Genomic DNA, 60948 nt, shown 5'->3' on the forward strand with positions numbered 1-60948 from the left:
CAGAGTTCCAACAGCAGACTAGAGGATCCCAAAAATCAGGTCAAAGATTTGAAATACGAAGAAGCAAAAAACACCCAATCAGAAAAGAAAAAAGCAAAAAGAATCCAAAAATATCAAGGTAGTGTAAGGAGCCTCTGGGATAACTTCAAGCGTACCAACATCAGAATTATAGGGGTGCCAGAAGAAGAGAGAGAGCAAGATATTGAAAGGACCTATTTGAAGAAATAATGACAGAAAACTTCCCCTATCTGGTGAAAGAAGTAGACTTACAAGTCCTGGAAGCGCAGAGAACCCCAAACACAAGGAATCCAATGAGGACCACACCAAGATACATCATAATTAAAATGCCATGAGCAAAATACAAAGAGAGAATCTTAAAAGCAGCAAGAGATAAACAGTCAGTTACCTACAAGGGAGTACCCATACTGCTACGACTGTCAGCTGATTTCTCAACAGAAACTTTGCAGGCCTGAAGGGAATGGCAAGAAATATTCAAAGTGATGAATAGCAAGAACCTACAACCAAGATTACTTTACCCAGCAAAGCTATCATTCAGAATTGAAGGTCAGATAAAGAGCTTCACAGATAAGCAAAAGCTAAAGGGGTTCATCACCACCAAACCAGTATTATAAGAAATGCTGAAAGGTATCCTTTAAGAAGAGGAAGAAGAGGGAAAAGGTAAAGATACAAATTATGAACAACAAATACACATCTATCAACAACTGAATCTAAAAATCAAGTGAATAAATAATCTGATGAACAGAATAAACTGGTGAATATAATAGAATCAGGGGCATAGAAAGGGAGTGGACTGACTACTCTCAGGAGGGAAAGGGGTGTGGAGGATGCGGGAAGAGACTGGACAAAAATCATACACCTATGGATGAGGACAGTGGTGGGGGGGGGGGCGGGTAAGGGCAGAGGGTGGGGTGGGAACCAGGTGGAGGGGAGCTATGAGGGGAAAAAAGAGGAACAACTGTAATAATCTGAACAATAAAGATTTAATTTAAAAAAAAGAAAAATCTATGTGTAGCAGATTTTGTATGTTTTTGAAGCAATGATCTTGACATCTGTATCAATATCAGGCTCCACAAACCTGGGTCAGCCCCTGCCTTGGGTGCAGGTGAAAAGGAGAGAACCAACTCCCCCACCACCTATCCGGACTCCTCATGTATTACAATGAAGATTGTCTAGTGCAAGCAGAGAACTAAAGAAAAGCACGATTTCCATGGTTGTGCTCCACAATTCCTATCACTGAACCATCCAGCAAATCTCAAGCTGGGAAATAAAACAGACAAGAAATAATAAGTGTTGGCAAGAATGTTCAGAAAGGGGAACCCTCTTGCACTCTTGCTAGGAATGTAAATTGGGGCAGCCCCTATGTAAATCAGTATGGCAGTTTCTCAAAAATCTTATCTAATAATAGACAAACATGGTAATTGACCATACCTTCGCTACACCTCCCATTGGCTAATCAGAGAGATATGCAAATGAACCACCAAGAAAGAGGGTGTCTAATTTGCATACTGCAGCCAGGGCAGGACAGCACAAGCCACCAGCACGAGCCGCCATCCAGGCCCCCGTGGGCGACCCCAGAAGCCACCTGCCTGCCGCTCGTGATCGCATCTGGTCCCGGGCCACAGGCCGGCCCCAGAAGCCCCAGAAGCCGCCTGATATGGCAGTAACTCTATCAGTAAGCACTCTGAAAGTCAGTGGCATAAATGCACCAATTAAAAGACAGATTATGAGGCTGAATCAAAAACAAAACCAACTTTAAATATAAAGACACATATAGATTAAAAGTAAATGAATTAAGGTGCAGCCTGTTTTGCTCAGTTGAGAGAGCATTAGCCCGTGGACTGAAGGGTCCCCGGTTAGATTTCAGTCAAGGGCATGTACCTCAGTTGCTGGCTTGATCCCCAGTCCCTATCAGAGTATGTACAGGAGGCAACCAATCAATGTGTCTCTCCCTTTCCCTTCACTCTCTCTAAAATTCAATGGAAAAATTGCTTGGGTGAAGATTAACAAAAACAAAGTAAATGGATTAAGTAACATTAAAGAGATTATAAGAAAAATATATTCCAAATTTTTTTAGTTGTATAATGGTTATGTTTAAATTATTAACACCTAAGAAATTGGGTGAAGGAGAAACCAAGATGGCGGCATAGGTAAACACCGGAGTTTGCTGCCTCGAACAACCACTTCAAAAATACAACTAAAAGACGGAACGGACATCACCCAGAACCACAGGAAGGCTGGCTGAGGAGAGACTCTTCAACTAGAAGGAAAAACAACAGCATTACGAGGCTTAGAGGAGGTACAGTGTGGAAAATTTAAAGGTACGGTGGTGCGGCGGTGCGCGCACAAAGCGGGCTGGTGGCTGAGGGCGCGGTTGTTGTTTTCAATCCGGAGGGAGTCTCAGACTCTGGGCTACAGATCCGGGCGAGTCTCTAGGGACCCAGACTCAAACGGGAGAAGCGGGACTGTCTGGCTACAGTCCCTCCGAGGTTTGCAGCGGTTGCGGGGACAGAGAGGCAGAGCCCCTGGGGACGGACTGAGAGCAGCCATAGCTGCTCCCTCCCCCCGCCCTGTTGAGCCCGCCCCGCCCAAGCCCTGCGCAGAGCCATTTGCCGATCGCCTCAGGCAAAGGCTGGATTAGCGCCTCCCCAGAGGACTGAAGTTTTCCACACAGCTGATTCCTACAGCCAGTCGGCCTGGTGGTCAAATCCCTCTAGTGTTAACTACAACAATTAAGGCTTGGCTAGAACAAGACTGCGCACAAAGACCACAAGGGGGTGCACCAAGAAAGCATAAAAGATGCGGAGACAAAAAAACATGACAGAAATGGAGGATATGGAGCTAAAAATCGCAATTTTGAGGGCTTGCTATAAACTTGAGCAGAGCCTCACGAAAACTAATGAGACCCTCGATGCTATGATAAAGAAATTAGAAAGTAAGCATACACGGACTGAAATAAAGAATATTATACCCAATAGCAGACCAGAGGAGCACAAGAATCAAACCAAAGATTCGACAAAAAACACCCAACTGGAAAAGCAAAATGAAAAAAGAATCCGAAAGTGTGAAGATAGTGTAAGGAGCCTCTGGGACAGTTTCAAGCGGACTAATATCAGAATTATCGGGGTGCCAGAAGATGAGAGACAGCAAGATATTGAAAACCTATTTGAAGAAATAATGGCAGAAAACTTCCCCCACCTGGTGAAAGAAATGGACTTACAGGTCCAAGAAGCGCAGAGAACCCCAAACAAAAGGAATCCAAAGAGGACCACACCAAGACACATCATCATTAAAATGCCAAGAGCAAAAGACAAAGAGAGAATCTTAAAAGCAGCAAGAGAAAGAGACTCAATTACCTACAAGGGAATACCCATACGACTGTCAGCTGATTTCTCAACAGAAACTTTGCAGGCCAGAAGGGAATGGCAAGAAATATTCAAAGTGCTGAATACCAAGAACCTACAACCAAGATGACTTTATCCAGCAAAGCTATCATTCAGAATTGAAGGTCATATAAAGAGCTTCACAGACAAGGAAAAGCTAAAGGAGTTCATCACCACTAAACCAGTATTATACGAAATACTGAAAGGTATCCTTTAAGAAGAGGAAGAAGAAAAAGGTAAAGGTACAAATTGTGAACAACAAACATGCATCTATCAACAAGTGAATCTAAGAACCAAGTGAATAAATAATCTGATGTACAGAATGAACTGGTGATTATAATGAATCAGGGGCATAGAAAGGGAATGGACTGACTATTCTTGGGGGGGAAAGGGGAATGGGAGATTTGGGAAGAGACTGGACAAAAATCGTGCACCTATGGATGAGGACAGTGGGTAGGGAGTGAGGGCGGAGGGTGGGGCGGGACTGGAAGGAGGGGAGTTATGGGGGGGGGGAGAGGAACAAATGTAATCTGAACAATAAAAATTTAATTAATTAATTAATTAATTAATTAAAAAAAAAAGAAGAGCAAAAAGAAAAAGAAAAAAAAGAAATTGGGTGAAGGGTACATATAATATGCTGTAGTATTTTATAGGTTTTTTTACATGTATGAGATCATTTCAAATTAAAATATTAAAAAATTAAAAATTAATAAAATACTCATTGAAATATATCTGCATTACATGAAAAATCTCCTGATTGCTTCTAGCATAATTTATTAAATTGTGCTAAAATTTACAAGGGTTCAATTAAAAAAATATCTTAATTCCAAATGATATAATAGAAAATATATAATAGTGCAGTTATAAGCACTTATCTGAAAATAAAAATTTAAAGAAGTGAATTTAAAGAAGAGATTAGCCAAAGAAAATATATGCACAACCCATGGACACAGACAACAGTATGGTGATGGCCAGAGAGAAGTGGGGGGCAAGACCTGGGTAGAGGCGGCAAAAAGGGGGAAATAGGAACAAACTATACAATCTACACTAATCCTATATAATAAAAGAGAAACATGTAAATTGACCGTCCCTCCCCAATGCCCACCAGCCAATCAGGCGTGAGTATGCAAATTAACCCAACAAAGATGGTGGGTTAATTTGCATACACAGGTGCCAGGCGGGGAGCAGAATGGGAGAGCTGAAGGCTTGGGGGGACGTGGCTCCCTCAGTCACTCCCAGCGACCGAGGGAGCCATGCCCCCCAAGCCACCAGGCAGAGAGCAGAGCAGGAGAGCCAGCAGAGAGTGGAGTGGCTTGGAAAACTTGGCTCCCCAAGCCGCCAGAAGGAGAGCAGAGAGGGAGAGCTAGCGGCTTGGAGGACTTGGCAGAGTGGGAGGCCATGGGATGAAGACAGAGCAGGAAGGGAAAACCAAGAGCGTGGGGAGCACCAGGAATGCTGGGAATCGTAGTTCTGGTGGCAGACGGATCTCCTAGACCAGTGGTCGGCAAACTCATTAGTCAACAGGGCCAAATATCAACAGTACAACGATTGAAATTTCTTTTGAGAGCCAAATTTTTTAAACTTAAACTATATAGGTAGGTACACTGTTATTAACTTAATTAGGGTACTCCTAAGGCTTAGGAAGAGCCACACTCAAGGGGCCAAAGAGCCGCATGTGGCTCACGAGCCACAGTTTGCCAACCACAGTCCTAGACACTAGAGCAGGGGTGGGCAAACTTTTTGACTCGAGGGCCACAATGGGTTCTTAAACTGGACGGGAGGGCTGGAACAAAAGCATGGATGGAGTGTTTGTGTGAACTAATATAAATTCAAAGTAAACATCATTACATAAAAGGGTATGGTCTTTTTTTTTTTTTTTAGTTTTATTCATTTCAAACGGGCCGGATCCGGCCCACGGGCCGTAATTTGCCCACGGCTGCACTAGAGCAAAGTGAGCCTGGAGCAAGTTACTGTTGTGGTGGGGGATGGAGGGAAAGCAAAGGTGAGAGACATAAGTAAAATCAGAGTGTCTAGGAAAAATTAAAGGGAAGATACCCTAAAACTTCCAGGAAATCTCCACCAATGAAGCAAAGAAAAAAGGAAAGCCTCTATTATTCTGTGAGCAACAAACCAAACTGGGTTGGGGGTCTTAGACAATTCGCTCATGATTGCAAAGACAGACAGAAACTCCCAGATTGGAGAGGGCTCCCATGAGGGCTCCCAGATTGGAGAGGGTGCAGGTCGGGCTAAGGGACCCACCCCCCTGTGCATGAATCTTCGTGCACCGGGCCCCTAGTAAAAGAGAAACATGGTAATTAGTGTACAACCGCTACCCTTTTCATTGGCTAATCAGTGAGTATATGCAAATTAACTGTCAGCCAAGATGGCGGCCATCAGCCAGGCAGCTGGAAGCAAACATGAGGCTTGCTTGCTGCATTGACTGCAGACTCCAACATTCCCCGCCTGACTTGCGACGTCTGAGCTGGCAGTTTGAAACTTTGTAACAAATATAGAAGCTAAACAAAACCCCGGGATCTCAGAGCTGGAGTTATACATTGTTTCGATTATAGAACGCAAACAAACCAGCGGAAGCCTCAGAGCTAGAGCCAGAGCAAAAGCTGGCCCAGAATAAAATAAAAAAGAGAGAAAAAAAGGAGCAGTTGGGAGCTTCAGTCAATAACCGCCAGCCTGAAAGCAGCCCTCAGCCCCTCACCCAGACTGGCCAGGCACCCCAGTGGGGACCCCCACACTGAAGGGTGTGTGACCAGCTGCAAATAGCCATCATCCCCTCATCCAGGCTGGCCAGGCACCCCAGTGGGGACCCCCACCCTGATCCAGGACACCCTTCAGGGCAAACCAGCCAGCCCCCAGGCCTCTATCCTATATAGTAAAAGGGTAATATGCCTCCCAGCACCGGGATCAGCGGAGCCTCGAGGCCTCCTGGCACCGGATCAGCGTGACAGGGGGCAACGCCCAAACCCCCTGATCACCCTGCGACTCTGTGTGTGACAGGGTGCGGCGCCCCAACCCCCCCTCCCCCCCACAGGCCCTGCTCTATGTGTGACAGGGTAGAGCCATAACCTCCACATTGGCCCTGCCCTGAGTGTGACAGTGGCGGCGCCCCAACCCCCTGATCGGCCCTGCTCTGTGGGTGACAGGGGGGAGCTCCTCAACCCCCTGATCGGCCCTGCTCTGTGCGTGACAGGGTACGGAGCCCCAACCCCCCGATGGGCCCTGCTCTGTGCGTGACAGGGGGTGGCGCTGCAACCTCCCCATCGACCCTGCCTTGAGTGTGACAGGGGGCGGCGCCCCAACCCCGTGATCGGCCCTGCTCTGCGGGTGATAGAGGGCAGCGCCCCAACCCCCTGATCGGCCCTGCTCTGTGTGTGATAGGGGGCGGTGCCCTAACTCCCCTATCGGCCCTGCTCTGTGCATGACAGGGGGGAGCTCCCCAACCCCCTGATGGGCCCTGCTCTGTGTATGACAGGGGGTGGCGCCGCAACCTCCCCATCGACCCTGCCTTGAGTGTGACGGGGGCGGCGCCCCAACTCCCCAATCGGCCCTGCTCTGAGCCCGACCAGGGGCTGAACCTAGGGATTGGGCCTGCCCTCTACCACCCAGGAGCAGGCCTAAGCCAGCAAGTCGTTATCTCCCGAGGGGTCCCAGACTGCGAGAGGGCACAGGCCGGGCTGAGGGACCCCCCTCCCCCCCCCCGTGCACAAATTTTTGTGCACCGGGCCTCTAGTAATAATAATAAAAGGCTAATATGCAAATTGACTGAACAGCAGAATGGCCGGTTGCTATGATGCGCACTGGCCACCAGGGGGCAGATGCTCAATGCAGGAGCTGCCCCCTGGTGGTCAGTGCACTTCCATATGGGGAGTGCCACTCAGCCAGAAGCTGGCTGATGGCCCACCTCCATGGCAGCACTAAGAATGTCCAACTAATGGTTTAGGCCCGATTCCTTGGTGGCCTAAGCCTTTAGTTGGACATCCCCCGAGGGCTCCCTGGCTGCCAGAAGGATGTCTGACTGCAAGCTTAGGCCTGATCCCCCGGGGAGTGGGCCCAAGTCAACAGGTGGACATCCCCCAAGGGGTCCAGGACTGCAAATGGGCGCAGGCCAGGCTGAGGGACCCTCACCAAATTTTTGTGCACCAGGCCTCTAGTTATAAATAAAGCTGCCACATGACCCAGCAACACCACTTCTGGGTATTTATTTAGAGGGAATAAAAACACTAACTTGAAAAGACACATGCATCTCTATGTTCATTGCAGCAGCATCTACAATATGTGGAAGCAACCTAAGTGCCCTTTAATCCATGAATGGACAAAGAAAGTGTGCTATATATACAGTGGAATATTATTGTGCTATAAAAGGAAGGAATTCATGCCATTTGGGTCAACATGGATGGACCATGAAGGTATTGTACTAAGTGAAGTAAATCAGAAAGAGAAAGACAAGTACAGTATGATCTCACTTATATATAGAAACGTTGAAAAAGTCAAACTCAGAGATACAGGGAACTGATTGATGGTTACCGGAGGCAGAGCCTGTGGGTTGGGCAAAATGAATGAGTTTGGTCAATGGTACAAACTTCCAGTTATAAAGTGATTAAATCATGAGGATGTGATGTACAGCATGGTGACTGTAGGTAATAATAGTGGGTACTGCCCCGCTGGTGTGGCTCATTGCTTAAGCATCAACCTATGAACTAGGAGATCATAGTTCGATTCCTGGTCAGGGCACATGCCCAGGTTGTGGGCTCAATCCCTAGTAGGGGGCTTGCAGGAGGCAGCCGATCAATGATTCTCATCACTGATGTTTCTATCTCTCCCTCTCACTTCCTCTTTGAAATAAATAAAAATATTTTTAAAATAATAATAATAGTGGATATCAATACTATTAGCTATAATGATGCAGTTAATAGTACTGTGTTGTACATTTGAAAATTGCTAAAAGAGTATATTGCTAAAGAGATGTACATAAAAATATAATATGCCCTTTCTCCCATCCAAGTACTAACCAGGCCCGACCCTGCTTAGCTTCCGAGATCAGACGAGATCGGGCGCGTTCAGGGTGGTATGGCCATAGACTAATATGCCCTTTCTCAATGGAGGAAATTATAAATCTCTTTAGGAGGACATTAAAGATGCAAATAAATAGACAATATGCATGTTAATGGGTATGGCAACAATCCTATCTAATAATAGGTAAACATGGTAATTAACCGTACTTCCGACATGCTTCCCATTGGCTAATCAGGGCGATATGCAAATTAACTGCCAACCAAGATGGCGGCCGGCAGCCAGGCAGCTGAAGCGAACAGGAGGCTTCCTTGCTCCAGTGATAGAGGAAGCCAAGGTTCCCCACCTGCTGCTGCTGGCCTCTGAGCTTGCACTCTAAGAAACAATTTTGCAAATATAGAAGCTAAACAGGCTCCAGAAACCTGCTTTCAGCCAGCCCGGCTTCAGCCAGCAGGATCGCAACAGTGTTTCAATTATAGAACCCAAACAAACCCAGATCCCTGCTTTCAGCAGCTGAGGTCTCAGAGCAGGATCTAAGCCTCAGAGCTAAAGCCGGCTCTCAGCTCCAGTGACAGCCATAGAAGGTAAATAAATCCCAGAATAAAAAAAAGAAAAGAAAAATAGGAGAGGTTGGGAGCTTCAGTCTCCCGCCAGCCTGAAAACAGCCCTCAGCCCCTCACCCAGACTGGCCAGGCACCCCAGTGGGAACCCCCATCCTGAAGGAGGTGTGACCAGCTGCAAACACTCATCATCCCCTCATCCAGGCTGGCCAGGCATCCCATTGGGGACCCTCACCCTGAAGCAACAAGATGGCGGCTAATTTGCATACTGAAGGCGGGCAGCAGCGGGCAAGGCTGTCCTTGGTCCAGGACCCGGATCTGTGACCCTGCCGGGCAGGGGGCAGTGCTTGAGGCTGTCCACGGGACCAAGAAACGGATCTGTGACCGTGCTGGGCAGGGGGCAGCGCTTAAGGCTGTCCTCAGTCCCTGGACCTGGATCCATGACCCTTCCCGGGGAGGGGGGGGGGGGGGCGGCAGCTCGCACAGGGGCGGATCGGCTGGGGTTGGGCAGGGCAGAACGCCTGGCTTCCGCCCAGCCCCAGTCATTCTGGGCAGGTGAGCAGTGCAGAGAACCTCTGGACAGGGGAGGCAGGCCAGCGGAGGGCGGCCTGTACTCCCCACATGGCGGTGGTGACAGCTGTGAGCGAATCAAGTGGAGCCTGCAGGCTGAGCTGAAGTAGCGCTTGCAGGCCATCAGCGCCCAGGAGTGGCTGCGCAAGATCCGCCTCCTGGCCCAGAAGGTGCAGGATCACAGGGACAGCCACCGTGGCGGGCCAGACTGACGTCCTCCTGGCCGCACCACGGGGGTTTTCGGATCTGCAAAGCCGGAAGCCTCCAGTGTGCACATCCCCCCCTGGCATGCAAACATCCGCCAGCACACTGTCACCCTCCCACGCCTGCAACAGTTGCAAACCAAGGCGTTCACAAGTTCCCCCCGCCTCTCCACCGCACTTCCATCAACCCAGCATGCCTAACACCCCCACAGGATGTGCACACATCCCCTCTGATGCGTTCACGTCCTTTGGAGAGTGTCTGGGTGTTTTGGGTGCTGAGGGTGGGCACCTGTGGGATGACAGTGAGAGGGCGGAGTGGTGATGCCCTGTTCCCATGGAGGCCAGTGCAGCTACGAGATCACCTCTGAGGGGTTAATGCAGGTGCTGAGGCAGGAGCAGGTGCAGACAGACACACCTGGTGGGCGCGGGCGGCCCTCACTGAGGTGCCTTCGGTCAGCGTTCAAGATCAAGAACCCAGAGGCAGAGAGGAATTCCGTCCTCTCAGTGAAACAGTGGGGTAGTCGGGGCGACTGTAGAGGAGGAATGTGCACTTTGGGTGTCAGCACCCATGAGTGAAGGCTGCCCTGACTGAGCCTTGCTTGCTTGGGGTCTAGGGCACTCCTGCCTGGCAGCGGCTGATAGGACGTGCTTTTCCGAATTAATGAGAGAAAACGTTGATTCTCTTGCTGTCCACGAAGGTGGAAAGTGAAGTGGGGAGACATGTGGAGAGTGAGCGAGGTTCCCTGTCTGGGGGTTCCAAATCTGCTGTTGGTTTCTCTCACTGCTGACTAGAGATATACAGGGTGTCCCCCCAAAATGTATACACACTTTGAATACATAGTAATTCCAAGGGTTTTAAGCATAAGAAAGAAACAACAATGGAGCTGTTATCTGTTAAAAGTGTGGGCACAAACAGGTAATTGGACATTCCCTGAGGGGTCTCAGATTGGAGAAGTTGAAGGCCAGGCTGAGGGGCCCCTTTCCCCCCTACCCCAGTGCACGTATTTCATGCACCAGGCTACTAGTCTATATATATATATATATATAAAAGCCAAGCAACCAGAACAGTGGAATGATCAGAACATTGGAACGATCAATCGCTATGAGGCACACTGAAGTGGCAAACCGGCCCAAAGGGATTCCTGATTGGCCCCCCAACCTCTCATAGCCTCTCCTCCTGGACAGCCCCACCCCCAATCGTCCCCCCCACCCTGATTGGGGATGGGGCTGGTGACCAACCTTCTGCATCCCCTCCCCCGTGCCTGCCAAGCCCCAATGGACCCCACCATGCACAAATTCATGCACTGGGCCTCTAGTATTATATAAAAGTCTGGCCTACCCAAATTAATCTGCAGTGTTAAAGCAACATGTCACCAATCTCCCAGGTGACTATTGTGGAACTTGGTACTGCTATTGTAAATTTATATTGAAGTAAATTTTTTCAAATTCAGCCAAGGCAATCATGAAAAACAATGTATGAGGACTGGCTCTATAAGACATCAAGACATATTAAAATGTTACAGAAAAGAAGATGGTGCTGTATTAACACTGGGTTAGACCACTAGACCACAGGAAAAGAACAGAGCACCTAAAAATACCATAGACCTAAACCACAGGAAACGCCAGAAGTGATGAGAAGATAAACTTTTCAATAATGTATGTGGGCACAAAAGGATACGAATGCAGTGGGATGAGATTGCACCTTTGGCTCCTACAATGCACTAAAACCCAGGGCAGATGGAGAAGAGCTATTGTTTTACGAAAGACAAGTCAGTGGAACTCTTAGAAGGTAATATTGTGGGATGTCTCCAAGAACTTAAGGTAGGCAGGGCTCCCTGAATAAGACATAAACAGCACTATTTATAAAGAGAAATATGGACTATCTGGACTATGTTACAATTCAGGACTCTTCATAAAAGGCACCATAGGTACTGCTAAATCATCAGCCATCAGGTGAGAGAAGAATTTTACAACACATGCAAGCATCAGAGTGTCGGTCTCCAGAATACAATAAGAATTTCTACAGATACATGAGAAAACAAAATACAGAAAAATGGGCTCACTTGAGCTGCACCTCATAAAAGAGAAAACAACCAGCTGGTAAACAAATGAAAAGCAGCTCCACGTCATTAACAACAGGAAAGCGCTCGTTAAAACAACAATAAGATAATATTACACTGGCTCCAAGTGGACGAACATTATAGTGTCTGAAAGCACCCAGTGCCACTGACAGTGTGGGCCAACGGTTGTTGAAATGTAAGTTGGTACCAGTGCTTCAGAGAAAACTACCATCTTCTACTACACTAAGGACAGTCACACCATACCCAGCAATTCCGCTCCTAAACTTCTATCCTAGATCAAAGCCACACTGCATGGGAGCCAATGGCCACTTGGGGCAGGTGACCCCTTGAAGGGTGCCTGTAAGGATGTGAGCTGTAAGGGGCTAGATGATGAGTTATAAGGGTAAAGCACACACTGGACTTTGAGGACTTACCACAAGAAAATGAATGTAGCCCTAACTGGTTTGGCTCAGTGGATAGAGCGTCGGCCTGAGGATTCAAGGGTCCCAGGTTCGATTCCAGTCAAGGACATATACCTTTTTTGCGGGCACATGCCCAGTAGGAAGTATGCAGGAGGCAGCTGATCGATGTTTCTCTCTCATCAATGTTTCTAACTCTCTAGCCCTCTCCCTTCTGCTCTGTAAAAAAAATCAATAAAATATATTTTTAAAAAATAATAAAAAAAGAAAATGAATGTAAAATATCTATTTTCATATTCTGAGACCAATTCTATTGCGGGTGGCATGAGGAATTTCTCCCACACCATCAAGCAATGCAACTACTCAATTTTGACACTACCTACCAGAATGTACCATTAGATGCCACATGTTTAAGGCTAAATTCTTAACCTGCTCTCCTTAATCCCATGCCAGGTGCTAATGTCAAGTCCAGGTTATCCACTGTGCTTCTGACCAACAGGCTATAAGTCAGAGGTTTCCAAGATTTCCTAACCTTTGGGTTTATTAATTTTCCTGAAAGCTCACAGGTAATATGTAAATATTAGGAAATGTAAAATCCATTTCCCCCATACAACTAGTTTGGACTTAGCTGTTATTATGTATGGTAAGGAATTTAAAAACTTTTTTTTCTACAGGAAATGTTGGTTGTTGTGTTTTGTGGTTTGTTTTTTTTGAAAAGCCAATCAGATTTTCAAATTTACTCAGTTGAATTTTTGTTATTTAACACATTTTTATTGAATTTATTGGGGTGACATTAGTTTGTAAAACCATACAGGTTTCAAGTGTGCAACTCAACAAAACACCATCTGCACACTGCATCTGTGTGACCATCACCCCAAGCAAAATCTCTTTCAATCGCCATTTCCCCCTTATTTGCCCACCTCCACCTAGCCCCCTTCCCCCTTTCCCTCTGGCTATCACCAGACTGCCCCAGTTACTTGTTCCAAAATATCTCTATTACTTTCTTATTTTTGAATTATCTCTACTGCACATAAATTATAAAGTGATATTTAAAGATAGTATTTGCTTTCTTCTGCTTTCCATCCTCACTACTGATCATTCAATTATACTGCTCTTCTTTTTAATGTAATCTGTCTTTTCCTCTCTGGTTGCTGTTCAGATTTCCTCCTTGTCTTTGGTTTTCTTTGACTTACACTGATCCTCACACAACCTCACTGTGGGAGTGGTCTCCTTTGAAACTCCTCACCTTGGACAAAACCAGTTTTGGTTTCATTTCCAGGCCACAAAGGCCACAGAACCAAAGGTCTCATGATTAGTCTGGGCAAATGCCAGTGGGAATTTTGGTATTTTTGGGGGGTGGGGGGGATTAGATATTCTGCCTAATTTCTGGATTCAAGCTTTTTCTAAAATTCTAATCTAATAAGTTTCCATTTAATTTTATTTTCTCTTATTTTATACATTTATAATAAGGTATTTCATTTTTTATATTCACACCCCCTCCCAAGGGTTTTGCTATTTCCAGCAAAAGTCTGGAATAGAATGATGTAACCTGTTACTACCAAAAGCAGAGTCACAATTCCACTTCTACCACACTGAGAATGGGGTTTGTGTAGTGGATGTGGGGCGGGGGGGCCAATGCCCTTCTAGTCCCACACTGTGAATGTCCACTTCTTTCCTCAGGGCCACTTTCTAACATTTAGGAAATAACTTATCTGGGTTGGTATTTGTTTTGTTCACTGGGGCAGTAACCTGGGCCCATACTGCTTGTGGCCACCAGAGCCAGTGTTGTGGCTGGACCAGCCCTTGTGGTTCTTGCTGTGATTATAGGACACGTGTCATCAACAACCACACGGGAAGTTGGAAAAAACAAGTTCCTCATAGTGGCTCCCACAGCCCTTTTCTGCAGTTGTGATTTCCACAATTTCTGTTACCCATGGTCAGGTCTGAAAATGAAAAATTTCAGAAATAAACAATTCATAAGTTTTAAATTTCTCCGTGTTCTGAATAGTATGATGAATCTCACACTGTGCCAGTCTGTCCTGCCGAGAGGTGAACCGTGCCTACTTTGCCCAGTGTCTCCATGCTGTATACACTACCCACTTGTTAGTCACTTAGAAGCCGTCTAGGTTATCAAATCAACTGTCCTGGTGCCGTGGTGCTTGTGTTAAAGTCACCCTTATAGTAGCCTAAGGCTACATCACAATGCCTACCTCATTCACCGCCCTTCAGCCCATCATGGAGGCATTGGGTGTCATCTCACATCAGCGCAGGCAGGAGGTGAGTACAGAATCAGGAGATATTTTGAGAGAAGGAGAGACCACATTCACATAATCTTCAGTACAGTATGTATGTTATAATTCTTCTATTATATTATTCATTATTATTGCTCATCTCTAATTTATACATCAAAATTTATCGTGTGTGTGTGTGTAGGGGAAAAAATCATCCTATATAATAAAAAGCTAATATGCAAAATTTCCCCTCAACCAGGAGTTTGACCAGGTGGTGGAGCCAGCTGGACAACCACCCACAGCCCCTCCATCCAGCTGGGACAGCCAGATTGGCCCCGACTGGGGAGGGCCGGCTGGACCCCACCCATGCACGAATTCATGCACTGGGCCTCTAGTACTATATATAAGGTTTGGAACGATCTGTGGTTTAAAACACCCACTGGGGGTCTTGGGACATATCTCCCAAGAAGAAGGGGGACAATTGTACTTACAAGTCCTGGAGGACACACAACACACCGAGGCCCACTCAGCAAGGTCACAGGTAGAGAAACAGAGAGGACCTAATGTTCAGCTTCTATTGGGGAGGAGAGTGGGGTGCCCAGGATTTTGCAGGATTTCTCTCTTGGTGAATTTAAAGCAAAGGAGCAGGAATTAAAGTTCCAGGAAGGAAAATTGGGCTACTGCAAGCAGTCAGTTATGTACGTCACCCATGACTTTCTAAAAGGGAACTTCATGGGCGGGACAGCCTGGCTCTTCATCCGATGGATGCCTTTGGCATAGAAGCCTAGACCACCGCTAGCTTAGCATCACCCACTTATGATAAAAAGCTTATTCTTAGCCACCTGTGCTGTAGCACTGAATTTTTGGCTGTTGTGTTGTATGTGCTCTTTCTTCAGTCCACCCTCTCAACCCACGTCCCTCCAAGAACTCACGTTTGAAGGACAGAATCGTGTTTGCCAGATGAAAGCAAGGACGCATGCTCTCCAGGAGAGTGATCTGCTATTGCAAAGACTTTCATGGAAGATTGAAGGAACAAAAGCCACGAGGAAAGGGTGAGTGAGTAGATCAGTGCCAGAGGAAGGTGCCTGTGATGTATTGTCTACAGCCAGGGAGTCAGGAAGGGGTGTGTGTAGGAGAGAGTCGGGGTCGGCTCTCTGGCTTGTCCTAATGGACAACCCAGATAGGAATCGGGAGGACCTGTGGGAGGCGCTCCCGCACCCCCTGCAGCGCTGAGAGCCCTACAGGAAACACTCTATGGTTACAGCAGAGCTCTATGGTCCTTTCAGCCCCGCCCCTTAACTTCCGCTTCCCCTCGGTAAAATGGCTTCTTCTTCCCAGCGCTGTGCGTGCTTGTGGCTCCTCATAACTGTGTGGAGGGCGTCGCAACCTTCTTCTTCCCCGAATAAGTCCTTTTTGGTGATGAAATACCTGGTCAGCTCTGGTTACGGCGCACGGACTGTTGGGAAGGTTCCCGTGGGGCCCTTCAGTGGGACAGAGAAGGGCTGACGGGCAGGAGGTGCCGGGAGAATGAACAGGTAAAGTGAGGCGAGATGACCGCAGAGAGACGACAAGATGCCTCATCATGAGCCGAACTCCAGGTCGGGAGGCTTTGAAGAGTCTGGGATGGAAAATGACACCAACAAGCGTCCGCCTCTCCACTGGGCCTGCTCACCTCCGGCTTCAGGAGAACTTGCCAGCAGGACCTTCCTGTTTAAAAATAAAAAGGGAGACCAGCCAGCCCTGGGCACTCGCCATGTGAACTCTGTTGGTTCACTTCCGTTAACTTCCATTCACTTCCGTGTTAACTTCTTCAACGCTCAGGACCAGCTCTGAGTAGGATGCATGGTCTCTGCTGTACACAATGGGAAATTGAGGAACAGAAACGCATGAGTCCCTTGATGACAGTGCCGTAGGATGTGCTGAAGCCAGCATTTTATTTGTGAAAAGGTGAAAAGCCAAGATGTCCAGCCCCCAACGTGGGAGTCGAAAGGGGAAGCTCACAGGAAGTCCTGGGGGAAGCTGTTGCCTCGGTGGCTGGTGGGGGGACGTGGTGTTGGTGTTGGTCATGATGGTAGGCGATTGGGAGGAAGAGCTACACCTGGAGCAAGGCGGAGCCAATTGTCAACCATGTTATATCTGGTTTGATAGTTGTTCACGGCAGGAGGTTAGTCATTACTTTCTGCCTGGTTCCTTTTTATGTGTTCCATGTTGACAGTGACAGTCCCTATTTTACCATCTATTTTCTTAAACACGTTGATGACAGAGTTCATGCCTGAATAGATATATTCCAGGTATCTAATAATTATTGATGCTATTGTCAATGGCATCTTTTACAACATCCTAATTTTTGTTTATTGCTGTGACATAGCCATGCATTTGATGCTTTTCTAATTTGATTTTGTCTCTAGCAACCTCACTAAGTCGCTTATTAACTTCCCAAATATATCCATTATATACTTGGGGATATTTCTATACATGAAATCATTTATTAAAAAAAAAACTTTGTTTTCAATGTTCAAAGCTATATTCTTATTGCCTTTCTAGGACCCAATGCTGCTGCATTAGGTGTGGTATTTGCTGAAGACACCCTCTATCTCGTTAGAGAAATTCTGTGTAGAGGGCTGTGAGTTTTATCATGAAGGCATTTGAAATCACCCAGTCCTCATTGTTTTACTTGTTGAGATTTAATCAGTCAAGGGCCTGTGAGAAACAACAGAGGCCCCACTATGTATTTCAGCAGCGGGAATTTAATGTAAGGAATTTGTTATGCCCGTGTTGGAACACAAATGGAACAGAAAGGGAACACAGTTTGGAGGTCCTAACTCTAATCAAACTACCCAACCTGAGTTTATAGGTATACCAGAGGTCCGGTGCATAAATTCATGCACTGGTGGGGTCCAGCCCGCCCGCCCCAATGGGGGCCGACTGGTGGTGGGTCCAGCCAGGGTGAGTGGCTGCAGGCCATTTTGCAGCTGGCCCCAACCCCATATCAGAGTTGGGGGGCAGCTGGGGGGCTGGGTCAGCCAGGGTGAGGAGCCACAGTCATTCTGGTCATTCAACTGTTTGGTCGCTGGGCTTTTATTATATAGGATAATTGAGATATAATTGACCTATGACTTTTTGCTAGTTCCAAATTGTGAAGGGCCCATCACAAGCTGTTAAAAATCTTGTTAATATCCACAGCCACGTAGTGTTACACACTTTTTTCTCCTTATGATGAGAACTTGTAACAATTTTTTTCAAAGCAATTTTCAGATATTCAACACAGTATTATTAACTATATTACTATAGTTCATAATATCAACACAAACTATTATTAACTACAGTCACCATGCTGCATATTATGTCCTCATAAATAATTTTATAACTGAAAATGTGGACCTTTTCATACCCCAACCCCCTCTGCCTCTGGCAGCCACCAAAGTATTCTCTACATGAGTTTGATTTTTTTTCACACTTTCCACACATAAGTGAGATCATACAGTGTTTGTCCTTCTCTGTCTGATTTACTTCACTTATAATGCCTTCATGGTCATTCATGTTGTTGCAAAGGACAGGTTTTCCTTTTTATGACAGAATAATATTCCATTGTACATGTACCATTTCTTCACCCACTCATTTATGGATGGGCACTGAGGATGCTTCCACATCTTGGCTATTGCAGAAGATGCCAAAGTGAACATGGGAGGACATACGTCTTTTCAAGTTCGTGTTGTCATTTCTCCCAAATAATTACCCAGAAGTGGTGTTGCTGGGTCCTGTGGCAGCTCTATTTATAATTTTTGAGGAACTGCCATACTGATTTACTAGTACATACTGGCTGCCCCAATTTACATTCCCAGAGTGCATGGGGGTTCCTCTTTCTGAACATTCTTGTCAACACTTATTTCTTGTCCTTTTTGTATCCCAGCTTGAGATTTGCTACATGGTTCAGTGATAGGAATTGTGGGGCACAGCCATGGAAACTGTGCTTTCTTTAGTCCTCTGTTTGCACTGGACAATCTTCATTGTAATACCTGAGGAGTCTCGGTGGTGGTCATTGTAATACATGCGTGAGTGGAGCTGGTTACCTCTTCTTCATCTGCACCCGAGGCAGGGAAAGACCTGGTTTTGTGGAGCTTGATATTTGTACAAATGTTGAGATCACTGCTTCAAAACTAATACACAATGTGGCGCACATGAATTTTTCTGACATGAGAACACACATCATGTCACAAAGCTACAATTCTGAAAACCAAAAATAAGACAATTCCGAAAAATTACAGACCTTTTTTATTAGCAGTATGGCATACCTTTCTACAACACCTGCATAACACACTCCCCACATTTTTTTGACTGATACATTTGATGGACTCTTTATAGGACAATAATCCTGTCATATACTATTATGTGTTAATATCATACTAAGAAACTATTAATTGTTTAATATTATATATATATATATATATATATATATATATATATATATATAGTATAGAGAATAGAAAGAGAATTCTGTGTCCTCAGCATGGTTGAGAGAAATTTCTTTTTCTCCTGTACAGTTTAAGGAATTTATTTCAGTCGCACAACTCGTTACTGGGAATGTCTGAAGTGTTTCACATCATGTCATATTTGGGAAAACATTGATCAAGTTTCTTTTTCTTCATAAAATAGGAGTAGGATTGAAGGTTATGTCCACACATCACTGGAGCCCCTGCTGGGCTTTGAAAAGAGACTGTAAGGTGGCAAATTTGCTGTCATGTGGAGATCCAACCTCTGAGGCTCGCCCTGAAGGGGTGCGATCTGCCTTCACACATCCCGTTCTGATGGGGCCTGTGTGCTGTCACTGTCCCTCAGACCCTGGGAGACCCACATATGTGCTTCCTATGTGCCCCTAAAGGTGTCAACTTTTCCCCTGGGTTCCACCCTCCACAGGAGTTGGGTCTAAATTCCTTCTTTTCTTTCCAGCATTTGAGTGATGTGAAGAAATTTCAAAATTATCCTTTTACACAATGGTTTCAGCTGGAGGGTGGATCCTCTGAGTCACCAGGACCTGTGATGACCACCGTGTCCCCCTGGAGGACCACCCTCTCGACTTACACCTCATCTGTAAGGGAGTCACTTTCAGATTCACATCTGGACATGCCTCTCAACCTCTGGGGTCCTCAGTATATTTACATGCAGGCTCAGGAGGGGGGAGAGGAGATAGGAAGATTTCTCAGCAGCCACACCCCCCAACTACTGTGGAGGCCAAGTTCCCCTTTCAGGACTATCTACAGTCTCTCCCCCTGGGCTTCCTGTTGGGGCATCCTCAGCTCCACCCCAGAGCTGGCACTTTGCTCCCTGACACAGGGACCAGGACCTGCTCTGTGCTGAGAGAGACAGCCATGGTGCCCCTGTTGCTGCTGCTCCTGCTGTGGGGGGGTGAGTGGGCCCAGGGAGGGGGGGTGAGGAAGTGGGAGAGAGATAGGGCTGCCTCTGAGCCTCTGTGTCCCCCTTCCAGAATCTCTGGAGGAGCAGCCAGGCTTTGAGCTCCGAGTGCAGGAATCTGTGGTGGTGCAAGAGGGTCTGTGTGTCCATGTGCCCTGCTCCTTCTCCTACCCCTGGAGTTCATGGTCTTCCTCTAGTGAACTCTACACCTACTGGTACTGGAAAGAGGACAACATGCGGTACAATGAACTTGTGGCCTCGAATGACCCAAATCAACCAGCAAAGAGGGAGACCCAAGGCCGATTCCTCCTCCCGGACGCCAGGAACAACTGTTCCCTGCACATCAAAGATGCCAGGAGGAGTGACACAGGAATATACACCTTCCGAATGGAGAGAGGAAGTGTGAAATATAGTTACCAAGACAAGATGCTGAATTTGCAGGTGACAGGTAAGGCAGGGGCCCTGGAGAGAAGTCTGAGATGTGGAACTCGGTCTTGGAACATGAAAAGGACTCTGGACACTCCCTGATCCAGGCCTTGCACCCTGGGTGGTGGGAAGAGACACGGCCTGGGTGAGCTCTGGCCCCGAGGCAGGGCCTCTCTCAGGGACCCACTTCCTGGAACCCAGGCACCTGCCTTTCTCCCCTGTAGCCCTGACAGAAAAACCCCACATCCGGATAAGGGAGCCCTTGGAGTCCGGCCACCCCACACAGCTGGCCTGCATCCTGCCAGGGGCCTGTGAAGGGGGACGACCTCTCACCTTCTCCTGGGAGGGAGCCGCTATGGACTCACTGGACCCCCAGAACCTCAGCTCCTCAGTGCTCACCTTCACCCCGAGGCCCGGGGACCATGGCACCAACCTCAACTGTCAGGTGAAACGGGAAGGGTCCCATTGGACCACACAGAGAACCATCCAGCTCAATGTCTCCTGTGAGTGTTGGAGGGGTGGCTGGGTCTGTGTTGGTAATGGCACTGGCGAGTGTGTGTCTGTGTGTGTGTGTGTGTGTGCAAGAGGATGAGGTATTCTGAGAACACTCATGCATGGATCTGCCTGTAGGTGGGGAGGGGGCCAGAAGAACAGCTCTCCCCGCTTCCCAGTTCCCTCCTTGGCGTTAGGGGTGTTGTCCATCCCACTCCTCCCTTCTGAACTGGGGCCATATTTTTCTATCCCAGATGCCCCACAGAACCTCACCATAGGCATCAGCTTCAGAAACGCCACAGCTAGGCCTGGCCAGTGTGGCTCAGAAGTTGAGCTTCAACCCAGGAACCAAGAGGTCACAGGTTAGAATCTGAGTCAGGGCACATGCCTGGATGGCGGGCTCTATCCCCAGTTGGGGGCGTGCAGGAGGCAGCCTATTTATAATGTTTCTCATCCATCTTTCCATCCCTCTATCCCTCTCCCTTCATCTCTCTCTCTCTCTCTAAAAATCAATAAAAACATATTTTTTAAAAGAAATGTCACAGATAGGAAAGAACCGAACCTCTCTGGGCTGGGACCTGCCCCTCCGGACCATAGTGGAGCAGAGGGGGGAATCTGAGTTTGAATGGAATCAGACTTGGGAAGGGCAGGGACCAAAATTATCACGCTTCCTCGCTTACATCCTGTTGGTGGGTGCCTGGACCTGAGTTCCCCCTCCCTCTCCCCCTACTCGTCTTCCTCTCCCTCTCCTTGTCTTCATTTCTCTACCCAAAGACCTCAAGATTCTGCAGGCTAATTCCCTTTCCATCCTGGAGGGAGAGGCCCTGAGGCTGCTTTGTGTGGCTGACAGTAACCCCCCTGCCGAGCTGAGCTGGTTCCGGGGGTCCCCCGGCCTGAACACCACCCCCCTCTCCAGCACCGCGATCCTGGAGCTGCCTCGCGTGGGGCCTGCACAGGAAGGAGAGTTCACCTGCCAAGCTCGGCACCCGCTGGGCTCCCACAGTGTCTCTCTCAGCCTCTCCGTGGCCTGTGAGTGGGGAGACCCCAGGGGGCAGGACAGCTGGGTTCTGGGGAGATTAGAGTCACCGCTGACCCTTCTCCTCGCTCCCCACAGACCCCCCGCAGCTGCTGGGACCCTCCTGCTCCTGGGAGGACCAGGGTCTGCACTGCAGCTGCTCCTCCAGGGCCCAGCCGGCCCCCTCCCTGCGCTGGCGGCTGGGGGCGGGGCTGCTGGAGGGGAACCATGGCAACGCATCCCACAGGGTCACCTCCAGCTCAGAGGGGCCCTGGACCAACAGCTCCCTGAGCCTCCACGCGGGGCTCAGCCCTGACCTCAGACTCAGCTGCGAGGCCTGGAACGTGCACGGGGCCCAGGGCGCCTCTGTCCTGCTGCTGCCAGGTCAGGGCCTGCTGGGGGCAGAGGCCATGGAGGAAGGAGTGGGTCAGAGAGAGGGTGGGGCTAGGGGAGGGGGCTGTGGCCTGGACAGGAGTGATTGCTAGGACAGGGCCTGCATCTCCTGCCTGACTGAACCCACAGCGGGTTCTGGGAGGAGGGGGAAGAGGAGAGACCGAGTCCCGCGAGTGGGAGTCTCACGCCCCTCTTCTCTGCAGGGAAGGCGGTTTTCCAGGCGGGAGTGGTTCCTGCGGCTCTCGGAGGTGCTGGAGCCCTGGCCCTGCTGTCCCTGTGCTTGTGCCTCCTCTCCTGTTGCAAGTGAGCCTCTGGGGCAGGAGGTGCCGGGAGCTGTGTGGTAGGGAGCGCCCAGAGATGTCGCTGAATTTCACAAAAACAGAGCTTAGTACATCCAGAGGGGACATTTCTGTGGGGAGAGGGAGTGGCTGCTTTTTCACGGTAACATTTCCATGTATTTAAAGTGCACAGTTCAGTGACCCTAGTTCAGTCTCAGAGCTGTACACCCAACACCACATCAATTTAAAGTAGTTTTTTTCATTGGCCCCAAATGAAAACATAGAAACGCTAGCCCTGGCAGGCGTAGCTCAGTGGTTAGAGTGTCAGACTGTGACCGAAGGATCCTGGGTTGATTTCTGATCAAAGGCAGAACCTGGATTGTAGGTTTGGTCCCTGGCTCTGGTCTGGGCATGTGCGGGAGGCAACCAATTCATGTGTCTCTCTCACATCAGTGTTTCTTTCTATTTCTCTTTTCCACCCCCTCCCATCCGTCCCTCCCTCACTTCTATTTTCTCTAAAAATCAATGGAAAAAATATCCTCAGGTGAGGATTAACGAAAATAAAATAGAAACTCCACGTCCATTGATTGTCATCCGCTTCCATCCTCCCCCAGCCCCAGGCAACCACTATTTCTTGTTTCTTCAGATTTGCCCATTCTGATCTTTCATAGAAATGCAATTACAAAAAATACATGTTTTTATGACTGACTTCTTTCATGTAGCCTGAGATTTCCAAGATTCATGTTCAGCACTGTATTGCTATTTATTTACAAATGTATTCCATGATACGGATGGGGCACATTTTATTTGTTTGTACATTCATTGAACATTTGGGTTGCTTGGGCTTTTTCGCTGCCATGAATTACTCTGATGATGGCTTGTGCACAAGTCTCTGCGTGTGAGAGGGGCCTTGGTGATGAACATTCAGTCCTGGCCAAACCCCTGGGCATCCAGGGGGACAGGGTCCTCACCTGCATGTCAGGAGGGTCTCTGAGTCTGGCCTCAGGGCCTGGATGCCTCTGTTGTCCCCGCAGGAGGCAAGCAGCCAGGAGACCAAAGGTCACAAATGATGAAGAGCCTGTCATGGGCACAGTCACCTGGGTGAGTGACGGAGGTTTCTTCTCATGCCGTGGGGGGAGGGGCTGGGCATGTCTATTAAGGAGTCCACACTGAGCTCCTGAGCAGTTCCCCACACCCACTCCTCTGTGGTCAGCTGGACAGGCAGCTGGGAGTCAACTTCCCCCCTTTACCTCCCAAAGCCCATGGTCAGCCTCCTGCCTCAGGCCTGCTGATCACTGAGCCCATCTCACCACTCTGATAGGCCCAGGCTGCCAGAACCATCTCCCCAAAACTATTACTTTCTACCCATTACTTTCTCCTCTCCTCGGTTTCCCCATCTGTAAGTGTGGATAAGAGTATCATCCTTACTGGGTGTCTGTGAGGATGAAATGTGATTAGTAGGTCCTCCATATGGTCTAATTGATTGTAGTATTACAGAATTTTAACTGAAGGGGCAAATAGCTGAGTTTATAAGGCAAGCGTGTGGAATAAGAAGATGACTGGAAAACTGTTCCTTCAGCCCAACTTCCCCTCGGGACCATGCTGTCTTATTCTTCTCTGACTCCCTACTCTCCTTCACTCAGGGTTCCAAGCAAAAACTTGGGCTAGACAAGCCCCCAAACCAAGGGCTGCCCACAGATGATCCCCCTCTGTCAGAGGAACACTGGGAGGTCTACTACGGCAACCTCAGCTTCCATGGGATGAAGCCACAGGAACCCGAGGATCCGGAGGCCACCAGCAGCATCAACGAGTACTCGGAGATCTAGGAGACAAGCACATGAAGACTGGCTCAGAGCTCCGTCCTGCCCAGAGGCATCCCAGCCCCTCTGGGGGGAAGAAGTCAGGGACTCATTGCTGAAGCATGAGGAGACCTTGTGGCACGGTTAACATTAACTACTGTATGAGTAGCGCAGAAAGAAGACAGGTGACGAGATTACAGAGATGTGGTCTCAAACGCAGGCTTCAGCACATCCCAAGGCAGCGGCCACCAACCACTGGTCCATGGACACTGGTGGTCCATGAGGTCCGAAATGTTGGCGACTGCCATCAAGACTGTCATCACGTGGTGATTCCTTCATGTCTCTGTTGCTCAGTGTCCCTTTCTGTGCAGAGGGCATGCATTGTGCTCAAAGCTGGTTGTTGCAGTAAATAAATCAGCACATAGACATCAACCAACAGAGGTTCCATCACAGATGTGCGCCCAGCACTGACTGGTCTCCTTTTGAACAGGAAGGTCCTGCTGACACGTGATCCTGAAGCCAGGGGAGGGCAGGCACAGTGGACAGGGTAACAGCTTGTTGGTGTCATTTTCCATCCTGGAACGCTTCAGAGCCTCCCCAGGGGGAGGCCACCCTCCTGACTTGGAATTTGGTCCATGAAATAGTTTCTTATCACTTCTCTGGGGTCATCTGGCCTCACTTTTACCTGTTTGTTCTCCCACCACCTCCTGACCACCAGGCCCTCCCTTGTCCCATTTAAGGGCCCCCCAAGGGATCTTGCCAACAGTTTGGGGACCATACCCAAAGCGGACCAGGTACTGCATCACCAAACATGGCACAGGGTTCCAGGGCAGGATGAATAGGGAAACTGTGACGGGAAAGTTAAAGGAGGCCACACAGTGTGGGCAGTTTGCAGCTTGTAACTAACAAGCCATCATCTTCTCCAGCCAAAGACACTTGAGAGAAATTGGTTAAAAACCTTCCTACCAAGAGCATGCAGGAAGGGAGGGCAAAGGGGGGAAGGAAAAAAAGGACAGTTTTACTCCCTAAGCAGAGAAGACAGTGTTATATTGTAAATCAGCGAGCCTAACGAAAGATGCCTTAGTGAGCCAATTAATATGGAGTCTTTTATTACGCTAGCAGGCCCAGATTGCTTCTGAAATCTGAGCAAAGCAACATGGAGGAACTTCTCCCTTTATATCCCCCCTAGACCCTTTGTCTCCCAAATATGGTGTTCCGGACCTTTGCAAGTTTTTAAAGAGCCCCATGTATGCTTAGTAGATATCACGCAGGAAGCCTGTAACCTTGAGTATGACTCAGTTCTATTCAGACAACTAAAACACCTGGCATGAGACTATGGGAGTATCAGTCCCAAACAATTACTATCTACCCTTTGTGGACATGGTACTTCACCTCTCCTCACCTCAGTTTCCCCATCTGTAAATGGGGATAATGAGTGTCACTCATGCTGGGTGATTAGTAAGCCCTCAATATGGTCCAATCACTTTTAATATTACAGAACAGTAAATGCATGTCCTGGTTAACCCTGAAGGCAGTGTCAAGTCAAATCTGTTTCATTCACTTTTTTAAATCTTCACCCAAGGATATGCTTTTTATTTTTTATGTTTTTATTGTTGAATCTATTCCAGATGTGCCCCATCCCCCCCTTTGCCTCCCTCCACCCTCCACCCATCCCCCTAGGCCTTCACCACATTATTTTCTGTGTCCATGGGCGAGGCATATATGTACATATATATTCCTTGGTTGCTCTCTTCACATCCTCCCTCCCCTCCTACCCTCATTTTGTTCCATTTATCCATTCCTCTGGTCCTATTCTGTTCATCAGTTATTTTGTTCTTTAGATTCTACATTGGTTTTTAGAGAGAAAGGAGAGAGAGAGAGAGAGACAGAGACAGAGACAGAGAGAGAGACAGAGACAGAGAGAGATTGATCTGAGAGAGAAACATCAACTGGTTACCTGCTGTACATGACCCAACTGGGTTATCAAACCCAAAACCTACGTATGTTCACTAATTGGGGATCAAACCCACAACCTTTTGGTACAGGGGATGATGTTCCAATCAACTTAGCCGGACCAGAGCTGCTCAGTTCATTTTTAATCTCCTGCTCCTAGCACAGCCCACACCCAAGGCAAATGCTCAAATGTATTTATGAATGTTTCAAAAGCTTCGCCTCCCCACAAACAGAGTTTATTGTGGAAGGTGAATTCCTTTGTTCCTGGTGCCCGTGAGAAAACATGCAAACAACCAACAGTCTTTCCAGCCTCTGGGCAATAAATGCATATGATCAATATTTCTTCTTGTTATTACCGGTGTCTGCACATTCTTCCTCTTTTTTAAAAAATATATTTTTATTGATTTCAGAGAGGAAGGGATAGGGAGAGAGAGATAGAAACATCAATGATGAGAGAGAATCATCGATTGGCTGCCTCCTGTACACCCTCCACCGGGAACTGAGCCTGCACCCCGGGCACATGCCCTTGACTGGAATCGGACCTGGGACCCTTCGGTCCCCAGGACGATGCTCTATCCACTGAGCCAAACCAGCCAGGGACCATTCTTCTTCTTCATGCCCGGCTTCCTCCCCAGGCCCCTGCTTCTCCTTACCTGGCCTAACCTTCCCCCAAAACTACCCTCTCTGTATGTCACCCTGAGATTTTAGTTCCTAGTGGTGGCCTGACAAGCTTGGTAGATCCCCTAAAACATGTAGCAATTCACGGGGAACTTCCTCTTTTGAAACATTTCGGTAGCAAATGCTAAGTGGAATCTCAGCATTTTGCTGGCACAAGTTCAGAAGAATAAGGCAACCAGAGGGGTGAGAGGAAAAGCTCAGAGATGAGCCCAGCCAACTCCAACCGCTTCTCCTGACTTTTCCTTCCCAAGAGGAACCCAGCCTTTCCAAAGCCCCTCGGGGTTAGGTGTCCTGCTGGCCTAAGGCAGCGGACCTCTGGCTTTTGAGTGGGGTCCTTTGCAGAGCTGAGCCCAGGTGTGCTCCAGAACCACGGACAGCGCCAACCTTCTGGCCAAGAGCTCCGCACGTCTATGGATCGCCCCCTGGAGGCCGAGTCTTGCCCTGTCTCATATGGAGGTAAGGCTGGGGAATGAGGCTGGTGACATTCTGTCCTACAGGACAGAGGTCCAGCCAAACTTCTCCTCAGTCTCCCCCCTGGAACCTCCCTCATCCTAGGGAAGAGGAGAGGGCTTCAGAGACACAATGCATTTCTGAGAGGTCACTGTGTCCCTTGCCCCTGGGCGCCCAGGGCTGACTCTACTCTCACCCCCTCCAGAAAACCTGTCAGACTCCTGCCCTGCCCTTACTTCCTCCCCATCATTTTGCTTTTAAACCCTTCCTTGTACTGTCACGGAGCTCGGGACAACTCAAAACATAATCAAAAGGTGAGCCTTTTCTATGCCTGGCACTGTGCCGAGTCCACTTCTTCAGCTCAAATGAAGAAATGAAGTATCAAAAGTTGGGTTGAGATACTGTATTTGGAGCTTGTAGGTCACACAAATAAATTCTAAGATTTAATTTATTCTACATAAAGTTTAAATATTCAGATTGGGAGAAGGATCCTGTGGACTTAGTGGACCACAGCATGCAGACAGTTGTCCTTAAGAGCAGAGCAAGCCAGGCCAAGGAGAAAAATAAAATAAAAAAACTGGGAAAGCCGGATTAAAAAACTTCTTTTTAATATTTGGAGTCAACAAAAAGAAAATTTGCACAGTGAAGAGGGAAGAAGCAGGAAGTCAACAGCGATGAGACAAGTATTTGGAGCCACTTTTTTCTTCAAATAGACTGCTGACTCTGAGCAGTCACGGAGGAGATAAGTAGAACATTCAAGAATCTCATGGGGCTCTAGCCAGTTTGGCTCAGTGGATAGAGCGTCGGATTGCAGACTGAAGGGTCCTGGGTTTGATATCCATCAAGAGCTTATGCCCGGATTGCAGTCTCGGTCCCCGGTGTGGGGCGTGCAGGAGGCAGCCAATCAATGATTCGCTCTCATCGTCTCTCCCCTCCCTTCCTCTCTGAAATCAATAAAAATGTGGAAGAAGAAGAAGAAGAATCTCATGGGGCCAGAAACGAGGTCTTGCCAAGGAAGAGAGGCCCCCATAAACATCGCCATCTTGTGGTTAGGACTGAAAATAGATGAGACGCAATAGGGCCAGAAACTGGTTTTTGAATTCCCTCAGTCCTTGATGGGATTGTAGTGACCCGCCTGCTACAGGCCACAGTAACGATGCCTGGAGGAGGAGAATCCTACCCGGGGTCTACATTGTGGTCTGTGTAATTTGTCATTGCGCTTCAGACGGGGTATGATCCGGAAGACAGCCACCCAGAGAACGATGAGAAGACGGGATTTATTAGAAAACCCAGACCTTAGACCATGTGCCAGGAGCCAGGAAGTGCTGTTCTGGAGGGCGCGGGAGGGTGAGAGACAGCGTCACGGAGCAGCTCACCTGCAGCACAGGAGCAGGTGGACGTGAGAGCCGGCCCATCCTGTCTCTCAAACCCCATCGCCTGTCTTCTTCCTGCTCTGCCTGGGGCTGCTCATCCATCCGGTAATGTTAATCGAGCCGCAAGGTCTCCTCACGCTTCAGCAATGAGTCCCGGACTTCTTCCCCCGCCCCCCTCCCCCCCGCCAGGGGCTGTGAATCCTCTGGCCAGTACCGAGCTCTGAGCGAGGCCTCATTGGCCTCTGTGCTTGACCACTGAGTACTCGTGGGTGCTTGTGGCCTCATGGTCCCGAGGCTCCCGTGGCTTCAGCCCCTCAAAGGTGAGGTTGGCGTAGTAGAGCTCCTGCTGCTCCCCCGACAGCGGGCCCTTCTCAGCAGGTGGCGCTTGGTCTGGGGGCCCGTCCGGCTGGAGGTTTTTCTGGGAGCCCTGAGTGAAAGGGGGAGAGGCATGAGGCAGACATGGTCCCAAAGAAAAGTGGGGCTGAGGGGACAGTTTTTTCCTTCATCTTCTTACTGCACAGACACTTCTCATAGACTCAACTATTCGCTCATTCATTTCAAAAATTTTCTTTTGTTTGTTTTTGGGGGTTTTGTTCTTTTGGTGTAAAAAGAAAGAGACTTATTCAGTTGCTGGGGCCTAGGAGAATGGTGGACTTTCATCTCGAAGACCATCCTCCTTCCTACTGAAGCCCCCTGTTCTTTTCTTTTTAATTTTTTTTTTTTGAGTTTTTGAGACTATTGCAGATGTTGACTAGACCATATCAGGGGCCTACTGATCATATTTCATTCCCTCAGAAACCCAGTAAGCATGATGCTCTCATTATCCCCATTTACAGATAGAGAAGCTGCGGTAAAGGGAGGTGAAGTAACATGCCCACAATGGGAAGGAAGTAATAGTTTGGGGGAGCTGGTTCTGGCAGCCTGTGCCTATCAGAGAGGTGAGGTGGGCTCAGTGGTCAGTGTGGCTGGGGCAGGAGGCTGACCATGGGTTCCAGGAAATGAAAGGGAAGTCAACTCCTAGCTGTCTGTCCATCTGACCACAGAGGAGCTCAGTGTGGGCTCCTTAATGGACATGCCCAGCCCCCACACGGCATGAGAAGACACCCCGTCACTCACCCAGGTGACTGTGCCCATGACAGGGTCTTCATCATTCCTGACCTTTGGTCCCCCGGCTGCTTGCCTCCTGCGGGCTTTCACTCTAAGGGGAGAAGTCAGCAGCCAGAATGGCTCAGGCACAGGAGGGCAGCTGCCCCCACTCCCTGATGGACAACGGCGGCATCCAGGCCCTGAGGCCAGACTCAGAGACCCTCCTGACATGCAGGTGAGGGTCCCGTCCCCCTGGATGCCCAGGGGTTTGACCAAGACTGAATGTTCATCACCAAGGCCCCTCTCACACGCAGAGACTTGTGCACGAGCCATCATCAGTGTGATTCATGGCAGCCAAAACGTCCAAGCCACCCAATGTCCGTCAGTGAAGGAACGGACAAATCAGATGTGCCCCATCCAAACCATGGAATATATTTGTAAATAAAAGCAATGCAGTGCTGACACACGAACCTTGAAAATCTCAGGCTACAGGAAAGAAGTCAGTCACAGTGAACATGTATTATATCATGGCATTTCTGTGAAATGTCAGAAGGGGCAAATCTAGAGAAACAGGACATACTGGTTGCCTGGGGCTGGGGGAGGATGGAGGCATGAGGACAATACAGGGGTGTGGAGTTTCTCTCTCTCTCTATCTCTTTATTTTTTAGGCTAATAATAGGGTTTCAAACTTGACCGTGGTGATGGGTGCACAGCTGTGTGAGTGTAGTAAAAGCCATTGAATCGGACACTTTAAATACATCCGAATTTTACCTCAATGAAGCTATTAACCCCGCCCGCCTAAACGCCACCCACCCCAGCCTCGCCTCTGGATAAGCTTTGTGTTGGTGAAATTCTGTGACCTCTTTCAAACCCCTAGGACCCGGCTCCCAGCCCCGGAGGCTCACATGCAAAGGAAGATGAGACACACGCACAGGGACAGCAGGGCCGTGGCACCAGCACCTCCAAGAGCCGCAGGAACCACTCCCGCCTGGGGCACAGCCTTCCCTGCAGAGGAGAGGGGGGTGAGACACCCACGCCCGGGCCTCGGTCTCTCCTCTTCCCCCTCCTCCCAGAACCCGCTGTCGGTTCTGTTCAGCCAGAGCCCAACTTAGCTCAGGGGATGAGCATCCACCTATGAACCGGGAGATCCCGGTTCCATCCCTGGTCAAGGGCACATGCCCAGGTTGCAGGCTCCATTTCCACCCTGTAGGGGGCGTGCTGGAGGCAGCCCATCAATGATCCTCTCTATCATTGATGTTCCATCTCTCTCTCCTCTCCCTCTCCTTTTCTGAAATCAATCAAAATATTTTTTTGGGGGGGGGGGGGGGGGGACAAGAGATGGAGGATCCTGTCCTAGCAATACCCCCTGTCCCCGAGCAGCCCCCACCCCCAGCCCCGCCTTCAATCTGACCCACTCCTTCCTCTGTGGCCTCTGCCCCCAGCAGGCCCTGACCTGGCAGCAGCAGGACAGAGACGCTCTGGGCCCCGTGCACATTCCAGGCCTCGCAGATGAGTCTGAGGTCAGGGCTGAGCCCCTGGCGGAGGCTCAGGGAGCTGTTGGTCCAGGGCCCCTCTGAGCTGGAGGTGACCTCGTGGGTGGTATTGCTGTGGTTCCCCTCCAGCAGCCCCACCCCCAGCCTCCAGCGCAGGGAGGGGGCCGGCTGGGCCCTGGAGGAGCAGCTGCAGTGCAGACCCTGGTCCTCCCAGGAGCACGAGGGTCCCAGCAGCTGCGGGGGGCCTGTGGGGGGTGAGGAGAGGTGTCAGCGGTGCCTCTAATCTCCCCAGAACCCCGCTGTCCTGCCCCCTGGGGTCTCCCCACACACAGACGACGGAGAGGCTGAGAGAGACACTGTGGGAGCCCAGCGGGTGCCGAGCTTGGCAGGTGAACTCTCCTTCCTGTGCAAGCCCCACATGAGGCAGCTCCAGGATCGCGGTGCTGGAGAGGGGGGTGGCGTTCAGGCCACCGGAACCAGCTCAGCTCGGCAGGGGGATTGCTGTCAGCCTCACAGCGCAGCCTCAGGGCCTCTCCCTCCAGGATGGTTAGGGATGTGGTTTGCAGATTCTTAAAGACTTTGGGGAGAATGATTATGAGAGAGAGAGAGAGAGAGAGAGAGAGAGAGAGAGAGAGAGAGAGGTGGGTGGAACACAGATGCAGGCACCCACCTACTAGAGTTGAGGGACTGGGGTGATGCTTTTTATCCTTGCCCTTCCCATGTCTCATCGCATTCAAACTCCTGCTCCGCCCCCCCCCCCTGCCCCACCAGGGCCCCGGGGCAGATCCCAGCCCAGAGAGGAGGGGTTCTTTCCTACCTGGGTCGTTTCTGAAGGAGACGCCTATGGTGAGGTTCTGAGGGGCATCTGGGATAGAAAGACAGGGCCCCACTTCAGATGTAAGTAACTCCAACCCCAAGAAGGGGCAGTGGGAACACTCCCCACCTACACGCAGATCCATGCTGGGTGTTCTCAGGTTAGCTCAGCCTCCTGCACACACACACAAACACACACACACACACACACACACACACACACGTCGCTCCCACTGCCCCCCACAGACCCAGCCATCCCTCCAACACTCACAGGAGACATTGAGCCGGATGGTTCTCTGTGTGGTCCACTGGGACCTTTCCTGTTTCACCTGACAGGTGAGGCTGGTGCCATGGTCCCAGGGCCTCGGGGTGAAGGTGAGCCCCGAGGAGCAGCGGGTCTGGGGTTTCAGCGAGTCCACAGCGGCTCCCGCCCAGGAGAAGGTGAAACGTTCGCCACCTTCGCAGGCCCCTGGCAGGCTGCAGGCCAGCTGTGTGGGGCGGCCGGACTCCAGAGGCTCCCGTACACGGATGTGGGGTTTCTCTGTCAGGGCTGCGGGGGGAGAAAGGCAGGTGCCTGGGCTCCAGGGGTGGGGACTCAGAATGGGACCCTGAGAGAGACCCAGAGCTCACCCAGGCCCTGTGTCTCTTCCCACCACCCAGGGCCCACGGCCTGGACAGGGAGTGTCCAGTGTCCTGTTCCTGCTCTAAGACGGGGTCCCCTGTCCCTGGGTCCTCTCCCAGGCCCCTGCCGTACCTGTCACCTGCAAATTCAGCTTCTTCATTAGGTAACTATATCTCACAGAACCTCTCTCCATTCGGAAGATGTAGCGTCCTGTGTCACTCCCCCTGGCGTCTCTGATGTCCAGGGAACAGTTGTTGGTCTTGGGGTCCGAGAGGAGGAAGCGGCCTTGGGTCTCTGTCTTCACTGTTTTATTCCGGTTGCTCGAGGCCACAGGAGCATCACGGTTTCTGTTGGCCCCGTCCCAGTACCAGTAGGTGTAGAGTTCACTAGAGGAAGACCACGAACGCCACGGGTAGGAGAAGGAGCAGGGCACGTGGACACACAGACCCTCCTGCACCGTCACTGATTCCTGCACTCGGAGCTCATAGCCTGGCAGCTGCTGCAAGAACCCTAGAGGAGGAGGATTTAGGCTCTGATGCTGTCCTCGTCCCTCCCCAACCTGCCCAGCCCCCCTCCCTTGACATTCACCCCCCCACAGCAGGGGCAGCAGCAGCAGGGGCACCATGTCTGCCTCTGGCAGGGTAGAGCAGGTCTGGTCCCTGTGACAGGGAGCAAAGTGCCCAGCTCTGGGGTGGGGCCTAGGACACCCCAACAGGAAGCCCTGGGGGAGAGACTGTGGCCAGGCTGGAAGGGGAACTTTGCCTCCACAGGAGTTGGGGGGTGGTGCCTGAGAAATCTTTCTGTCTCCCCTCCCCCGCCTCCCCATGACGCCGCAGGCAAATGTCCTGAGACCCTGGGAGGCTGAGTGGCTTGTCCAGAAAGTGACCCCCTTACAGAGGATGTGTAAGTGGGAGGGAGGTCACCCAGGGGCCAGCACACTCAGAGCTGGTCCTGGGGACTCAGGGGGACCCGCCCTCCAGCTGGACCTATCGAACATTCTGGAAAAGGATCATTTTAATATTTTTTTAGACCAAGTGCAAGCAAGAGGGAGAGGAAATCAGACCCAAGTCCAGTGGAGGGTAGAACCCAGGGGCAAAGCTGAGTGGTAAAGGCCTTTGCTCTGAGGGCTTCTTGGGGACGTGGACGCACCTGTGTTGTCTCAAGGGTCTGAGTGTCTGGGGGACAGCGAGGCGCACAAGCCCCATCGGAAACGGACGCCCCATTTGGCGGGACCTCAGCACAGCAGCAGCGCTGCCGCCTGAAAGTTCATGAAAATCCACCTTCCTGGCCCCTCATCGCTGGGTCCCTGTTCAGAGCCCCACCCAGGCTGATGGGAAGTGTTCCCTTTCTGCTCCATCTGTGTCCCAACCCGGGCATCACAAACCCTGACATTCCATTCCCGCTGCTGGAGCACATAGTGGGGCTTCTGTGTGCCTCGCTGCCCTTGACTGATGGGATCTCAACGGAGGAACCAGTGAGGGCGGCGGGGGGGGGGGGGAGATGTCAAAGGCCTTCAGGATAACCTCACAGTCAGCTAGGGATGCAGGAGGCTCCCCTGGCGGGATAGGGGGTGAGCTCAGCAAGCTCCACACCTAACGCAGCAGCACCGGGTCCGAGTCCAGCAAGGCAAGAGCAATAAGTAAAAGCAAGAAATTCCAAAGAAAACCAAGCTGCCTTTCTCCATCAAGGATTGTGTCTATATAGGAAAATCCACACGTACATACAGATGCACATGTAAGGGCTTGAGAAGAGAGTCAGCAAGGTTTCTAGAGACAAAATCAAATTGCAAAACTCAAATGCATCAGATAGCACAGTGACCAACGAAAAACAGGATGGTATAAAAGATGTCACGGTCACATCAAAACTTACGATGTTCCAGGAACATTCAGAGATGCACATCACGAATATATGACATGCACTTCCTCAGTGGAGGAAATGGTACATCTGTTTGGGAGGACATTACACGTGGAAATAGATAGCCCTGGCCGGATGGATCTGTTGGTGGAAGCATCCTCCCTACAGCACATTGGTTGCAGGTTCAATTCCAGGTCAGGGCACATACCTCGTTTCCATACCAGCTCAGAGCAAGTATGGGAGGCAACCGATTTATGTTTCTCTCTCTCTCTCTCTCTCTCTCTCTCTCTCTCTCTCTCTCTCTCTTTCTCTCTCTCTCTCTTTCCAAGCCACAAGGTATGGACAGAAATGCAGAAGAGGAAATTTTCCCATAAGCTGTGCCAGGTAAGATGGGTCTCAGGGACAGAGAAGGGGCCAGGCTGACTCACCTCAGAGCACAAGGCCCATCCTAAAGCCACCCACACAAAAGAACTGGGGGAAGAAGCAACCATTTTCACATTCAAGAAGGACCACAGAATTCATCCCAGAGAGAGAACTCTGTATGTGTATATGGATGTGTGTGTGTGCACGTGTGTGTGTGTGTGTGTGTGTGCACACTCGATTTACAAATAAACTAATGAGGAAACTTTTGTGGAGGTGAGACTCACATGACATAAAATTTCTAATGCTAATTTTGGGTGTGTGACCTTCGGAGCTGCTTATCACTACACTTCCCCCATCACTTTCTGTACTGCGGGCCTACTATGTGCCTTCACCATACCTTCCTTGTCCGTGCAGCAATCTCATGTGGGGTTTTGAATATTAATGCCCTGATGCACCAAGCAAAACCCCAACAGGCCTAAGGAGTTCTTTTATGGTTCTGGAGGATTGCTGATGTGGAGTCTCTTTTCATGACTTTGTTGGCCATTTGTACATCATCTTTGGAGAAATGTCTAGTCAAGGTTTTAGCCATTTCTTCCACTGTGTTACTTGGGTTTCTTATGTTGTCTTGTGTGAGCTTGTAATACATGCTGGATATTAACTCCTTAACAGATACATTTTCTCTCCCATCCTGTAGTCTGGAGTCTGGTGAGAGTGTCCTTTTGTGCTCAGGGTTTGAAGTTGGTACAGTCCCGCTTGTCTATGTTTGCTTCCCTTGTCTGTGCTTTTGATGTAAATATGCAGGAAATCATTGCAAAATCCAATGTGCTGGGATTTCCCCCTATGTTTTCCTCTGAGGGTTTTATAGCGGTTGGTATTATATTTAGGTCTTTAATACATTTTTGCACAGAAGAAAATGAACTGTGATGGAAACCCAGAACTGCATGAGAGGAACAACTGTGAGGGGTATTTTTCAAAATAGTCATTGTTTTCCTGCAGTGTGTTCTCACAGTGGGGTCTAAAGAAGCTGAACTCACAGAGAGTAGACGGTAATGCAGTGGGGAAATGTGGAGATGGGGAAATGGGGAGATGTTGGTCAAGGGTAACTTTCAGCTACAAGATGAACAATTCCTGGGGATGTACTGGACAGCATGGCAAGTACAATTAACAGGATTGTATTGAACACCTGAAAGTTGTTATGGTTATACATCATTCGTGTTATAACCATAACAATGGTAATTATATCAGAGGATGGAAGTGTTGATGAACCTTATTGTGGTAATCACTTCACTATGTAGGTGCATCAAATATGTACATTGCACACCTTAAACTTGCATTCATTCTATATCAAAAATATGTCAATTAATCTGGAAACAAAATAATTGTTTACATCCAAGTCATTATTAATGTTCTCTAAAGTTTATCAAATTTATAGTTGTAAGCTATATGACAATAGCAGCACAAAATGGTGAGAGTATAGATGGATGTGTCTTAAATGTTGAAATATTTTATTATTCAAGAATAGACATAGTCCAGCTGGTGTGGCTGAGGGGTTTAGCATCAATCTATGAACCAAGAGGTCAGGGTTCGACTCCCGGTCAGGGCACATGCCTGGGTGACGGGCTTCATCCCCAGTAGGGGACGTGGAGGAAACAGGCAATCAATGACTCTCTCATCATTGATATTTCTATCACTCTCTCTCCCTCAAACTTCCGCTCAGAAATCAATAAAAATATTTTAAAAAATAAGAAGAGATATAAATACCAATTGAAGAATAATTACAAAGAATAAACAAAATCCCTTACTTGAAACAGGTTCAACCACAGCAACAACAAAAAGAGGAGATCCAGATGGAAGTGGACTCAAGAAACTCCCACAGACACTAAATAGTAAAATCAATGGTCACGTGATATCACATAAACGTTCTCATTTATGATTAAACTAGAGGCCGGGCACACAAAAATTTGTGCACTTGGGGGCGGGGGTCCCTCAGCCCAGCCTTTCCCCTCTTGCAGTCTGGGGCCCCTCAGAGGATGTCCACCTGCTGGCTTAGGCCCGCTCCCTAGGGGATCGGGCCCAAGCTGGCAGTCAGACATCCTCTGGCAGCCCGGGAGCCCTCGGGGGATGTCCACTTGCCAGCGGGGAGCAGGCCTAAGCTGCAGTCAGACATCCTTAGTGCTGCTGAGGAGGTGGGAGAGGCTCCCACCACCACCGCTGTACTGGCAGCTGTCAGCCTGACTTGTGGCTGTGCAGAGCTCCCCCTGTGGGAGCGCACCGACCACCAGGGGGCAGCTCCTGCATTGAGTGTCTGCCTCCTGGTGGCCAGTGTGTGTCAAATTGACCATTCATTCCCAGTCGTTCTGCTGTTAGGGTCAGTTTGCATATTACCCTTTTATTATATAGGATAGAGGCCGAGTGCATGGGTGGGGGCTGGCTGGTTGGCCCCGGAGAGTGTCCTGGATCAGGGTGGGGGTCCCGCTGGGGTGCATGGCCAGGTTAGTGAGGGGCTGATGGGGGTTTCCAGGCTGATCACACCCCCTTCATAGTGGGGGTTCCCACTGGGGTGCCTGGACAGCCTGGGTGAGGGGCTGATGCCTGTTTGCAGGCTGGCCACACACCCTTTAGGGTGGGGGGTCCCCACTGGGGTGCCCGGACAGTCTGGGTGAGGGGCTGAGGGCCCTTTTCAAGCTGGCCAAGCTCACACTGCCACGGAAGCTCCCAGCCTCTCCTTTTTTCTTTTCTTTTTTTATTCTGGGATTTATTTCCCTTCTATAATTGAAACTTTGTTGCTTTGAGAGGACCTCAGAGCCAGCCAGGGTGGGCGGGAGGGAAGCCTCCTTCTTGCTCCAGCTCTGTGGCTGCTGGCCGCCATCTTGGTTGGGTTAATTTGCATATGGTTGCTCTGATTGGTTGGTGGGCGTGGCTTAAGGCATAGTGAAGGTCGGTCAATTTGTATGTTTGTCTTTTATTAGTGTAGATGTTGGGATGTGTTATGACAATAATTCTGAGGTTGGTGTCTATCCACAGGGAAAGGAGAGCAGCTCCTCACTCTACTGTGTATCAGCACCTACAGACGGGAGACCAGAAGTTCAGGTGGTGACCAGGTAACATCTGGGCAAGGGGAGGATAAGGTGCCAACTTCAGTCCCTTTCTGGGCCTGAGAATGGAGAGAGAGGAGCAGGGGTGGAGGATGACTGGGCAGAACCAACAGAGAGAAGGAAAGAGGCGGGGAGGGGAACAAGTCAAATGGGAGAAGCACAGGCAGAAACAAGGGGGCGGTCAGTGGGTGTGTATTATTGTTTATTTCTGTATCTTAGGATGTTTTGAGCCATTAAACAGGTTGGAAGTCACGGAGACACAGGGCCTCCCAGGGCCCGCCCATTCTCAGAGACAGCAAAGAATTTCAGATGCAAACCAACCCAATCTGAGCCCATATTCCCAGCCTCCCCACCTGCCCCCAATCACCCAGGACCTGGGACCAGACACATGGAGACCACGCCCACAGGCCCATCCCCCAGACTGACACACACCAGCTGGTCCTGAACTGCTCACCCTGCCCTGCCTTGCTTTTCCCATGGGAACCCCAATCAAGGCCTTCACTAGGCTGCCCTGCACCTGCATCTGCTTCCTGAGGAAATCCGGGGCTTCCCAGGCACAGTGGCCCCTCCTCTCAGGAGGTAAAAAGAGTAAGCATTATGCTAAGTGAAATAAGCCAGTCAATGAAGGAAAAAATACCACATGATCTCACTCATTCATGGATAATAAAGACGATTACAAACTTTTGAACAATAATAGATACAGAGGCAGAGCTGCCTCAAACTGATTGTCAAACTTCAGTGGGAAGGCCAGGGAGGGTTGGGGGGCAGGAGGGAGGTGAGTAAGAGATCAAGCGAAGGACTTGTATGCATGCATATAAGCATAACTAATGGACATAAGACACTGGGGGGTAAGGGAGGGCAGGGGATTGTCAAGGGCCGGGGGGGGGGGGGCGGCGGGAAAGGACACATATGTAATACCTTTTGTAATACTTTTAGCAAAAAAATTTTTTTAAAAATAATATAAAATAAAATAAAAAAATTTTTTAAAAAGAGTAAAAGTCTTCATTCCATGGCACTGACTCCCCTTGTGGTCACTCAGTCACTTCCACAAACTGAAACCCCAGGGGCACATTGGAGGCAGGTGAGTCAAGAGTTTCCAGGGAGAAGGTGACATTGATGTCCCAGGATGGTCCCTGTAGCCTGGTGTCCACACCTCAGTCCCATCTTGAGAGGAAGGGAGGATCCATCAGGAGCTCTGCCTCCTGTTCCGGGGGCCTCCACACCTGCGGGGCCCACACAGGTGTCAGCTCAGAGACTCGGCCACTTTGGCTCTAACTCCAGGCAGAGCCTGACAGCTCGGCCCCACCTGGACCTCAGGGCCAATCCCTGACCTTCCGCGGGAGAGACAGGCCTGCTCACCTGGTGTAGTAGAGCCAGGTGAGGACGTAGGTGAGGAGGAAGCCAGCCCCCATGAGGGCCCCTCTGATCAGGGTGAGGACCAGGGGCCAGGAGCCCTGCTGCTCCTCAGTCACACATCTGCAGGAGTGCGGGCTGCCTGGGGACGACGGGAGAAGGGTGACGTGTTGTCCAGGTGTCAGTCCACCCACAGCCCAACACCTGTCCAGGCGTCCACCCCACACCTGTCCTGAAACTCACTCTGCACAGAGAGGCTGAAGGAGACGTGCTGGGAGCCCAGCGGGTGCTGAGCCCAGCAGGTGAACTCCCCTCCGCCTCCAGCCCCACATGGGGCAGCTCCAGGAGCCCTGGTGCTGAGGGCTGGAGGGGCTCAGGGCTTGTTCCTCCAGCACCAGCTCAGGTGACACCACCCACTCCCAGGACTAGTCTCTCCTCTTCCCACCTCCTCGCGGAACCCGATGTCGGTTCTGTTCAGGCAGGAGATGCAGGTCCTGTCCTAGCAATCCCCCCTGTCCCCACGCTGCCCCACCTCCAGCCCCACCCTCTCTCTGACCCACTCCTTTCGCCTTGGCCTCTGCCCCCAGCAGGCCCTGACCTGGCAGCAGCAGGACAGAGACGCTCTGGGTCCCGTGCACATTCCCAGCCTCGCAGCTGAGTCTGAGGTCAGGGCTGAGCCCCTCTTTGAGGCTCAGGGAGCTGTTGGTCCAGGGCCCCTCTGAGCTGGAGCTGACCACGTGGGAGGCGTTGCCATGGTTCCCCTCCAGCAGCCCCGCCCCCAGCCGCCAGCGCAGGGAGGGGGCCGGCTGGGCCCTGGAGGAGCAGCTGCAGTGCAGACCCTGGTCCTCCCAGGAGCACGAGGGTCCCAGCAGCTGCGGGGGGTCTGTGGGGAGCGAGGAGAAGGGTCAGCTGTGCCTCTAATCTCCCCAGAACCCAGCTGTCCTGCCCCCTGGGGTCTCCCCGCTCACAGAACACGGAGAGGCTGAGAGAGACGCTTTGGGGGCCCACACACACACACACACACACACACATACAGGCCACTCCAATGCCCCCATGGACCCAGTCCCCCCTCCAACACTCACAGGAGACATTGAGCCGGATGGTTCTCTGTGAGGTCCACCGAGACTCTTCCCGTTTCACCTGACAGGTGAGGTTGGTACCATGGTCCCGGGGCCTCGGGGTGAAGGTGAGCACGGAGGAGCGGAGGGTCTGGGGGTTCAGCGAGTCCACAGCGGCTCCCGCCCAGGAGAAGGTGAAACGTCGTCCCCCTTCACAGGCCCCTGGCAGGCTGCAGGCCAGCTGTGTGGGGCGGCCGGACTCCAGAGGCTCCCGTACACGGATGTGGGGTTTCTCTGTCAGGGCTGCAGGGGAGAAAGGCAGGTGCCTGGGCTCCAGAGGTGGGGACTCAGAGCGGGACCCTGAGAGAGGCCCTGCCTCGGGCTGAGCTCACCCAGGCCCTGTGTCTCTTCCCACCACCCAGTGCCCATGGCCTGGACAGGGAGTGTCCAGTGTCCTGTTCCTGCTCTAAGATGGGTCCCCTGTCCCTGGGTCCTCTCCTGGGCCCCTGCCTTACCTGTCACCTGCAAATCCAGCATCTTCATTAGGTAACTATATCTCACAGAACCTCCTCTCTCCACTCGGAAGAAGTAGCGTCCTCTGTCACTCCTCCTGGCGTCTCTGATGTCCAGGGAACAGTTGTTGGTCGTGGGGTCCGTGAGGAGGAAGCGGCCTTGGGTCTCTGTCTTCACAGTTTTATTCCGGTTGTTCGAGGCCACAAGAGCAGCATAGCCCATGTTTTCCCCGACCTGGTACCAGTAGGTGTAGTGTCCACTAGAGGAAGACCATGAGCTCCAGGGGTAGGAGAAGGAGCAGGGCACGTGGACACACAGACCCTCCTGCACCGTCACCGATTCCTGCACTCGGAGGTCATAGCCTGGATGCTGCTGCTGCAGGCACCCTGGGGGTGGGGGACACAGAAGCTAGGATGCAACTCCCACTCCTCCCCCTACTGGCCTGCCCCCCTCCCTCAGCAACTCACCCCCCCAGAGTAGGGGCAGCAGCAGAAGGGGCACCATGTCGGCCTCTGGCAGGGCAGAGTGGGTCCTGGTCCCTGTGTCAGGGACGGAAGTGCCCAGCTCTTGGGTGGGGCCTAGGACACCCCAACAGGAAGCCCTGGCGGAGAGACTGTGGCCAGGCTGGGAGGGGAACTTGACCTCCACAGGACATGGGGGTGTGGTGTCTGAGAAATCTTTCTGTCTCCCCTCCCCCACCCCAACCTGACCCTGCAGGTAAATGTACTGAGGTCCTGGAGGTTGAGTGGCGTGTCCAGATGTGAATCTGAAAGTGACCCCCTTACAGAGGATGTGTAAGTGGGGAGGGAGGTCGCCCAGGGGCCAGCACACTCAGAGCTGGTCGTGGTGACACAGGGGACCCACCCTCCAGCTGGAACTGTGGAACATTCTGGAAAAAGATAATTTTAATATTTTTTTAGACCAAGTGCTGGCAAAAGAGAGAGGAATTTAGAACCAAGTCCAGTAGAGGGTGGAACCCAGGGGCAGAGCTGAGTGGTAAAGGCCTTTGCTCTGAGGGCTTCTTGGGGACGTGGACGCACCTGTGTTGTCTCGAGGGTCTGAGTGTCTGAGGGACAGCGAGGTGCACAAGTCCCATCGGAAACAGAAGCCCCATTTGGAGGGACCTCAGCACAGCAGCAGCGCTGTCGCCTGAAAGTTCATGAAAATCCACCTTCCTGGCCCCTCATCTCCGGCTCCCTTCTCAGAGCCCCACCCAGGCTGATGGGAAGTGTTCCCTTTCTGCTCCATCTGTGTCCCAACCCAGGCTTCACAAACCCTGACATTCCATTCCCGCTGCTGGAGCACATAGTGGGGCTTCTGTGTGCCTCGCTGCCCTTGACTGATGGGATCTCAAGGGAGGAACCAGTGAGCGCAGGGGGATGTCAGAGGCCTTCAGGATAACATCACAGTCAGCTAGGGATGCAGGAGGCTCCCCTGGAGGGATAGGGGGTGAGTTCAGCAAGCTCCACACCTAACGAAGCAGCACCGATAGAGTCTGCTCTTCTCCCTCCTCCGGAAGCACAAGCAGGATGTGGGGGGGGGGGGGGCGGTCTGATGGTTTGGTGGTCTGATGGTCTGAGGAAGCCATCCTCCGTTTCCGTGGTTCCCCGCCCTCAGCCGCAAGTACAAGCACAATAACAATAAGTAAAAGCTATGGAAATTCCAAAGAAAATAAAGCTGACTTTCTCCGTGAAGGATTGTGTCTATATAGGAAAATCCACAGGTACATACAGATACATGTAGGGGCTTGAGAAGAGAGTCAGCAAGGTTTCTAGAGACAAAATCACATTGCAAAACTCAAATGCATCCGTATAGCACAGTGACCAACAAAAAAACAGCATGGTATAAAGATGTCATGGACACATCAAAACTTATGATGTTCCTGGAACATTCAGAGATGCACATCACAAATATACACTATGCGCCACCTCAACGGAGGAAATGGTACATCTGTGTGGGAGGACTTTACAGGTGGAAATAGATAGCCCTGGCCGGATGGCTCTGTTGGTGGAAGCATCCTCCCTACAGCACATTGGTTGCAGGTTCAATTCCAGGTTGCAGTGGTTCTCAATCTTCTGGCCCTTTCAATACAGTTCCTCATGTGGTGACCCAACCATAAAATTATTTCCGTTGCTACTTCCTAACTGTCATGTTGCTACTGTTATGAATCGTCATGTAAACATCGGATATGCAGGATGGTCTTAGGCGACCCCTGTGAAAGGGTCGTTCGACCGCCAAAGGGGCCTAGGGGGACAGGCTCTGCACAGAGGGGACCCCAGGACCTGTTTATTGACCCAGACACTCTGCTTTGAGTCGGTTTTTCAATTTCTGCAGAATTGCCAAACAGGCCCCTTAGACAGCCCTTCTCTCCAGGCAAGTCATCTACTCACCGCGTTTCCAATAGAGGGCCGGAAGGATGGAGTGGGGAGGGCAGCCACTGGCCGGCTTCCAGGGACCCACGAGCGCGTGGCACCGACACATGGAGTCACCCAAAGTCAGGAAGTGTCCGGCGGGAGAGAGACTCCCTACTCGTTCTCTTCTGCAGGAGGCACCACTGCCTCTGGGTCTCCGTGGCCTGAAAACCAGGCGCATGCATGTGTGTGTGTGTGTGTGTGTGTGTGTGTGTGTGTGTGTGTTTGTTGTTGGTGGTGGTTTTTTTGTTTTGTTTTTAGAAAGAGAGGATGCATCAAGAAGCCCTGATGGGAAGAAATTTACTTTATTTTATCATTTTTAAAAATATATATTTTATTGATGTTTTACAGTGAGGAACGGAGAGGGATAGAGAGTTAGAAACATCGATGAGAGAGAAACATCAATCAGCCGCCTCCTGCACACCCCCCAACTGGGGATGTGCCCGCAACCAAGGTACATGCCCTTGACCGGAATCGAACCTGGGACTCTTGAGTCCGCAGGCCAACGCTCTATCCACTGAGCAAAACTGGTTAGGGCTGTGTGTGAGTTTTTGTATCTGTACCCCTGCCTGCAGGTGTGCATGTCTGTGTCTCTGCGTGTGTATTTTATTAATCCTCACCCGAAGATATTTTTCCACTAATTTCCAGGGTAGAAGGGAGGGAGGAAGGGGAGAGAGAGAGAAGCATCGATGTGAGAGAGACACATCAATTGTTGCCTCCCACATGCCCCCCCCTACTGGGGCTGGGGAACCTGCAAGCGAGGTACGTGCCCTTGACTGGGAATCGCACACGGGACCCTTGGGTCCACAGGCCGACGCTCTAGCAACTGAACAAAACTGACCAGGGCTCTGAGTGTGTGTTTTGTTTTGTTTTAATTTTCCCTTTTTTACCTTTAATTTCTTTTTAAGGCATCATTTGCTGTGTTTATTTGCTCTTGTGTTCCTTTCCTTGAACTCTACCTTTTTTAGTTTTTGTTTGTGTTCTGTTAATCCTCACCCAAAGATATTTTTTCCCATTGATTTGTAAAGAGAGTAGAAGGAGGAGAGAGAGAGAGAGAGAGAGAGAGAAGTAACAATGTGAGAGAGACACATCGATTGGTTGCCTCCCCCACGGGCCAGGCCGGGATGGGGCCTGCAACCTAGGTACATGCCCTTGACCAGAATGGAACCTGGGACTCTTCAGTCCTCGGGCCGACGCTCTACCCACTGAGTCGAACCGGCCTGTGTGTACTGAGTGTGTACTCTGTACCTGTGTGTCCATGTGCCGTGTGCACGCGTGGTCGGCATTTGAAATCAGCCTCGTGAGCTAATACTGAGTGGGACCGTGGTATCTTGGGTACCATATGGAGGATTTGGGTCATTTTCCTGGAGCGGGAGCCATTAGTGTTTATGCAGGAGGACTGGGCTTTAATAATGAAAAGCTGAGTAGGCCTGCGGGCCAGCCCACCCATGTCTGAGACCAGGAGCGGCTGTCTCAGCCTCGGCTCATTCTGCAGAGGCCGATTTCTTCCAGACGTAGAAGGGCTCTCCCTGGGCCTGATCTGTGTCCCCCGCCCATCAGGCTGGCCTGGGCCCAGGAGGGCTGAATCCCGAGCCCCTCACAGCCCTCAAACCCCGGCATCCTGGAGCCGCCCCAGGTGGAGTTGCCTGAAGGTGAGTTCACCTGTGGAGCTCAGGTACGTGAGCTGGGCCTGCAGGTGGCGAGGCGGGGAGTGAGTTCTCCAGACCCTTGCCTGGGGCTTGGCTGTGATACCGGGGGCTGAGGAGTTGGGGGAGCGGGGGTTCAGGGAGTGGGAAGGGGCTACGACCGGGTGCAGGGTCAGACCTCTGGGGCCATCATGATGTGACACTGCCCAGGCAGAGACGAGGATGTGGCGAGGGTGGGGCTCAGAGTGTTTCTCTCTCCTCCCAACGACAGAATCAAAGAAAACGCCAGCCAGGCCGGCGTGGCTCAGTGGTTGAGCATAGAGACCTATGAACCAGGAAGTCACAATTCAATTCCCAGTCAGGTCCCATGCCTGGGTTGTGGGCTCCATCCCCAGCCAATCCATGATTCTCTCTCATCATTTGATGTTTTTGTTGTTGTTTTAAATATATTTTTATTGATATCAGAGAGGAAGGGAGAGGGAGAGACTGAAACATCAATGATGAGAGAGAATCATGGATCGGTTGCCTCCTGCACACCCCCTAGTGGGGATCGAGCCCACAGCCCGGGCATGTGCGCTGGACCGGAATTGAACCCAGGACCCTTCAGGTTTGGGGCGGAAGTGACTAAGGCATGAAGTTCCCTTTTATTTTTATTTTTTAAAATATATTTTATTGATTTTTTACAGGGAGGAAGGGAGAGGGATAGACAGGTAGATCCATCGATGAGAGAGAAACATCAATCAGCTGCCTCCTGCACACCCCCCACTGGGGATGTGCCCGCAACCAAGGCACATGCCCTTGACCAGAATCAAACCCGGTACCCTTGAGTCTGCTGGCCGACACTCCATCCACTGAGCCAAACCAGCCAGGACATGAAGTTCCCTTTTAGAAAGCTCTGGGTGGCCTAGATAACTGATCACTTGAGCGACCCTGCTTTTCCCTTCCTGAACTTTCATTCCTGCTCCTATGTTTGAAGTTCACCAACAGAGAATCTGCAACACCCTAGGCACCACCACCTCCACCCCAATAGAGGCTGGACATTGGATCCTCTCTGTCTCTGTACCTGCTGAGTGGCCCTCGGCGTGTTGTGTGTCCTCCAGGACTTGTAAGTACAATTGTCCCCCTTCTCCCCGGGACCTATGTCCCAAGACCCCCAGTGAATGCTTTAAACCGCAGGTAGTACCAAACCTTATATATAGTATGATTTTTTCCCTCATACACACCAAGGATAAATTTTGATATGTAAGTTAGAGATGTACAATAACAACTAATAATATAATAGGAGAATTATAACAAATATGCTGCAATGAAGGTTATGTGAATGTGGTCTCTCCCTCTCTCAAAATATCCCCTGATACTCTGCTCACCCTCCTTCCTGCACTGATGTGAGATGACACACAATGCCTCCCTGATGGACTGAAGGGCGGTGAATGACATAGTCATTGTGACCTAGCCTTAGGCTACTATAAGGGTGACTTTAACACAAGCACCACGACACCAGGACAGTTGAACTGATAACCTAGATGGCTTCTAAGTGGCTAACAAGTGGGTAGTGCAGCCGTGGGCAAACTACGGCCCGTTTGAAATGAATAAAACTAAAAAAAAAAAAAGACCGTACCCTTTTATGTAATGATGTTTACTTTGAATTTATATTAGTTCACACAAACACTCCATCCATGCTTTTGTTCTGGCCCTCCGGTCCAGTTTAAGAACCCATTGTGGCCCTCGAGTCAAAAAGTTTGCCCACCCCTGGGGTAGTGTATACAGTGTGGAGACACTGGACAAAGGCACGGTTCACCTCTCGGCAGGACAGACTGGGAGCACGAGAGTCATCATATGATTCAGAACATTTCAAAACTTATAATTGTTTATTTCTGCAATTTGTTATTTAGTATTTTCAAACCATGGTTGACCACAGGTAACAGAAACCATGGAAAGCAAAAATGGGGGGAAAGAAGGGGGAGAACCACTGTAACAAACCTGTGTTTTCAACATTCCTTTATTCTGTGGCTTAAAATCACAGCAAGAACCACCAGCACTGGTCCAGCCACAACACTGGCTCTGGTGGCCACAGGCATATGGGCCCAGGTGACTGTCCCAGTGAACAAAACAAGCACCAATCCCAGATAAGTTATGCCCTAAACTTTAGAGAGTGGCCCCAAGGAAAGAAGTGGACATTTACACGGTGGGACTAGGAGGGCATTGGCCCCCCACACCCACTAGACAAACCCCACTGTCAGTGTGGTAAGAAGTTGACTTGTCACTCTTGTTTAACACCAGGTTAAACCATTCTGCTCAAGATTTGTGCTGAAAAAAATAACAAAATCCTTTGGGGGTAAAAAAAAAAAAGTGAATAGAAAAAATAAAATCCCTAATTTTTAAAAGTATAGAATAACTGAACGGAAAAGTAAATAGGACCTTATTAGGATGGAATTTTTGAACAAGCTTAGATGCAGACAATTAGGTAGAATATCTAAGCCAAAAATAACTCCCCACAGGCATTTGCCCATACGGATAATGTGAGCTTTGGTTTGTGGCCTCTGTGGCCTGGAGATGAGAGCCAAGACAGGCCCTGTCCGAGGCGAGCAGTTTCAAAGGAGGCCACTCCCACGTTGAGGTTGAATAAGGGTAAGGGTGAGTCAAAGGAAACCGAAGACAAGGGGAAAATCTGGACAGCAGCCAGAGAGGAAAAGACAGATTACATTCAAAAGAAGAGCCGTGGGACTGAATTACCCATATCAATGAGGGAAAGCAGAAGGAAGCAAATACTATCTTTAAGTATCACTCTATAATCTATACTTAATAGAGAGCACTCAAAGATGAGGAAGGAACACAGATCTTTAAAACAAAATGGGGAAACTCATTGCCTGTAGAGTGAAACTACAGTTTTTAAATTCATGGCAATGATAACACCTAAGTCCAAACTGGTTGTGGTGACAGACACTGGCTGTCAGAACCATCTCCCCAAACAATTACTATCTACCCATGTGGACATGGTACTTCACCTCCCCTCGCCTCAGTTTCCCCATCTGGAAATGGGGATAATGAGTGTCACTCATGCTGGGTGATTCATAAGCCCTCAATATGATCCAATCATTTGTAACATTACAGAAGGTCAAATGCATGTCCTGGTTAACCCTGAAGGCAGTGTCAAGTCAAATCTGCTTCCTTCACTTTTTTTAAATCTTCACCCGAGGATGTGCTTTCTTATTTTATGTTTTTATTGTTGACTCTATTCCAGATGTGCCCCATCTCCCCCCCCCCCCCTTTGCCTCCCTCCACCCTCCACCCGTCCCCCTAGGCCTTCACCACATTATTTTCTGTGTCCATGGGCTGGGCATATATGTACATATATATTCCTTGGTTGACCTCTTCACATCCTCTCTCCCCGCCTACCCTCATTTCGTTCCATTTATCCATTCCTCTGGTCCTATTCTGTTCATCAGTTATTTTGTTCTTTCTCTCTTTTCTTTGTTTTTGTTGTTGTTTGTTTGTTTTTTCACACACACCCCGGCTCCTCTGAGCCCTCCCCCCGCCACCCGCCATGGCCGCGGCTTCCCGCGTCCCCTGCGTGGCTTCCCCGCGGACGCCCCCCTCGGCAAGCAGGGTCGCTGGTTGTTGCTGAAACTCCGGAGACCATGCCCGGAGCCGGCTGCCTCCTCGCTGCCTGGTGCCCCTGCCCCTGCCGCCCGAGCCGCCGCCCGCGGGAGGCTCAGTAGTCCGCTGCCCGGCCCCCGCGACCGCCCGGCCCCGAGGAGCCGAGAGCTGCTGCAGAGCCGCGCCGACTAGCCATGCTGCCCGCCGAGTTTCCGCGGCCGGGCGGCAGCTGGACGCTGGGCGAGGGCTGCTGCTGCCCGTCCTGCTGCTCCTGGTCGCCCGCTTCGCCGGGCTTGTGGCTTTCCCCACCTCCCTGAGCGACTGCCAGACGCCCACGGGCTGGAACTGCTCCAGTGAGTCCTGGCCCGGCCTCGGCCCGAACCCTTCACCCGCTGGGAGCACACGCCTCCCTGCCAGGACCAGCCCCGCCAGGCGCGCGCCCAGCCCTCCACTCCCCAGCCCCCCACCCCCCGCCCCCGAGCCCCGGAGCCGCCTCTATTTTGTTCATTAGATTCTACATTTATTTTTAGAGAGAAGGGAGAGAGAGAGAGAGAGAGGGAGAGAGAGAGAGGGAGAGAGAGAGAGAAATCTGAGAGAGAAACATCAATCGGTTACCTCCCGTACATGACCCAACTGGGTTATCAAACCCAAAACCTAGGTATGTTCACTAATTGGGGATCCAACCCACAACGTCTTGGTAAAGGGGATGATGTGCCAACCAACGTAGCCGGACCAGGGCTGCTCAGTTCATTTTTAATCTCCTGCTCCTAGCACATCGCACATCCAAGGCAAATGCTCAAATGTATTTATGAATGTTTCAAAAGCTTCGCCTCCCCACAGACAGAGTTTATTGTGGAAGGTGAATTCCTATGTTGCTGGTGCCAATGAAAAAACATGCAAACATCCAACAGTCTTTCCAGCCTCTGGGCAATAAATGCATATGATCAATATTTCTTCTTGTTATTACCGGTGTCTGCACATTCTTCCTCTTTTTTTAATATTTATTTTATTGATTTCAGAGAGGAAGGGAGAGGGAGAGAGAGATAGAAACATCAATGATGAGAGTGAAGCATCAATTGGCTGCCTCCTGTACACCCCCCACTGGGGATTGAGCCTGCACCCCGGGCACATGCCCTTGACTGGAATTGAACCTGGGACCCTTCGGTCCACAGGGAGATGCTCTATCCACTGAGCCAAACCAGCGAGGGCCCATTCTTCCTCTTCATGCCCGGCTTCCTCCCCAGGCCTCTGCTTCTCCTTAACTGGCCTAACCTTCCCCCAAAACTACCCTCTCTGTATGTCACCCTGAGATTTTAGTTCCTAGTGGTGGCCTGACAAGCTTGGTAGATCCCCTAAGACATGTAGCAATTCACTGGGGAACTTCCTCTTTTGGGGACATTTCGGTGGCAAATGCTAAGTAGAATCTTAGCATTTTGCTGGCACAAGTTCAAAAGAATAAGGCAACCAGAGGGGTGAGAGGAAAAGCACAGAGATGAGCCCAGCCCACTCCCACTCCTTCTCCAGACTTTTCCTTCCCAAGAGGAACCCAGCCTTTCCAAAGCCCCTTGGACTTAGGTGTCCTGCTGGTCTAAGGCTGGGGACCTCGGGCTTGTGAGTTGGGATCCTTGGCAGAGCTGAGCCCAGGTGTGCTCCAGGACCACGGACAGCGCCAACCCTCTGGTGAGGCGCTCCCCAGGGCTATGGAACGCCCCCTGGAGGCGGAGCCTTCCCCTGACTCGTGGAGGTGAGGCCAGGGCGTGAGGCTGGTGACATTCTGTCCTACAGGACAGAGGTCCAGCCAAACTGCTCCTGTCTCCCCCTGGAACCTCCCTTATCCTAGGGAAGAGGAGACAGCTTCAGAGACACAATGCATTTCTGAGAGGTCACTGTGCCCCTTGCCCCTGGACGCCCAGGGCTGACTCTACTCTCGCCCCCTCCAGAAAACCTGTCAGACTCCTGCCCTGCCCTTACTTCCTCCCCATCATTTTGCTTTTAAACCCTTCCTTGTACTGTCACAGAGCTCTGGACAACCCAAAATATAATCGGTGAGCCTTTTCTATGCCTGGCACTGTGCCGAGTCCACTTCTTCAGCTCAAATGAAGAAATGAAGTATCAGAAGTTGGGTTGATATACTGTATTTGGAGCTGTTAGGTCACACACATAAATTCTAAGTTTTAATTTCTTCTACATAAAGGTTAAATATTCAGATTGGGGAAAAGATCCTGTGGTCTTAGTGGACCACAGCATGGAGACAGTTGTCCTTAAGAGCAGAGCAAGCCAGGACAAGGAGAAAAACAAAAAACTAGGAACGCTGGATTAAATTTTTTTTTTAATGTTTGGAGTCAACAAAAAGAAAATTTGCACAGTAAAGAGGGAAGAAGCAGGAAGTCAACAGTGATGAGACAAGTATTTGGAGCCACTTTTTTCTTCAAATAGACTGCTGACTCTGAGCAGCCACGGAGAAGCTAAGTAGAACATTCAAGAATCTGATGGGGCCCTAGCCGGATTGGCTCAACGGATAGAGCGTCGGATTGCAGACTGAAGGGTCCTGGGTTTGATATCCATCAAGGGCACATGCCCGGGTTGCGGTCTCAGTCCCCGGTAGGGGGCGTACAGGAGGCAGCCAATCAATGATTCGCTCTCATCATCGATGTTTCTATCTCTCTCCCTCTCCCTTCCTCTCTGAAATCAATAAAAATGTGGAAGAAGAAGAAAAGGAAGAATCTCATGGGGCCAGAAGCAAGGTCTTGACAAGGAGGAGAGGCCCCGTAAACATCGCCATCTTGTGGTTAGGTCTGGAAATAGATGAGACGCAATAGGGCCAGAAACTGGGTTTTGAATTCCCTCAGTCCTTGATGGGATTGTAGTGACCCACCTGCTACAGGCCACAGTGACGATGCCTGGAGGAGGATAATCCTACCCAGGGTCTACATTGTAGTCTGTGTAATTTGTCATTGCGCTTCAGACGGGGTGGGATCCGGGAGACAGCCACCCAGAGAACGATGAGAAGACGGGATTTATTAGAAAACCCAGACCTTAGACAATGTTCCAGGAGCCAGGAAGTGCTGTTCTGGAGGGCGCGGGAGGGTGAGAGACAGCGTCACGGAGCAGCTCACCTGAAGCACAGGTGCAGGTGGACGTGAGAGCCGGCCCATCCCGTCTCTCAAACCCCATCGCCTGTCTTCTTTCTGCTCTGCCTGGGGCTGCTCATCGAGCCGTTAATGCTAATCGGGCCGCAAGGTCTCCTCACGCTTCAGCAATGAGTCCCGGACTTCTCCCCCCAACCCCCTCCCCCAGGGGCTGTGAATCCTCTGCCCAGTACCGAGCTCTGAGCGAGGTCTCATTGGCCTCTGCGCTTGACCACTGCGTACTCCTGGGTGCTGGTGGCCTCCTGGTCCCGAGGCTCCCGTGGCTTCAGCCCCTCAAAGGTGAGGTTGGCGTAGTAGAGCTCCTGCTGCTCCCCTGACAGAGGGCCCTTCTCAGCAGGTGGCGCTTGGTCTGGGGGCCCGTCCGGCTGGAGGTTTTTCTGGGAGCCCTGAGTGACGGGGAGAGAAGGGTGTCTGAGAGGCATGAGGCAGACATGGTCCCAAAGGAAAGTGGGGCTGAGGGGACAGTTTTTTCCTTCATCATCTTACTGCACAGACACTTCTCATAGACTCAGCTATTTGCACATTCATTTTAAAATTTTTCTTTTGTTTGTTTTTGGGGGTTTTGTTCTTTTGGTACAAAAAGAAAGAGACTTATTCAGGTGCCACAGCCTAGGAGAATGGTGGACTTTCAACTCCAAGACCATTCTCCTTCCTGCTCAACCCTGCTGTTCTTTTCTTTTTAATTTTTTTCTATTTTTTGAGACTATTGCAGATGTTGACTAGACCATATCAAGGGCCTACTGATCATATTACATTCCCTCAGAAACTCAGTAAGCATGATGCTCTCATTATCCCCATTTACAGATAGAGAAGCTGCGGTAAAGGGAGGTGAAGTAACATGCCCACAATGGGAAGGAAGTAATAGTTTCTGGGAGCTGGTTCTGGCAGCTTGGGCCTATCAGAGAGGTGAGGTGGGCTCAGTGGTCAGTGTGGCTGGGGCAGGAGGCTGACCATGGGTTCCAGGAAATGAAGGGTAAGTCAACTCCCAGCTGCCTGTCCAGCTTACCACAGAGGAGCGGGTGTGCGCTCCTTAATGGACGTGCCCAGCGCCCCCCTACACGGCATGAGAAGACACCCATGTCACTCACCCAGGTGACTGTGCCCATCACAGGCTCTTCATCATTCCTGATCTTTGGCCTCCCGGCTGCCTGCCTCCTGCGGGCTTTCACTCTAAGGGAAGAAGTCAGCAGCCAGAATGGCTCAGGCACAGGAGGGCAGCTGCCCCCACTTCCTGATGGACAACAGAGGCATCCAGGCCCTGAGGCCAGACTCGGAGACCCTCCTGACATGCAGGTGAGGACCCCGTCCCCCTAGATGCCCAGGGGTTTGGCCAGGACTGAATGTTCATCACCGAGGCCCCTCTCACACGCAGAGACTTGTGCACGAGCCATCATCAGTGTGATTCATGGCAGCCTGATTCATGGCAGCCAAAACATCCAAGCAACCCAATGTCCGTCAGTGAAGGAACGGACCAATCAGATGTGCCCCGTCCAAACCGTGGAATATACTTGTAAATAAAAAGCAATGCAGGGCTGACACACGAACCTTGAAAATCTCAGGCTACAGGAAAGAAGTCAGTCACAGTGAACATGTATTATATCATGGCATTTCTATGAAATGTCAGAATGGGAAAATCTAGAGAAACAGGACATACAGGTTGCCTGGGGCTGGGGGAGGATGGAGGCATGAGGACAATACAGGGATGTGGAGTTTCTCTCTCTCTTTTTTTTTTCAGACTAATAAGAAGGTTTTAAACTTGACTGTGGTGATGGGTGCACAGCTGTGTGACTGAAGCAAAAGCCATTGAATCAGACACTTTAAATACATCGGAGTTTTACCTCAATAAAGCTATTGCCCCACCCCACCCCACCCCCCGCCCAACACCCACCCCAGCCTTGCCCCTAGAACCCCGCTCCCTGCCACAGAGACTCACATGCAAAGGAAGATGAGACACACGCACAGGGACAGCAGGGCCATGGCACCAGCACCTCCGAGAGCCGCAGGAACCACTCCCGCCTGGGGCACGGCCTTCCCTGCAGAGGAGGGGGCGGTGAGACACCCACGCACAGGCCTAGGTCTCTCCTCTTCCCCCTCCTCCCAGAACCCGGTGTAGGTTCTGTCCAACCAGAGCCCAACTTAGCTCAGTGGATGAGCATCCACCTCTGAACCAGGAGATTCTGGTTCCATCCCTGGTCAAGGGCGCATGCCCAGGTTACAGGCTCCATCTCCTGCCGGTAGGGGGCGTGCGGGAGGCAGCCGATCAATGATTCTCTCTCCCTCTCCTTTTCTGAAATCAATCAAAATATTTGGGGGGGCGGGAACAAGAGATGGAGGGCCCTGTCCTAGCAATCACCCCTGTCCCTGCGCAGCCCCCACCCCCAGCCCCGCCTTCACTGTGACCCACTCATTTCTCCCTGGCCTCTGCCCCCAATAGACCCCCTGACCTGGCAGCAGCAGGACAGAGGCGCTCTGGGCCCCGTGCACATTCCGGGCCTCGCAGCTGAGTCTGAGGTCAGGGCTGAGCCCCTCCTTGAGGCTCAGGGAGCTGTTGGTCCAGGGCCCCTCTGAGCTGGAGGTGACCCTGTGGGACGCGTTGCCATGGTTCCCCTCCAGCAGCCCCGCCCCCAGCCGCCAGCGCAGGGAGGGGGCCGGCTGGGCCCTGGAGGAGCAGCTGCAGTGCAGACCCTGGTCCTCCCAGGAGCACGAGGGTCCCAGCAGCTCCGGGGGGTCTGTGGGGAGCGAGGAGAAGGGTCAGCGGTGCCTCAAATACCCCCAGAACCCAGCTGTCCTGCCCCCCGAGGTCTCCCCACTCACAGACCACGGAGAGGCTGAGAGAGACGCTGTGGGAGCCCAGCGGGTGCCCAGCTTGGCAGGTGAACTCTCCTTCCTGTGCAGGCCCCACGCGAGGCAGCTCCAGGATCGCGGTGCTGGAGAGGGGGGTGGCGTTCAGGCCTGGGGAACCCCGGAACCAGCTCAGCTCGGCAGAGGGGTTGCTGTCAGCCTGACAGCGCAGTCTCAGGGCCTCTCCCTCCAGGATGGTAAGGGATGTGGTTTGCAGATTCTTAAAGGCTTTGGGGAGAATGGTTATGAAGGGGAGAGAGAGAGGGGGAGGGGTGTGTGTGGAACACAGATTCAGGCACCCACCCACCAGAGGTGAGGGACTGGGGTGACGCCTTTCATTCTTGCCCTTTCCAAGTCTCATCCCATTCAAACTCCTGCTCCCCGCTCTGCCCCACCAAGGCCCCTGGGCAGATCCCAGCCCAGAGAGGAGGGGTTCTTTCCTACCTGTGTCGTTCCTGAAGGAGACGCCTATGGTGAGGTTCCCTGGGGCATCTGGGAGAGAAAGACAGGGCCCCACTTCAGATGGAAGTCACCCCAATCCCCAGGAGGGGCGGTGGGAAACGGGAAGGGGGGAGAGCTGTCCTTCTAGTCCCTCCCCACCTACAGGCACATCCATGCCCGGGTGTTCTCAGGTTAGCTCAGCCTCCAGCACACACACACACACACACACACACACACACACGTCGCTCCCACTGCCCCCACGGACCCAACCCCGCCTCCAACACTCACAGGAGACATTGAGCCGGATGGTTCTCTGCGTGGCCACTGAAAATCCTTGGACTTGGACCTGACAGGTGAGGTTGCTGCCATGGTCCCGGGGCCTCGGGGTGAAGGTGAGCACCGAGGAGCGGAGGGTCTGGGGGTCCAGCGAGTCCACAGCGGCTCCCACCCAGGAGAAGGTGAGAGGTCGTCCTCCTTCGCAGGCCCCTGGCAGGCTGCAGGCCAGCTGTGAGGGGTGGCCGGACTCCAGAGGCTCCCGTACACGGATGTGGGGTTTCTCTGTCAGGGCTGCAGGGGAGATAGGCAGGTGCCTGGGCTCCAGGAGTGGGGACTCAGAGCAAGACCCTGAGAGAGGCCCTGCCTCGGGCTGAGCTCACCCAGGCCCTGTGTCTCTTCCCACCACCCAGGGCCCACGGCCTGGACAGGGAGTGTGCAGTGTCCTGTTCCTGCTCTAAGACGGGTCCCCTGTCCCTAATCCTCTCCCAAGCCCCTGCTGTACCTGTCACCTGCAAATCCAGCATCTTATATTTGTAATTATATCCTTCGAACTTATATCCTTGTACTTTTTCTTGGTGATTATATTCAGGATTTCCTATCTCCACTCGGAAGAAGTAGCGTCCTGAGTCATTCCTCCTGGCGTCTCTGATTTGCAGAGAACAGTTGTTGGTTGTGGGATCCGCGAGGAAGAATCGGCCTTGGGTCTCTGTCTTCACTGTTTTGTTCCAGTTGCTCGAGGCCACAGGAGCAGCATAGTTTGTGTTGGCCCCATCCAGGTACAGGTAGGTGTAGACTTTGCTAGAGGGAGACCACGGACTCCCCGGGTAGGAGAAGGAGCAGGACACATGGACACACAGACCCTCCTGCACTGTAACCGATTTCCGCACTTCGATCTCATAGCCTGGATGCTGCTGCTGCAGGGACCCTGGGGGAGGGGGACTGAGGTTCAGATGCAGCCCTTGCCCCTCCCCCACCTGCCCTGCCCCCCTCCCTCAGCCACTCACCCCCCCACAGCAGGGGCAGCAGCAGCAGGGGCACCATGTCAGCCTCTGGCAGGGCAGAGCAGGTCTGGGTCCCTGTGTCAGGGAGCGAAGTGCCCAGCTCTGGGGTGGGGCCTAGGACACCCCAACAGGAAGCCCTGGGGGAGAGACTGGGGCCAGGCTGGAAGGGGAACTTGGCCTCCACAGGAGTTGGGGGGGTGCCTGAGAAATCTTTCTGTCTCCCTTCCCCCACCCCCACCCCCATGACCCTGCAGGCAAATGCACTGAGGTCCTGGGAGGCTTAGTGGCTTGTCCAGAAAGTGACACCCTTACAGAGGATGTGTAAGTGGGGAGGGAAGTCACCCAGGGGCCAGCACACTCAGAGCTGGTCCTGGGGACTCGGGGGGAGGGGGGCCGCACTGTGTTATAATGTACCCCGCGAATCACAGAAGGACGCCTCAAGAAGTCGAATTAAAGAGTCACATTTATTGCAATCCGAGACTATGAGGGGGCATTTCGCTCTCCCAAATCTTGAAGTGGTAAGATGGCCGCAACACCAGATTTATATGGGCAAAAATCACAAAGGTATTGATTACATCCCAGGGTTTGGAATGAGGCCCCCGATTTGCACAAAGCAGTTACAGAAGTGACATTGAGCCAATTAGTTATCTACAAAGATTAATTATAGTTTTGGGTCTTCGGACCACTGAGTTGACAGGGAAACATTATCTGGAACCCTCAGGTCTTGGGATAATTGTGCTGTCCTGGTTCCCAGGTACAGAGGAATTTGCTTTCTAAAACCAGTAAGATCACAATCAATGGGATATTCACTTTACAATTGTTAGGTTAGGTGTAGGTTAGGTGGCTCAGAAGGCGGCGCAAGAAATAGAGTCCAGTGAATCAGAAAAGAAAGGAAAGGAAAGTTTATTCTGCGTCCCCGGGAGACCCATGTACCCCCAAAGACAGGGCACGTGGATTCACGCCAACAGGGAGGGGGGCGCTTTTTTTTATATTGCGGTTGGGTGAGGGGCGGGGACATGAGCTGAGGTATTCAGTTGAGGAAGCTTTAGCTGCAAGGGGGTCAGCAAGGTATTCAGGAATGAGTCAGCATCTGTGTGGGGGTATGTGGATTCAGGGAGAAGAAGCCGGTATCTGTGTCTGGCACGTTGATCTGTGAGAAATTCCAGGGGGAGTCCATTGTCTCATCACATGTCTGCATGTATCGGATCCTGGGCTCTCTCCAACCTAACATCCCGGCCTTTTGGTGATAAGGGACGGCGACTCTTTCTGACTGCTTCCAGCTGAACATGGACGACGAGGGGGGGTGGTGGTTAAAGACCAGGGTTAGGCAGAGGCAGGACGGAGGGGAGCCGAGTGTAGGGATGGAGCAGGAGCTGATTCACAGTCACCCGTGACATCTCCGAGATCCTGGAGCGGATGAACTTGAGGAGGCAGGGGGCTAGGAGAAAAAAGACACAGATGAGAATCAGGGGCCCTATCATGGATAGGGCCCAGGTAGCTAAGGGGCTTTGGAACCAGCTGGAAGGAGAGTTGTCCTGGAAGTGTCGTGCATGTAGTTCTTCACTCAGCTTAGTCAGGGTCTGTACTTTTTGCTCCACTACTCCGGACTCGATGTAGTTAACAGCATTCTTCCTGAAGGAATATACAGGTTCCTCCTCTTTCTGCAGTCAGAAGGTCTAAGGCGCGCTGGTTCTGTAGGGCTACTTGGGCTACTGATGTCACTTGCTGCTGTAGGGAGGCTAAAAGAGACAGTAGTAGACTCCAGGGCTAACTGGAGCTTGTCATTGAAGTACTGAGCAGTGACCAGACTGTTCCCGAGGGCCCCCCCGTGAGGCCTACTGAGGCAGTGATACTCACCCCTAACATGACAGGGAGGAAGGCAGCCCGGTGCGTCTGGGGGCAGGATGGAGGGAGCAGCCAGGTGAGCTCCGACTCTCCATACAAGGTTAGTTGGGGAACTACTGTGACCACGAAGCAAGGCCCGGGGTCAGAGGGGTTCATGCAGTTGCTTAAGGTGCCGTTGCACCAAGAAAAGGTACCTGGTCTGGCCTTGGTGAGACTGGATGCAGTGTGATTTCAGGTACAGTTCTAAATGACTTGTCCCCCAGTTACCGGATTACTGGTCTGGTAGCATATCCATGGGGGCAGGGTGGGCTCTGGAGTTTCGGGTTCCCAAAGGGGAATGCCAGCCACGGGAGGCTGACATTCACCTTTCCCTTGGGTTCTTGGAGAAGTCATGAGTGGAACGGCAGCCAGCAAAGACCTGTCTGGGTTTCGCTGCCGGGTGACTTGTTTGCCGTTCTGGTAGTGGGTTTCAGGGACCTTGAACCTCCACACAAGAGGGTGGGGGCGTGTGTAGGTTGCTCAGGGCCTGGAGGAGAAGGAGGAGGGGAGGGCGGTTAAGGCAGACGTTAGTGGGGCCTAATACATCACATTTATAGAAGTCATGCTGGTCCGGGGTCCTCTTGAGTCTGGAGAGGCGGTGCCAGGACAGGTCTCTGGAGAGGCGGTGCCAGGACAGGTCGTCAAGCTGGGGTCGCCAAGCAGCTTGGCCACAGTGGGGGCTGTGAGGATTACAGTGTGAAGTCCCGTCCACCTAGGCTCCAAGGCTTGTGGATGTAGGTTCTTAAGGAGGACCGAGTCACCAGGGTGAAGGGCTGGTCCTTGGGAGTCCTGGTCAGTTGGCTCTGGCTTGAGCAGAAACCTGTTCTCATGTTCTCGGAGCAATTGCCTGGGTAAAGACAGATATGGGAGATACGTACCCAGGGGAGGGGGATCAGTAAGGAGACGGTGGTTGAGCAAGAAGGGTCAAAAGGGCTCAGGAAAGTGGGGCTCCTTGGTGTAGCCCGGACTTCTGGTTGGGGCCATGGGCAGGAGGTCCCGTCCAGGAGCTGCAAATTTCTAGAGAGAGTTTAGTTGGATGGTCCAATAGGTTGGAATAGAGTGGCTATGATGAGAGTTCGAGTCAGTGACAGACAAATCCAGCAGGATGTAGAGGAGGAGGGATTGATGTTGGAGAGTAGATGGAAAGTTGTGTTGATGAGGGTGGGCATAGGAGGAGGTCCAGGATTCATAAATAGAGAGTGACACTAGAGGATTTCCCATCCCAAAAAGTAGAATCGATGACTCCCTCATCATTCCGTATCTGTTTCCCCTGAAAATATGAAAAACCTGAGAAAAATTGGAGGGTTGCTTGCCAGGTAAGAGCCTGTGAGGAATGATGGGTCATCTGGTCCTGGATGGTGTCGTCGAATCTTCTTCGGGGATGGTGGGAGGCACTCGGTGAGCCTGAGAGAGGTAGGCATTGCAGTGAAAGTGGGAGGAAATGTTAGAATGCGCTGCTATCCAAGGGAAAATGGAAGGAGCAGTGGAAGCCAGGGACCTGGAGGCTGGAGAAAAGGCTGGGAGTGAGGGAGCAGGTCGCGCAGCCTGTTCCCAGGCCTCTAGCCGCTTGGATTTTAAAACTGCCACATTTTTTCCTTTGGGAAGGGTGGCGGGGGATGGGTCGAGATCAGAGCAGTTTTCAGTTCAAAGGAGGAGACAGTGTGGAGGAGATAAAGAGATACTGAGCTAGGCGACTGTGGTCTGGGACAACTGGGCCCCATGACAGGACGCATGGCAGTGGAGGATCGGTGTCCCTGTAAAGGGAGGGGGCCAGGAGTGGAAGGAGCAGGGAAGCTGGAGTGGGGAGGCTGAAGGGCAGAGTGGCCGCTAGGATGGTGAGGATATCTCGTCCTAACAGGGGCACGGGGCATGAAGGCATGACTAAGAACGAGTGGGTTATAGGGCTATGATGAAGGAGGCGAGGAAGGGGTCTGGTAGCCAGAAGGCAGGTGGATTTGCCGTCAATACCCATGTCCGAGATCTTGGAAGGATAAAGGGGCCCTAAAAGGAGGGCAGGACAGAGAAGGCAGTCCCCATGTCAACCGGAAGGTGACCCACTACCTTCATTGTGACCCGAGGCTCAGCGAGGGTGAGAGGGTGATTGGAGTCATAGAGGCTGGGCTTCTTCAGTCTTCAGCCAGTTTCAACATGGCCAGCGGTCACGGCCTGGAAGGGCGGCCCCCCCATGCTGAGGCATAGAAGGCCCGCCACTTTTCCAGGGGCAGTCACTCTTCCAGTGACCATTTTGACCGCACGCTGGGCAGGGCTTGCCTGGAGCCCGGGACCGGGGGCACTGCTTTGCCCAGTGGCTTTCATCTCCGCATTTGAAGCATTCTCAGGTGGCGGCGTTCCTTTCGTTGCACCCCCACCGCTCACAGCCCCCTCAGGGCCATGGCGGCTGCCGTCAACCACAAGGCCACAACAAGGTGTGTCTGCAGGTCCACCCTCTGTGGAAGGCAGGCTTGCCATTCTGACTGTGCCAGCTCCTTCATGGGCATTAAGAACTTTCAAGGCCATTTTTCACTTGATCTCGGACCTGGGTTTGAGGACCAATAAAGACCTTAAAGGTCGGGTTTAGAGAGTGGGGGCATAGATTCAGCTATGCCCTCAGTCCCCACTGCTTCCCTCAGGGGTAGAATGGGCGCAGAAATGGAAGAGGCTGTTCTGGAGCTAACGTTCTCAGGATTTGGGCTCTAGGGGAGAAGGAAGCTGCTTGT

General features: G+C 51.3%; 3 protein-coding genes, 1 long non-coding RNA gene and 1 pseudogene across 7 annotated transcripts; 1 reads left to right on the forward strand and 4 right to left on the reverse strand.

Annotated features, from left to right (window-relative positions):
* The first annotated feature begins 19835 nt into the window (after positions 1-19835).
* On the forward strand, positions 19836-24308 carry LOC138999612 (sialic acid-binding Ig-like lectin 5). The gene is made up of 9 exons (XM_070401783.1): positions 19836-19872; positions 19952-20326; positions 20529-20807; positions 21051-21113; positions 21571-21825; positions 21911-22195; positions 22408-22500; positions 23489-23583; positions 24126-24308. The coding sequence occupies exons 1-9, from the start codon at positions 19836-19838 to the stop codon at positions 24306-24308; spliced, it is 1665 nt and encodes a 554-aa protein (XP_070257884.1).
* A 3963-nt stretch (positions 24309-28271) lies between these two features.
* LOC138999610 (sialic acid-binding Ig-like lectin 5) lies at positions 28272-33374 on the reverse strand (annotated as a pseudogene).
* Positions 33375-39065: 5691 nt separating this feature from the next.
* Positions 39066-41489, reverse strand: LOC139000336 (sialic acid-binding Ig-like lectin 14). Its single transcript, XM_070402568.1, has 7 exons — positions 41453-41489; positions 40988-41371; positions 40497-40766; positions 40013-40297; positions 39658-39732; positions 39421-39556; positions 39066-39284 (listed from the first exon to the last, which is right to left on the reverse strand). The coding sequence occupies exons 1-7, from the start codon at positions 41487-41489 to the stop codon at positions 39248-39250; spliced, it is 1224 nt and encodes a 407-aa protein (XP_070258669.1). The 3' UTR covers positions 39066-39247.
* Positions 41490-50941: 9452 nt separating this feature from the next.
* Positions 50942-56419, reverse strand: LOC138999607 (sialic acid-binding Ig-like lectin 5). 4 transcript variants are annotated; one of them, XM_070401778.1, is made up of 10 exons: positions 56351-56419; positions 55849-56271; positions 55359-55637; positions 55074-55121; positions 54603-54740; positions 54233-54517; positions 53722-53821; positions 52877-52958; positions 51962-52174; positions 50942-51755 (listed from the first exon to the last, which is right to left on the reverse strand). In XM_070401778.1, the coding sequence occupies exons 1-9, from the start codon at positions 56385-56387 to the stop codon at positions 51980-51982; spliced, it is 1587 nt and encodes a 528-aa protein (XP_070257879.1). In that variant the 5' UTR covers positions 56388-56419; the 3' UTR covers positions 50942-51755; positions 51962-51979. The 4 variants fall into 4 exon arrangements, with proteins under 4 accessions (XP_070257879.1, XP_070257878.1, XP_070257877.1 ...); XM_070401777.1 differs by having other exon boundaries at positions 52011-52174; positions 54603-54857; XM_070401776.1 differs by having other exon boundaries at positions 54603-54857.
* An 807-nt stretch (positions 56420-57226) lies between these two features.
* LOC138999630 (uncharacterized) lies at positions 57227-60117 on the reverse strand. The gene is made up of 2 exons (XR_011469414.1): positions 58205-60117; positions 57227-58086 (listed from the first exon to the last, which is right to left on the reverse strand). It is a non-coding gene; the product is annotated as an uncharacterized lncRNA (long non-coding RNA).
* Between the last annotated feature and the right edge of the window lie 831 nt (positions 60118-60948).

Source organism: Myotis yumanensis, unplaced genomic scaffold, assembly GCF_028538775.1.
Source record: "Myotis yumanensis isolate MYYU_CA2020_CCGP unplaced genomic scaffold, mMyoYum1.0.hap1 SCAF_23, whole genome shotgun sequence".
In the NCBI taxonomy this organism is placed as follows: domain Eukaryota; kingdom Metazoa; phylum Chordata; class Mammalia; order Chiroptera; family Vespertilionidae; genus Myotis; species Myotis yumanensis.

Coding starts and splice junctions, on each gene's coding strand:
- LOC139000336 (XM_070402568.1), bottom strand. CDS start 41,489: ATGGTGCCCCTTCTGCTGCTGCCCCTACTCTGGGGGG. Junction 41,372..41,452: donor GCTGCCCCTACTCTGGGGGG/GTGAGTTGCTGA, acceptor CCCCACCCCCAG/GGTGCCTGCAGCAGCAGCAT. Junction 39,733..40,012: donor CTCTGTCCTGCTGCTGCCAG/GTCAGGGCCTGC, acceptor GTGGGGCTGGAG/GCGGAGGGGAGTTCACCTGC.
- LOC138999607 (XM_070401776.1), bottom strand. CDS start 56,387: ATGGTGCCCCTGCTGCTGCTGCCCCTGCTGTGGGGGG. Junction 55,638..55,848: donor GCTGGATTTGCAGGTGACAG/GTACAGCAGGGG, acceptor TCTCCCCTGCAG/CCCTGACAGAGAAACCCCAC. Junction 52,175..52,876: donor TGATGGGCACAGTCACCTGG/GTGAGTGACATG, acceptor CCCGTCACTCAG/GGCTCCCAGAAAAACCTCCA.
- LOC138999612 (XM_070401783.1), top strand. CDS start 19,836: ATGGTGCCCCTGTTGCTGCTGCTCCTGCTGTGGGGGG. Junction 19,873..19,951: donor GCTGCTCCTGCTGTGGGGGG/GTGAGTGGGCCC, acceptor TCCCCCTTCCAG/AATCTCTGGAGGAGCAGCCA. Junction 20,327..20,528: donor GCTGAATTTGCAGGTGACAG/GTAAGGCAGGGG, acceptor TCTCCCCTGTAG/CCCTGACAGAAAAACCCCAC.